The sequence below is a fragment of the Euphorbia lathyris genome, chromosome 4, assembly GCF_963576675.1.
Source record: "Euphorbia lathyris chromosome 4, ddEupLath1.1, whole genome shotgun sequence".
In the NCBI taxonomy this organism is placed as follows: domain Eukaryota; kingdom Viridiplantae; phylum Streptophyta; class Magnoliopsida; order Malpighiales; family Euphorbiaceae; genus Euphorbia; species Euphorbia lathyris.
The window spans coordinates 17,395,076-17,467,164 of NC_088913.1; the positions used below are offsets into that span (position 1 = coordinate 17,395,076).

Consider the following 72,089-nt stretch of genomic DNA (forward strand, 5'->3'; position numbering starts at 1 on the left):
GATTCTTTGTCAATTAGGACCGTCATTTGGTGAAATTTTGTTCTTAGGGTCGTTTGTATAAGATTTGACTAGTTCATTATTTTTTTGGTGTTCCACTCTCCAGCGTGTTGGCAAAGAGATTGATCCAATTTTAACATTTGATTTGGTCGTTTAGGCTTTTTCTACTATTCACGTGCACTTTTCATGTTTTTACTATTCACGTTTTTACTATTCACACGCACTATTCACGTTTTCACTATTCATGTGCTATTCACGTTTCTACTGTTGACACGCATTGTTCGTGTTTTTACTATTCACATTCATATAATTCACATTCTTTCAAAAGATAAATAAGGTGTTGCTTGCGGACGAAGAAATCCGTGTTTTCTAGCTAAAGTCTTCTAAAGCGACTTAGAGGTTAGCATGCAAATCATGTTCAAAGTAGGGCTACTAAAGCCTAGAAGTCTAGTCAAAGGATAACAGAGTAGAAGGGTACTTACCTGGTTAGAGTGGGTCCGGCTCAAATGTGAAGCAGGATCCTGAAAAGGGGCCACTGTAGTCAGGTTCTCAAAACCCGCATCCATGCCTTTCGTGCCATCGTATTTATCCAAATCCATCACGGGAATGCTCCAAATTATAAGTTAGAGAGAGAGAGAAGAGAGAGAAGGTGTGGGGTTGGAATGAAACCCCACCACCTTATATAAGAAAAGGGAATGACATTCCCGTAAATAGCGAAAAAGGTACGATGTGACATAAAGGTAAAAAGTAAATAATTAATTACCAGGTGCACAAACCTCCGATCTGCAGTCCGTGTTAGCCTGCGTTTCTGCCAGGCGATGACCGATAACATTAAGATATGACTCCAGACGACAGCCAAATTTTACAGAACAGTGGTGCCAGTCAAAATACAGATAACAGTCAATAGAAAAATAATTGTTAGTCTAAATCGTTCCAGACGAAAAGATAAGGACGCTCTTATCAAGCAACTCAAATACCCGAGACGATAGCTCCAGTAAAGATACAGACGACAGCGCTTTAGAATTCAGAATTGTTAGAAAGAACCTTTTGCTATTGAGCCATCTTACCCGCGGTCGTGGACCAGGGTTGCTTTTGAGCCATTTTACCCGCGGTCGTGGACCGGGGTTGCTTTTGAGCCATTTTACCCGCGGTCGTGGACCAGGGTTGCTTTTGAGCCATTTTACCCGCGGTCGTGGACCGGGGTTGCTTTTGAGCCATTTTACCCGCGGTCGTGGACCGGGGTTGCTTTTGAGCCATTTTACCCGCGGTCGTGGACCGGGGTTGCTTTTGAGCCATTTTACCCGCGGTCGTGGACCGGGGTTGCTTTTGAGCCATTTTACCCGCGGTCGTGGACCGGGGTTGCTTTTGAGCCATTTTACCCGCGGTCGTGGACCAGGGTTGCTTTTGAGCCATCTTACCCGCGGTCGTGGATCAGGGTTGCTTTTGAGCCCTTTTACCCGCGGTCGTGGACCAGGGTTGCTGTTGAGCCATTTTACCCGCGATCGTAAACCAGGGTCGCTTTTGAGCCATTTTACCCGCGGTCGTGGACCAGGGTTGCTTTTGAGCCATTTTTACCCGTGATCGATTTAGAGACTAGGATCGCTAGAAAGAGCTTTCTACCCGCAATCAATTTAGGCTAGGATCCTTAAGAAGAACATCCGCCATCAGCCGATTCAAAGGCAACGACGGAGAGGATCGAAGACGATGCTGGAGCGCGCAACGCAGAGATCAGGTATTCTTCCTCCTACTCTTTACGTGTCTTTTACTTTAATATATTTACATTGCATGTGTTGCGTTAGCAAAAAACGTTTTCAAAACACACACATCACTGTCAAAATAGGAAAGTAGGGGCAACTGTAGACACCGAGTCGGAGGACCTGTGACGAAAACCTAAAATAAGACAGTTGAAGCGGTTGGTTCCGGGAGTTTTAACGAAAAAAAATATATAATAAAAAACGAGAGGTCAGTAGGAGTCACGATCGCCGAGTGGACGGCTCGCGAGAGCTCAGCAACGTGGTGCGAGCGCCTAGCGACAGTCGTCGCGTGCCTGACGACAGTTGGACACGCGCCCGACAGCGCAGGGTGCACGTCTGACGGCCGTTGGGCACGCACGCCCGACAGCGCGGGGCGCACGCCCGACGGCCGCTGGGCGCGCGCGCCCGGCAGCCTCCGGGCGAGCGCCCAATGGGCGTTGGACGAATGCCCAACTGCGGTGGGCGGACGCCCAACGTATGTTGGGCGTCGCCCAATTGAAGTTGGGCGTCCGCCCAACTCAAGTTGGGCGTTCGCCCAACATAAGTTACTTTGGGCGACGCCCAACTCTAGCCGGGCTTCGCCCAAAGATTCCGGGATCCGTGCCTATAAAAGGCACGGATCCCCATGCATTTAGAAGGGGGAGAATTTTTGGAGCTTTCTCACTCTAGACATTTTTAGAGAGAGAAAGTCAATTTTTTGGAGAAAATATTTTTTTTCCCAAAAAAATCCAAATTTTCCAAAGTTGAATATTTTATCGAAAACAAAAAACACCGGAAAATCACGATTCGCGGAATCAACCGACTTCGACTGTCAGATACCGATCTTGAGGTATTATCCGAGGACTAGACTCGTTTTATTTTATTTATATTTATTTCCTTTATTTATTTATTTTTATGTTATAGTTTTATTTATTTAGTTATTTATTTATTTATCACGCTTTATTTAATTTTTCGTATTCATTTAATTTTCGCCTCGTGTTAAATAAACGTTCGGTTTTGTTTTGAAATAAAAACCTCGTTTTAATATCCCAATACGAACCGTGATCCGATTCAAAGGTAGTTCGGGATTAAAAAACGTTGTAATTATAAGTTTTCAAAATTTTTCTAAATAACGTTTTAAATAAAAAAAAACATCGTTTAGGAACCTCCGTTATAGACTATGATCCATTTTTTGTAGTTCGGAGGTCCAAAACGATAGAATAGATCTAATCCAAAGTGTTTGAATAAATCTGGAAAGTTGTGGACTGTTTCTGTAATTCTCCTTTTTCTGTCACTAACAGCAGATTGGCGACGGATTTTCCGTCGGTAATCTGCTGGACACCGAAAATCACCCTTTTAAACCATTTTCTCAACTTTTTGGTATTTTAATCCTTTATATATATATGTATAATTATGTAACATGTTGGGAGAAATTATTTTTGAGGTATTTACTTAATAACTACCTATATACTTACTTATTTTGTATTTTTTATTATGATTTTCATTGATTTGGTTTTGGTATATATGTATATATATTCTTGGGTTATCAAATGATGGTTTAGCTATAATTTAGGGAAGAGTATTTTCTATGTACTTATTATATCAAACTTATTTTCTAGTTTTTATGGTTTTCATTGTTTTCACATAGTTATAAGTAGGATAAAAATGTACTCTATTTAATATTTTCACTATCATTTCTTATACCTATATATTTATTACTTATTATCCTCTTACTCATTTTTTTTATCATTATTTTTAGACAAAATGCATATATACATGTATATAACCTTTTGTTTTTCTTATTCTTTTGACATTTAGGTGTATGTGTTTTAAATGGGTTTTATTTGGTGAATTTTGAGATTTAATTCATTACTTGTTGTCATTTTATCTACATAAAGGATAATTGAGTGAAAGAGGGGAAAATAAACCACAAAAAAGAGAGTTTAATTTGTTTGTTTAAATTAAAGCTTTTCTAGATATTCATAAAGTGTAAATAACGTTTTCTTGTCATTTTTTTAACCATTTCCAAAATATCACGTGTTGAAACCTTAATTCGTTCCAACGACGGATTAGGCGAACCTTGTAATTAAAATCGTTTTCATTGTAAATAATAGAGTTTTGAATCGTTTTCTTAAATGTTTTGTACAAAACAAATTGACTTGTATGCTTAATCACGCTTTTAGATAGAAACTGTTTGCTCAACGTTTTCAAACGTTCGAGTCGTTCCAACGGCGATTCGAGTGAACATCATTAACGGGGTTTTGAAACGTACTTAAATCGTTCCAACGACGATTAAGGTACGAACCATGTAAATAAACTCGTTTTTGGGGAATGAGATTAGCTTAGAGTTAGTGTATAGTCTAAAGCATAAAATCACACTGTGAATAAATCAATTCTTTCTTCTCCCCCTCTCTCTCCTATATACTTTAAATTTATGCAAAATGGGTGATTCTTTATTAAAATGGCTTTCAAATAACATGCTCAAAACGGTTTTCAAAGCGAGAAAGAAAAGGTTTCAAATGAATTTTAAACTTAAAGAAATATGCGATTAGTCCGTTATCGCCTAACACGCTGAGTAGGAGGCCGGTGGTTCATAACCGGGCGATGTCGGGGTGCCTAGTAGCCTTTCTCCGGAAAGGAGCTAGCCTTCTCGACTTGTACCTAAGTTTCCCGAACCCTCACCGGTCTCCCGCAAGGGATCGGTGTTCATTTTCCCATTCGTGGGTGGCGACTCTTCCATACTCCGAGCTCCGGTCCTGCCGAGCAGCTTGATTCCACGATTGGTTGCTTTCGGCGCCAATCACCGCTTACATCGCCATGAGGTGTCCACCCCCCGGTCCGCCCGGGCGAGGCCGTTCGGCACCTTGTCTAACAATCGTCTTCAACCGGGCAACTATAAAGGTTGTGATTATACACAATATGATTCATGAAGAGGAATATGAGTAACATCTATTTACTCTGTTTCATGGTCCCAAAAATTACAACTCCATAATTCAACAATTACATGACCAACAATACGTGTTCGAACTCAGGATGCATATCGCACCATGGCCTCCACCTCTTGTGAGCTGTAATGCCTATTCAACTTGCTTAAAGATCTCGCTCTTCCACAACCAGCTCCATCCTTATTGTTTTGTGATAATACATCGGCCTTGCATATTGCATAGACCTCCATTTTCATGAACAGATGAAGCACATCGACATCGATTGTCATGTCATTGGGGACCGGGTTCAGTCTCATTTGATTCGTCTCATGCCCATTCCTCTAGCTTTTCAACTCATCGATTTGTTTACCAAGACCCAACATTTTCCACAACTTCGTTTTCTTCTTTCCAAAGTTAGACATCTCAATCCTTTCCTGACCAAGTTTTTTTTGGGGGGGGGGGGGGGGGGGGGGGAGGGGTAAGCTATACAAGATGAAAGTAAAATTGAAAGTGCCTGAAACTCTTAGAATATCACTAATGATAACTTTTCTTAATGGTCATGTAATTCAAACCATTCCGCCCGATTCTCTCTCTTATAACTAGACACACCTTTCTTTTAAAGATAGCACACCATGTCATCAATCCGGCCCCAAAAAAATCAACTAATGAGAAGCAAAGATTGTACACACCTTTCGATGCAATTATTGGCGTAACAAATAGGCCTTAGAGTTGCACACCTTTTTTTACCCTTTCTGTTTTTTTCGTTTTTAGTAGCTTTAAGCTAATTAACAACTATATAAGCTTTATGTGTACTTGCTATTTTTCTCAATGAGAAATATGGAAAGAATCATTTTGATTATTCACTCATTCATTTCAAATTTATGATACTGTATTTTCTTTCTAAAATACACCCAAACAGAAAGAGGAAGTTATGATCATTCATTTACTTTCTCCTTATATCCATTTTTAGATTCTTTTTCTATGCCCGACACGAATCAAACACCATCTAAGCACCTAAACTAAATGTACTAGTATATTCAGGGATGGAGCTAGGGAGTCGGGGAGAGTCCACCGACCCGTCGAAAACCCCCTTCAGGAGGTGGTCCTTATATCCATTTTTAGATTCCTTTTCTGTGCCCGACACGAATCAAACACCATCTAAGTACCTAAACTAAACATACTAGTATATTCAGGGGCAGAGCTAGGGAGTCAGGGAGAGTCCACCGACCCTCCGGCTCGTCGAAAAACCCCTTTAGGAGGTGGTCCGATGAGCTCTTCTCCTTTAGCTGCCATGGCTGGGAGCCCCCTCCAACCATGACACCCTATGAAGAAAATGAGAGCTCTAATACAAAGATATATAAAGGTTGAAGAAGACTTTTAGGTTTCTTTTAACTTTTTTAGTATTTATTGGAACACATAGCTTTTAATCCATAAATGCTAATTCCCCGTGTACTACTATTACATATATAAATATAATGGCCCTGCTTGATAAAGAGCTTTTGGAGTAAAATTAGAGGTTTAAGTCACTTTAGAGGTTTTGACTAGTTAAACCTCTAGTAATGGTGTTTGGTGAAGAGAGATTTGAAAGAACTTATTGGATTCAAAAAGCTAATTTTGAAAAAGCTGGTTTTAGAAACTTTTTCAATTAGTTTATTTTTCAATCTCTTTTGAATGGCATGTTTATCCATAATTACTATCTTCTAACCCCAAATAAAGGGTTTACCATGTCTTTATTTGTCATTTTACACAAACAACTATTAACAATCAGTTAAGTTTACCAAACAAATTTACACAATTAGCTAGTCAAATCAATTAACTAAAAAGTTAAAATAAGCTAACAGCTTGTAATGAGTGAACAACTATTTGCCAAACATAGTCAATTCTATTGAATTTTTTTTTCTCAAATAATATCTATTGAACTCTTTTTTTTTGAAGGTATCTATTGAATTAGAGGGCGAGCCTTGGCGCAACGGTAAACGTTGTTGTCGTGTGACCAAGAGGTCACGGGTTCGAGCCTTAGGAGCGGCCTCTTGTCAAATAAATTGGCAGGGCAAGGTTTGCCCCCAGTACACTCTTGTGGTGGGACCCCTCCCCGGACCCTCGCTCAGCGGGGATGCATAGTGCACCGAGCCGCCCCCTATCTATTGAATTCTTAAATTCTCTTTAAAAATGAAATTGATTTCAACTTTATTTTAATTTATGTTTTTTTAAGACTTCGTTTTATGTTTTAAGTATCATTTTTTTTTTCAATTGAATCATGTTTTAACATTTTTAAATATTGAGTTTTTAATTATTTTTATTCGATTACTTGATCATTGATTTTAAGCCTAATATACCTTTAATTGTTTTTTTTATAAATTACCTTTAGTTAACAAAAATCAATTGTTTATACTTAGACTTCTACCAAAAAAAAAATTGTTTATACTTAGAGAACAACCTATTTATCCACTAAACCTGTTTAAATTTTAACCACAAATTAACTCACGTGGCATATTGATTGTCGATTAAAATATGTAGTTACATTTTTCTAATATGCTATTGAAGATACAAGCATAAAACAAGAAGAGTTTTTGATTAATGTTTACAAAGGTTTAAAGGAAGAAGAAGAAGTTCGAATGAAGGAAGGAAGAGAGCCTTTTGGCTTTCCTTCTCGAAAGAATAAGGAAGTAAAGAAGCAGTAAATCCCTAAGTACATATCACAAGACTTCAAGTCTATTTTAACACGCAAACAACTTGCCCAAGGGCACACTTGTCTTTCTGCTCCAGTCAAGGGCAGTTTCCGTCCTTTTCAACACATTGACATATTTTAGAAGGAGTCCATCAGCTTGCTCTATTCTCCATCACACCCAATTACACCTCAAAGGCATCTCCACCATCCATCACAATGGCTGTGATCAAATGTCTAATATCAAGACACTTGTTTTTTCTTTTCTTGTTCATTAAGTTTACTTGGTAGACAAACCTAGCATTTAGATATAAATGTAATAGTTAGATATTATTTTTCCTTAATGAGAAATTAAAGGGTTTTGAACTTTACCTCATTCAACTTTAATATATGCCATATGGCGATGACTTGACGTTGAGATACCATGCCAACAATTTCAGAAAAGATGACTGAAAAACGTTGAAAGTTAATTTATTGAAAAAAACAAACTTAAGTGATTTTATTGAGATAAATTAAACTTTTTTAATTTTTTAAGAATATTATCCAAACTTTAATGATTGTCAATACTAATTAACTTATATATCTTGAAGAAAATAATTGATATGAAATATCACATTCATTTTCCGGTAATAGATTGTCATATTGAAAAAATAATTATTCGGAGAAAAATTGCTTAAATTATCACATCAAAGAAAGAACTTTGTATTTTCTATTTTTTTAAAATATATAAATATCATTTATTTTTTATTTTCCAATATACAATAGAATCCCTTCAGACATTATCTTCTAGCATCCGACATTGAGGCTCTGTTCTTTATCGCTGAAAAAAACTGAATTGAACTGAACTGAACTGAATGCTACTGAATACTGAACTGAACTGAATTGAATTTAACTGAATGGTACTGAACTTAACTGAATGTAACCGAACTTAACAATAATGATGATATTAGACTTTAAAATAATTTTAATGTTAATATTGGACATTAATAAGCTTATAATAATAATAATAATAATAATAATAATAATGGTTCTAATAATAGTAATAAAAAATATATTATTAAATAAAGATAAAACTAAATTGAATATCAAATAAAGCTCGGCTTGATAAAATCTTGGCTCGATAAAAGCCTATGAAATTAAATAAAAATGAGTCTAATTTAAATTAAAAATACAAATTACATACAAACACAAATTTACATATAATTTAAAGCCTATGAAATTAAATACAAATTTTCATATGAATACAAACTCTTAACTTTTTATTACAATTAAGGGTTAATGTGCAAAAATACCCCTAACATTTTAAGTCAGACGTAATTTTACCCCTAACGTCTAGAATGGTGCAATTTTATCCCTAATATTGATAAATTGGGTAAATTTGAGAAATAATTCATAATATGGATGCAATTCTTAATTTTCAAATATGGATGTATACTTTAATTATTTTTTTTTATTAAACAATATATACTTTAATAAACTATCATTTCTTGACTTTTATCTAATTTATAGATAATAATAAACTATAAATAATAATAATAATAATAATAATAAATAATGATAAACTATAGATAAATAATAATGATAATAAATTATATATAAATAATTATAATTATAATAAATAATGATAAATTACTAAATACTGAATGTTGAACTGAACTAATTGCTACTGAACTGAACTAAACTGATTACTGAAATTAAGTAAAGAACAGACCTGAGTATATTACCAAACCATAAATTTTTATTTTATTTTCTAGTTAGGACGACTTAGAAAAATTCAAGTCTATACTTGTGGCTTTCATGCCAATTAATTATTTAATCCTACTATCATTTCAAAATTCAACGGTCTTCTTCCCATCAATTTATACTAATCAAAGATCAACGGTCAGCCATCTTGGAATTTCTTTGGTCCCCGCCAACTTTTTTTCTTTATATATTCAGTCCTCAAAGTTTCTTTCTCATCAATCCCTCAAAAACCCACAACCCCCATTAAAATACATCTGATTTTTCTTTTTGCTAATTAATTCAATTGGTGAGATTATGAATGCTGTTGGGATGAAAATGCAGCCTGGTTTTCCAAGCTTGAGCGATCCCAACAATGTTGTGGTGGACGGAGTGAAATCCGGCCAAGTCAAGGCGGTGGCATCAAGGCCCAAACTGAAACCGATGAATGTCAATACCCGTATCCCAAATGGGTCGGGTTTGGATCCGATTCTGACAAATGGGCATCAAGTTAATTTGCCTAAAGATTTAAACTTGGGATTGGAAAATGAGAGCCAATTGTCAAAAATGGGGAATTCAACAAATATAAAATGGCATGAATGCTCGATCGACAAACAAGATAGGCAGAATTTGCTTAATCAGAAAGGCTGTGTTATTTGGATCACTGGTCTTAGTGGTTCAGGTAATTACAAACTCAATTTGATTAATTTGGTTTGTTAATTTCACTAATTTTGTAGTTAGTAATATTAATTTGGTGATTAATTTACGAAATGCAGGAAAAAGCACGGTAGCATGTGCTTTGAGTCAAATGTTGTATCAAAAAGGAAAGTTGACTTACATACTTGATGGAGACAACCTTAGACATGGTTTAAACAAAGATCTTAGTTTTAAAGCCGAAGATCGAGTTGAAAACATTCGAAGAGTTGGTAAGTTAATTACTATGAAGATTAGTTTCAATGTAGCTAACCTTGAAAATGAAGGTTCTTTTCTTTTTTATATAAAATGAAAAGTCATGTCTTTTCATTTAATCGGGTCGGATCCCATCAAAAGTGACCCATCCAAAATATAACTTTACCATTTTGTAAGAAATTGTCATTAATTTTCATCAATATTTACATATATTTCGTCGTTGAACTTTTAAATTAAATGGTTATTTGACGATGAATTTGGGGTATTTACAGGAGAAGTTGCAAAGCTGTTTGCAGATTCTGGTGTCATATGCATTGCCTGCTTGATCTCTCCTTATAGAAGAGATAGAGACGCTTGTCGCGCAATTTTACCCGATGGTGATTTCATTGAGGTTAGTAGATCAATGTACAAATTTGCAATTACGAGCGATATAAATACCAACAAAAATTACTGACGATTAAAAGTTACCGTGATTATTACAAATTTTTCATGAAACACTATGGTTATAGTACTTGCTCTCACTAATTAGAGTAAAAATTAAACCCGTCCCGTTTGAAACGATCCATAATATGTGATAATATATCAAAAGATTACCTATCCGGTTTTTACATGATCTAATATGGTGAACATGTATCAGGTTTTCATGGATGTTCCACTTGAAGTTTGCGAGTCGAGAGACCCAAAAGGTCTATACAAACTTGCTAGAGCTGGGAAGATTAAAGGTACATATATTCATATATATATATATGCTTGATTTTTTTATATAGTTTTATTATATGGTTTTTGATGCATACTTATTTGTATGTTTATGTTTAGATTATGAACTTTTTTTTATCTTACTTGTTACAGGTTTTACTGGCATTGATGATCCATACGAAGCACCATTAAATTGTGAGGTAATGTATCTATTTGATCAATATCATATGTTAATTAATAATTAATAATTTTTGTTAATAATTAATTAATTAAGTAATTGTTGGTTAAAACAGATATCATTGAAGTGTAAGAATGGAAACAATGCTTCACCAATTGATATGGCTGGAGAAGTTATTTCTTATATGCAAGAAAAAGGGTATCTTCAACCATAAACCATGCCTTAATTTGGGTGTGTAGGATAACAACATATACTACTGAGTTCTTATATTAAGCATTCAGTTTTCCCTGTCACTTGGAGGATTCCAATTTACATTTGAACATGTGTATTGTGAATCAAGTAGAATATTTTATAATATGTGTGAGTCCGTATTATATATGTCAAAATATGTATGGAAGGTCCTCAATTTGACATGGAAAAACGGATGTTTCTAATAATTTTCCCAGTATATTATCTCTAATTTTTTTTTAAAGATATAGCTATTCTTTGGAAAAAAATAAATCTTGTAATTATTCTTTGTTTATTTGTAATTTTTCACATGGAAGAATATATAGAGAAAATATATTCTCTAATTTGTTTTTAAGAAAATCATATATCATTCTGCATTGGGTTAAAGAAAAAGATACATAAAGAAAATACAGGAGAATTAAACTCCATACAAATTGAGGCTATAAAGTCAATACAAAATCTACAAGGAGCAAAAGACCAGATAAATTAATAAAAAACATAAAATAAACACTTAAATCAAACAAAAAAAACTACAAATAATCATCATACACTTTCCACAAATCTAAATTGCCCAAAAAAAAAACAGATGCAATTCAAAATCTTCGTTATTTAAATTCTCCATCTGATAATAAATTTGGGACAATTATACATTTAAGATTAAATAATAATTTATTGGGTTCTCAGTTTTTTTTTTCCCTTGAAAACTGAAAATTGATGGACCCCAGTTGAGGGTGATTTTTCGAAGTCCGAGTTGGGGAATTTTTTTTAGCTTTAACGCGTTAAAACATTGTTGTTTTAGTGTGTTGGCTAAAACATTAAAAGTGTCTAACGTGATAATGGTAGACATATTTAATTTTCTATTAGTTCAATGCTAGTTTCTAAAAAATTATAACATTTTTACATTTTTTATTTTTAGTTTTAATTTTCGTTTTATTTTTCATAAATTAAAATTGAAATTAGAAATTAAGTTAGTTTTAAAAATAAAAAATTAATTTTTTAATGGAAAAAATATAATAAAAATGACTTTAAAAGTGTTATGAAAATAACAATTCCATTATAATTCAAATAAATAAAAAAACATAATAAAAATGAGTTCAAGATGTTATGAAAAGTAATGATTAATCATTATAGTTCAAATGAATAAAAAATTTCTAAAATAAAATGATGTTAGTTAATAGTGAGAATTGAACCTAAACCCCTTGAGTAATACATCTTAAATTATCTCATCTATTTTAAACTATTGAAATAATACTACATAGTTTATATATAAACTAGTATTAGGGAAGACTATAAAGGAACGAAATCCCGATGCTCAAAGGTGGAGCCGGGGGGGGGGGGGGGGCTTAGTTTGTACCAATTCTATCTATGCCTATAGCGTTTTATTTAGGCTATTGGGGTGTTTGTTTACTCATTCTCCTCTCATTTGTCTTTTTATATTAAAAAAGAAAGTTTTAAGTGTTTGGTTATAAAACTACTAATTGCCTTTCATACATGAAAAGTATGTTTTTCCAATAGCAAATAACAAATGGCAACAACATACAACAACTAAATGGTCCTATATTTATATACCACTAGCTGTTCACTTTCTCTTTCTTTTGTTGTGTTTTTTATTTTCCATTGTTGTTTTTTTATTCAAACTACAATTTAAATTTTGCATTCATATTTGATGTTGCAATTCATAGGTTTTCTGCATTTTTATTTTTATGAAATTCAATTTTTTGGAGAATTTTTTTTTAAAACAATAGAAATAGGAGGAAGCGAATCTTAACATGTTCATATCGTGAGAATAAATTATCATTCTCGTACCCGCATAAACTTTTTAGGAATGTTAAGATTGTTTTCCATTTGAGTTAGATTCTTATTTGCTTATCCTTTTTTTTATATGTTTTATGCTTCTAACGTTTTTCCTTCGAGATATGAATTCAGTTTTAGATACACGATCAATTACAGTTGGAAAAATAAGTTTATTATATATTTGCTCTTTGATATTACATAGTAGAACATGAACAACCACCGGATAAAAGAGAGTATGAAGAACCTAAAATATTTCCAGCATCTCAAATAATTAGATGGAAAGTAAAAGAATAAAAAAAAGATAGATTTTGGAAGCAGAGTAAAAATGGCAGAAAGAAGAAGAAGAGAACTCTAAACAAAAAAAATTAATGGAACTATGAATCTATACTATATATAATAGCGGAAGCAGAGAAAAATAAGAAGAAGTGTTTTAGAGGCATTTTTTATGAGTTGTCAACGTAATAAAAAATCAAGATTAAAAAGATTTAATTAATAAAAAATAACATATTTATATTTATAATAAATTAAATAATTATTAGCCCATTAATTAAAATAATAAAAGAAAGTAAGAGTTACGGGAAAATGAAAAAACACAAAGCAAAGGAAATCCAAAAGTCACAAATAAACTTATATATAAAGCATGATAGATAGTATTCCGCCATTATATTCATTGGTCATGATAGAAAATATTATATTTTTGAAGGTAATTATCCGATTTTTTTCATATGTTGTACTTATTTTGTTCTCAATTGTGTTGTTGTTTTATTTTTATTAAGCAATAGTTGTTATAGTTTTATCTTTCAGATCCATTTCTGTCGTTACCCAGGTTCTATACCTCTCGCTACCTTATCCATGTTTTTCTTTTTTATTTGTCGTTTTTTTTTCAAACTGATATCTTCAATTGAAGAAACCCGATAGGAATAGAAGATGCATGGACAACTAAAATTGGAAAACACAAAAGTGTCAAAAATTACAAGAAATTCTTACGTTTCTCAAGATAATTATTCAAATTTTTTTCACATGTTGTAGTTATTTTTGTTCTCATTTGTGTTATTGTTTTATTTTTATTAAACAATAGTTGTTATAGTTTCATCTTTCAGAGATGAAATTCCATTTCTGTCGTTACCCAGGTTCCATACATCTCGCTACCTCATCCATGTTTTCTTTTTTATTTATTTTTTTTTTCAAAATGACTAAAATAAAGATTTTGTATATTTGCATTCTTTTTTAGTATATGTTGCTAGGTGTTATCGTTTCGACTGTTAACTCTAACTAAATTTAGATTTTCGGCTTTATATGAACTCAATTTTTAGCTTTAATTGAAGTTAGATTAATTTTTCTAATTCGAAACCTGTTGAAATCCACTCATTTTTTTTAGTTTGAGTTTATCAAACTTATATGGATTGTATTTTTTATTTTTATGTATTTTGGTACAAATGGATATAGAGTTTCACACAATAGTTGTTCATTGAGGTTTGAGACATATTGAATAAAATATTAAAGAGGTATTGAAATATTATACTTACAAGGAAATTTATTTCAATTATAAATTATGTTATATTATTATTATTATTATTATCAAGAAGTTTTTTTTTCCAGTTCTCTGGACAGAGAGATTGTAAGCGTCTAATGCACTTGATAAGATGTTTATTCTTGAAGAATTTGGATTATGCTAGATACGAATTCAAAATGAAGGTAAATAAAAATTTTGATGCTCAAAATCCTAAAAATGTACATTAATTATGGGATATTGAGATAATTGATTTTGCAACATTGACTTATATAGTTTCTAACTATTATATTATGGTTTGTACAAAATTGTTAGTATTTTAAGAGTTTTTAACATATGAAAATGAAACATGGTCATAGGACTAGCTGTTGGAAAATGTTAATTAAAAAAATATTATTATTTGAATCTCTTCAAATTCTCAAATATTAAGCATAATGATTGTAATTAATAGCATTAATTTCACATATTAATTATAAAACGTTTTTTGTACTAAGTAGACTTAAATACTTCATTAAGAAAAAATAAAATTTTTAATTAATGGGCAAAAAATATTTTCACTATCCTCTTTATATGTTTATATCTTGTCATTCTCTCTTATTTTCGAAAAAAAAAACGAGAGGAAGATAGTTCTCTCCTAATTATTTTTTTTGTTCATTCATTTTTGTTTTCTATTCTTTTATTTGTTTTTTCTTGCTTACAAAATTCAAGAATATATAATTATTATAAAATATTAATAAAATCAAATACGTGATATCTATGAGCGTGATTGATATTCTATGTAGTGAAAGAATGAAGAACAAATTGATTGAATGTCTTGATGAGATATTACGAGATGAAAAATAGGAGAAATCATCACTTTAAGCTGATTCAATTGGATATATTGGGTTATTGTAGCAGAATGAATAATTGAATTCGAATACTTGGTGATCATGAAATTCCATCAAGCAAGATGATTATCATCAAGATGAATTTGTGACCAATTCTTATGAATTTTATTTTTTTATATGTAACATATTGAATTGATAAAGTTTCTTCACGTACAACATTAGAAAAGTATTGATTGTAATAGTTTATAGCATAATATATTGATGTTGCTTCTACTTTAACATAGATTGTAATTCTTTTGTATCGTAGATATAATATTTAATTTTAATTGTAGTTTAATTCAATTTTTTTTTCTTTTGTATCATAAATATATTATTTAATTTTAATTTTTGGTTTTTCATTATATTCTAATATATTTCTTAATTAATCTCTTATTTTATTATTATTATTTCATAAAATTCTAAAATATGAAAATGTATTAAAATTACTAAAGTACAAATCATTGAATTTTGTAAAAATAAATAAATCAATTATTCACCTTTAATTAAAATTCTATAAAAAAAATTAATCAATTATTTTCAAAATTAATTTAATTTGAATTATCAATAAAAAATATATATTAATTTCAAATATATATAGTATAAAAAAATTCATATCATGATATAAAATTACTTAAAAGTGAATATGTCAATTTATTTATTTATCTAAATTATATAAAAATTTCGTATCCGTGCATCGCACAGGTTTTCGACTAGTTTATGATAGTTTTAATGATTTAATATTAAATTCAGTATAAATAATAAATTAATTTAAACATTATTTGAACCATGCTTAACAAACCAACTTAACCAACTTGACAAAAGTACAATAAACTAGTAGCTTTTGAGAAAATAATTAGAAAAAAATAGTTTATTGATAAAATTAAAAAACAAATCTGCATTAATTGTAAAATTAAATGAGAAATTTATTCACTTTTGAAAAATTATTTACAACTATATCAGGAATTATGTTGAACTAATAAAATCATTAATTTTAAAGATTAAAGTTTATAAATTGTGGGTCTAGAATATATTGTTAAGAGTTTGAGATTTTTTTTTTTTTGAAACTTAATAGAGTTTGAGATTTATGGATTAGAATTTAAACTTTTTTAAATCAGTTATAAAAGTATATTTTATTTGGTATATAGAAAAAAATAACATATAGCTTAAAAAAAAATATTAAAAATTAAGTTTGATAATAATTTTTCCAATTATAATCAATTATGATGTTAATGTAAAAAGCCCAAATTAAATTGATAGTTAAGGTTTAGTGTAATTTCCTCATTTAAGTATATTGATGGGCTTTGTCTTATTTATACGAGGTAGAAAATGAAGTTGTAGAAGGAACAAAATCACAGAGAAAATCAATTTAATTTCTCACTTTTCTGCCCTAAACCTAATTCGTCCATCTCTCTGCCATTGAAGTTCCGATTTCCCGCCATAACAAGCCCTAATTCGTCAATGCCGAGCGAGCGACGACGGAAATTCCATGCCCGCTTGACAACCCAATCTCCTATCCTAATCACGGTGATAACTGCCTTAATTCCCTACTCTTTGCGAACTGAAAACACTTCCACCGAAAACGGTAATCTATTTCTCTTTTCTCTGTTGTTGCTTTCTTCCTCTTTCACTTGCTCTTTCTTCCAATTCCCTCATTCCGCTTATTCCACCGTTTCTATTTTCTCTTGGCTTTGAAATGTAATCTTCTTCACTTCCATGGAAACCTAGCGTTTATACAGTAATTTTTTAGGATCTTATTGCATCAAATTAAGTCTTTCTAATCGCTTCCTTGTGCAGGTTTTTGTTTTTGCTGGATTATCTGTTTGCTCTGCTGCTGATTTTCGCTTTCAATCCGCAGGTTTGCGGGTGCACAATGTCTTACTATGGCTTTCAACATTACCAGAGGTAATCCATGCTTTTATTTCTGTTTTAGATCTTTTTCTTTCCTCTTCCGTTTCCTATATCTTTTTAATTGGGGTTTTTGGTTTTCTTCTTCAGTTCTTGCATTATGGCTTCTTTGAGACGTTTTCCGGTGTTCTCTGTCTTCTTTCAAGTTTGATCTTCTGCTCTCAATGTAATTCCCACCGAATAAAAACGCTCCATCTCAGCCAGGAGAGCTGTCTGACCCTGTTTTCCTCTCTTCCGATCAGGTTTGACATTTCATGTTATTCTCTAGTAGACTAGTATGTGTGTTCTTTTTTCTTTGATATCCTGTTTGGTTATTGAGGTTGAATACACAATGACAAATTAATTTTTTTTTGGGACTGTTTTAATGACTTAGTATTGTTGGGACTGTGGTTTTAGGATGCACATTCAGTCAATTTATATGGTTTGTTTTAGTCATGTATTAGGATGCACATTCAGTAAGTTTATATGCTTTTTGTTTTAGTCTTGGACATACAAATGTACATTACGTCGCTGTTGCTTTGATTAATTATCTTGATATTGAATTGGATTTTTTGTTGTTATTATACTCTAATAATTAAAATGTTAATGCAATTATTTACAAGTTAATCATATAAGAAACTGGCATAATGGGATTTGGATCAAGTGAGTTTAGGAGGATCCAACACTCACAGCAACAATACATTCAAGAAAGGGGATGGAATTCAATATAGCCTTTATCTATGTCTTTCTATTACTATTTTAAAAAGCAGAACATTAACTTGATCTGTGTTTTTCTCTTTTTTTTTTTTTCCAATTATTGTAAAAAATTGTTGCTGCATTATTGTTGATGTTATTGGTGAATTACTGTAAAAAATTGTTGCTGCATTATTGTTGATGTTATTGGTGATTTATGGTTACATGAAAGGTTGCCTCCTGCAGCATATTTGACCCTCCTGCAATTTTCAATACAACAACAATAAAGCCTTAGTTCCGAAATGCATAGTTATTAAAGGCGCGCCTCAGGCACGCCTCGGGCCTCTGGAGCCCAAAGGCGGGCGCGGTCAGTCAGGCGCGCGCCTTAAGCCAGGCACAAGGCGCGCCTCGGCTACCTTAGGGTAATTTAGGGTTGAGGGTATTTTAGGGTTTTTTAAGTTCAGAAAAAAAAGCAATGAAAATTGGATTCATATAATAGCAGAAAGGTTTCCCATTCCTTAGCCTGAAAGATATGTGGCCATGAAATAGGGATTATGTGAAACAGTATGTTACTGCTGAAACATGAAAGAATTGAAATCTTAGATCAAAACACTATGTATGGATGGTATGAACTGCCTAAACAAGAATTCTTGAACAGCGAGCAAGTAGAACTATTACTCACTACATCAAAAAATTTCCATTAATGAAAGATGTAAATCCATTGGAAAATCAAAAATACGCATGTCGGATGAAATGGTGATTGTTGCTATCTGCTCCAATAACGAATCATTGGTTTCACTGAATAACTAAATGAATAACTAAATAAAATAGATAGACCTCTTCGTCTTAGGTCGATGGATCTTCTTAATTGGAGGATCCCCTATATGGATAATACACATTCCAGTTGACCGGGCCTAATTCTAATTGTTTTGTTCCGAAGCAAAGATCTCCAAAAGGCGGTTCGTCCTATTCAGATATTCACGACCAAGAAGTACTGGATTCTCTTTCGGATAGGCCCTGAAAGGAGAAGGAAGGCTGGAATGGCAACAGACGTATATTATTGAATTCACCCGACCCGAGAGTATCCATTTTTTTTGGGACAGGGCTATTGGAGCTGATGAAAGTGCTTATCAAACTAGAGGAGTAGGAAAAAATGTTCCAAATGCATCTAGTTCAAGTGTTAGGTCTAAGGCTAAGGGTAAAATGCCTCTTATAGATGATGAACCCGACTTTGTAGATGATGAGTACATTGATGAGAAAGGTGACAATGATGATGAGATTGAGAATCTTATTCAAGAAGCATATGATGATGGAAGTGATGATGATGATGATGATTATGGTTCCAATGAAGATTAGGAAGGAAGACTAGGAAGTTAAAGATTAGTTGTTTTCTAGAGTCAAGACTATTACTGTTTTTTTTTAGTTTTAACTTTTAATTCGGAATTATGAGTTTATGATTATGCCTTAGTAGTTAACTAGAACTTAACTCATGCATTTTATGGTTTTACTGTTGTTGGTATTTGACTATTTGTGATTATTTGTGACTAGTATTATGAATTTATGATCTTTTTTTTTTTTTGTGCGCCTCGAGTCACTCGGGCGCGCGCATTAAGTTGCGTCTTGCGCCAAGGCTCCAGGACCCCCCTTGCGCCTTTAATAACTATGCCGAAATGATTCGGGGTCAACATGAACCGCATACAGAACCTGAAATCAAGTCGCGTTGGCTACATAAATTCTCTCCCTCCACTTCGTCCTATCCACTGCCATGTTTTCCTCAATCCCAGTAAACTCGTATCACACTCAATCACCCTCTTCTAAGTTTGCTTTAGCCTTCCCCTATCTCTCACCATTGCATCCCTTTGCCACTCTTCAATCCTTCCCACCATCGCATCAAGCGCTCTTTGTCTTACATGGCCAAACCACCTTAGTCGGGTTTCCCTCATTTTATTCTCAATAGATATAACCCCTACTTTTGTCATAATTATTTCATTCCTCACCCGATCCTTTCTCATATGATCACACATCCATCGCAACATACGCATCTTCGCCACCTCGCCACCGACATCTTATGAATGTGACAGTGTTTCACTGCCCAACATTCCATACCATATAACAATGCAGGTCTAATTGTCGTGCGGTAGAATTTTTCCTTCAATCTATTAGGGATGTCGGGGTCGCAAAGGAAACTCGTAGCACCCTTCCACTTCGACCAACCATTAATCCTATGAGCAACATCCCCCTCCACTTCTCCATTCGTTTGAATAATAGACCTTAAATTAACGGAAGCAATCCGAGTCCTGGACAACCTCCCATCAGGATGATTCTGCCTGCCTCCTTACTTCTGTCGCCGCTAAACTTACATCCTAAATATTCCGTCTTACTTCGGCTCAGCTTAAAGCCTCTAGATTCCAAAGTTTTTTCTCCATAATTCCAACTTACTCTCCACGCCTTTTTTCGTCTCATCAACTAACACAATCATTTGCAAACAACATGCACCATGGTATACCGTCTTGAAGTGAACTCGTTAATTTATCCATAACGACGGTAAAAAGAAATGGGCTAAGTGCGGAACCTTGATGCAACCCAATCGTAATAGGGAACTCTTCAGTCTTCCCAACACTGGTACGTACACTCGTGCACGCTCTCTTATACATGTCCTTTATGATATCAATATATTTGTGTGAAATGTCTTTCCTTATTAAGGCCCACCAAAGTATTTCTCTTGGTACGATATCATATGCCTTCTCCAAGTCAATGAAAACCATATGCAAATCTTTCTTCTTATTCCGATAGTGCTCCATTAATTGTCTCATTAGATGAATGGCCTCTGGGTAAATTACACCCATAGCCACTGAACTGTACTCATTTTCACATTGTGGCCACTAAACTTCAATTCTTCCCGGTATGGCCATTGAACTTTACACTTTGTTACACCGGTGGCCACGGTCATCGTTGACCACCATTTTCCCACCTTTGACTCCTCTTTTAACCGGATGTCTCTATTCTTCCCATTTCTCAATTATTTTATACCCATTTTACCCTTATTAAACACTATCTATCATATCAATCAAAAAGTTCCTCTCACCTTTTCACTTCACCTTTCATCACCTTCTTACCCACATTTCATCTCCCAGAAGACAGACAGCCTTGTTCTTCATTTTCTCCTCCGAAAAACCTTCCTAAAACCCCAATTTTGTTCCTATGGTTTTCCATTTTTGAAAAGTATGCAGATCCAGAGGATGAATATTTTGATACGTTATACAGTACGATGGTTATCTTGGTGAATACAGTTATTCTGAGAGCAAGAAATATGTATGGTTTGACACTCATTGGGACACATTGTCCGTGATAGCAAATGACAATAGGTTGAAAGCAATCGGCTGCCAAGGAACTCTGAGGTATTATTAGAAGAGTCATAGTTAATACTACATTCTGAAAGACCTCAGGATTTTAGGAAATGATGTAGATGTAAATAATATGGCCCTTGTGGGTGCGAATGATCAAAACATAAACTTGTAGGTAAAGAAAGTGACCGTCTAAGAGACTGAGAAGGAGATACTTCTGCTACTGCAGGCATATGAAATTCGCAGTACCGTACTAATAGAGGAGATTGAAGAGGAGTATGTACTTGTGAGACCGTGTAAGCGACATAAACCTACTACAAGCCAGTTATTGTTAGGGTGCATGAAGATGCAAGAATGAATGAAACCGAAGCTGAAGCAACTACGCAGGATGAATGACCAACTGATCAGAATGAAATTACAACTGAACATGAACCTGAAGCTGAAGTAATTGAACCTGAAGTAACTGAACATGTAGCTGAAGCAACTGAACCTGAACCTGAAGTAACTGAACATGTAGCTGAAGCTGAAGTAACTGAAGAAAATATGCAGGATGAATGGCCAATTGAACCTGAAGCAACTGAACATGTAGTTGAAGCAACTGAACATGAATTTGTAGCTGAACCTCAAGCAACTGAGCAGACTGAGGGTAATGCTGAACTAAATGCACCATTGTTCGATATGAATGAATGGTTTGATAATTATTTCGCTACACTGGATGAGTCAGTGATCTCAAATGTGGAAATGTCAAGAGCACCAAATGCATAAGATTCAAGTGCAGAATGTCAAACTGAACCAGCAGCTGATCAAGCTCAACATAATGAGGACACAAATGAATTCTTTGATGAGAATTATCATTCTGATCAATTGGCCATTCATCCTGCATAGTTGCTTTAGCTTCGGTTTTGTTCAGGTTTACGTCGCTTACATGGTCTCACAACAGGTACATACTCCTCTTCAATCTCCTCTATTACTACTGTATTGCGAATTTCATGTGCCTAAGTATCTCTTTCTCAATCTCTTTGGACGGTCACTTTCTTCACATAAAAGTTTATGCTTTGATCATTCGTACCCACAATGGCCATATTATATACATCTACACCATTTCCTGAAATCTTCAAGTCTTTCAGAATGTAGTCTTGACAATGACTCTTCCAATAATACCTCAAAGTTCCTTGGCAGCCGATTGCTTTCAACCTATTGTCAATTGCTATCAAGGACAATGTGTCCCAATGAGCATCAAACCATACATATTTCTTGCCCTCAGAATAACTGTATTCACCAAGATAACCATCGTACTGTATAACGAGATCAAAATATCCATCCTCTGGATCTGCATACACACGCATATATCAACAAAATACATACTTTTCCAAAATAGAAAACCATAACAATATAAACAAATAGGAACAAATTGCAGAGAGTCAATACAAAAATCAATACTTTTTCCATATAACGACATTGAACATTTTTACAACCATAATTTTTAAAAGATGGGTAAGAGAAGCGCTCAAAATCCATCGTTTGCGAAATGTCGTCTAGCATCCAATCAAACGAGACACAAAATCTCAGGAATCCTACTCTGGTTAAACATGCAATAACAAAGTGACGTGGAATGATAATCAATCAAAATGCTGTATCATAATGCCGATACAAGAACGAAGTATATGAAAAGGTGCTGATAGTTTACCTTCAGCACTCTTCGCTCAAAACGTTACAGACTTTCGTTAATGCTTCAATAATGTTAGGGTTTTAGGAAGGTTTTTTGGAGGAGAAAATGAAGAACACGACTGTTCGTCTTCTGGGAGATGAAACGTGGGTAAGAAGGTGAAGTGAAAGGGTGAGAGAAACTTTTTGATTGATATCATAGATGGTGTTTAATAAGGGTAAAATGGGTATAAAATAATTGAGGAAGGGGGAAGGAGAGAGACATCTGGTTAAAAGGGGAGTCAAAGGTGAGAAAATGATGGTCAACGGTGACAGTGGCCACCGATGTAACGTGTAAAGTTCAATGGCCATACCGGAAAGAATTGAAGTTCAGTGGCCATACTGGAAAGAATTGAAGTTCAGTGGCCATACCCAATGGCCTCCATAGATGATCTTCCTGGCACAAAGCCAAATTGGTTTTCCGAGATCTTCACCCAGCTCCTTCGCTTTGTTCAATCACTCGCTCCCAAAGTTTCATAGTGTGACTCATTAACTTGATTCCTCGATAGTTGGCACAATCTTGGACCTCGCCTTTGTTCTTATACAAAAGGATTAGGGTACTTTTCCTCTATTCGGATGACATCTTATTGCTTCTCCAAATCTTGTTGAAGAAATTCGTCAACCATTCGATTCCTCTCTCTCCCAAACATTTGCTTTCTTCAATCTCATCTTTTTTAGTGCCATTTTGACTTCATCCTTTTGAATTCTCTGCATGCAGTCACAAACTCTTCTTTCTTCAATCCTTTAAGCAACGTCAATCATCAGGCTATCTAAACCTTTTCTTTTAGTACTTCTTAATGCAATAAAGGGATCACTGGCAATCCAAAGTTTTCCAGATGCGATGTTTGACTGAATTCAATTTTTTACATCCTAATCAGATACATTTTATAACTTTCTAGTTTTTTTTTTTTTATTATTTCTGTTTTGGTGTAGACAATTACTTTATTTCCTCAATTTGTTTAATTATTATACCCCCCACCTTTTTTCCTGTTTCCATAGTTATTAAAGGCGCATGGTGCACTAAGGCGCAAGGGGTCCTGGAGCCTTGGTGCACAGCGATGGCGCGCACTTTCAAACTTAAAAATTATAAACTATAAAACTAACATAAAAATGCAATGAGTACTAAATTATGAGTACTAAATTATGAAAATATCTTAAGCATAAATAAATTTTAAAATGCAAAATAAACTCCATATTAGAAAGATAAAGTTGAATACTAAATCCGTAGTGTTATTCTTTCTACTAGACTTCTTTCAATCTGTAGTGTTTTCTTTCTACTAGACTTCTTCCTCTTATAAAATACAATGACTCTGTCTCTTCCTCTTCAAATCATAAACGTACTCTATCTCTTCTCTTCTAATAAATGTATAATCTCTCTCTCTCTTTTAATAACTTTTTTTTAATAAAACTGCCCCTAAGAGCATCTCCAACAACCTCTTAAGTCGGCTCTTAAGTTAAAATTTGAGGAGGGAGAAGGAAAAATCGGCTCCAACAGCCTCTTAGTGGCTCCTCAAATCACTAAGAGCCTCTCCATCCTCTATTAATAGAGAGCCTCTCTCCACCTCTTAGTGTTTTTTAATTCATTTTTTATTAATAATTTATTATTGAGGAGTCTCTCTCCTCACACTATTGGTAAATATAAGAACAATTAATAATTTTAATGATAAAATAATAAATAAGGATTGAGTATAAGGAGTACTGTTGGAGATGGTATGTCTTAGTCACTCTTAAATCACTAAGAGTCAATTATTTATATTATTTTTAGAGAGTACACTGGGAGTCTCTTGGAGATGCTCTAACTGCCAAACATTCCAGAAAACTGCCTCTAACTGCCAAGGTGTGCCTTGATGCGCCTTTGGCAACTGCTCTTGGCGCACCAGGCGTGCGCCATGGCGATTGCGCCTCGCCATGGCAGCCCCATGGCGCTAAGGCCTGCGCCATGCGCCATAGGCCATAGGCGCGCCATTAATAACTATGTGTTTCGGTGCATTCTTTTCCTCATTCTGCCTTTGAAAACTCCAATTGAATTTTAAGGATAGATTCAACTTCTACGCTTAACAAAGCAGCTCCTTCTCTTACAGACTTACAGTGGCTTATTCCATGATCAGACATCTAACATAGTATATATGGGGAACATTGTTTCTGATTAACAGTTTCATATCAATCCAATTATCATTCTGTCTGCTGTCACCAAATTCTCCAACTATTACCTTTCTCCAAAATACTCCGTACATAACTGGACCCATAAGGAACCTGGCTGCAAAAATCCCATTGTGATAATATTTGGCTTTCAAACTCCGAGCGTACAAAGGATGAGGCTAAGTTATTGTTCGAATAAAATCTTTACTTACTTTTGAAGTTTAGTCTTAAATTAGTCAAGTTCAGAATTTATTTTTTAAACTAAATGACTAAATTTGGTGTTGTTATACTTTAATCTGTTCCTATTTATGTTGTTAAGTTGCTAAATAAATAAATTATGACCATGGAATAATATAATTCACCCACAATCGATTCTGATCACATGCACCTTAATGACCATGTAGAATTTGGTCATTCACCGTTAGATCTAAACTTATTAGAATCCTAAAGTGGAGATTCAAAGCATCCCAAGGGTTAGATTTAATAAGCCTATATCTAACGGTGAACGACCAAATTCACTTGGTCATTAAGGCGCATGTGAACATTGCTGCACCCACAATTAATTCCTTAGGTTATGCTTATTGTTATCCTTCATGGAAAATTACTTCCTTGTTGTTCTGTTTAAACAAATTAATATACACTCTGTAATCTATCAATTGCACGGGTTTGGATTTATTTGTTAATATGGGTTAAGATTCGTGAATCAATTGTCTGACAGAAAGAAAATCTATGAATTGAATTAGTTTGTGTTATCAAGTTAGTGGGCAGTTCAGTATATTGTATCATATTTTGTTCCCATATTATGTACATTTATTGTAGTTGGAGAATCTATATTTGAAACTATAAAACAGATATAAAAGATTTCTACATGTCTAATTTTGTTGATATTGCTCATATTATTCTATCTCTGTTTTCATTTTGCAACATTACTGAATATTCAAGTTCCAATTTTTCCTCAAATTCTCTTTATTTTTGCGCTGTTATTGATTTTAGACTAGGGAAAAGATTATGGATAATTTAGCTCACCTTAGTGCAACCCTTGGGATGCATTGAAGTTTCACTGTTTGATATATTATTTTTCTTTTGCAAGCAAGAGCAGGATTTTGGAAAAGGGAATCTTTTTATTTTTTGAAGTCTAATGGGGAGTGCCATTAGTAAAGCTGCAGATGGATTTGGACATGTTGTTGGCAATGTTTTCTCCGCTCCTTTTAAGAATATGTTTGGAGCATCATGCGAGTATGTTTGTCTTAATCTCTTTTCTCCTCTCTAATTACGGTAATAATTGTAACTTTAATTAGTTTTGTGTTCATTTTGCTGACACAAATCTCCAATGTAGGGATATATGTGCAGGACCATGGGATGTATTGTGTTTCATTGAGCACCTATGCGTCTCCAATTTGGTGAAGTTGTTGTTGATCTTAGGACTCTGCTACATAGGTAAGTTTTTTCATTGGATTAATGCATAAATTGACTCTTAAATTTGTAATAGAAAGTCTAATGGTCGTCTGGGTTTTAAAAAATGAGGTATTAGACACTTATAGTCACAACATTAACATGAAGGATTACTCTATGTTTGAAGATAAATTTTGCGTTTTCAGTTGCTTCTCATTTCCAATAGTTCTTTCCCCTTCCTTTTGAATGACATTAACTTCCGAATGATGGCAGGTTTTTTATTCTTCTACGTAACTTTCCAACTGGGAATTTGCCAATGCATCGGACGAAGCCTTTGCAATATGTGTTGGGCTGCATGTTATGGTTATTGGTACAGTTTGAAATACATTACCTGTTTTTGTTGGTACAAATTAAAGAACACAAAACGGGTGTATCGACGGAGAAGAATGAGAACACGACCTCGGGTTTTAGACATTGAGAGCTCTGAAAGTGAGTATTTTAATCAACCAAGTATCTGCATAAAGCGCAAATCAGTCAGGGAAGGAAGAAAAGCTCAATTACTGAGCTCTCGACGCTCTTCATATCACCATCGCCATCATCATCACCGCTCGGGTAGAGGAATTTCTCTTCGTGTTAAGGGTGGATCAGACAGGCTTAGGATTAATTCAAGAAAGCTGCACATGATAAATGTGAAAATTCGCAAGAGAAATGTTGGGAGTTCAAAGAGGAGACGGTTGAAGTGATCAGACTAATTGTTCTAAATCCGCTAATCATGTTTGTTTTTTGATTTATGATTTAGATTTATTATTATTCTTATTTTTGCAAAATATCAAATGCAATTGTAAATAGTGACAGATCGGGTGTTCCATATGGATAGAAATTTTTTTGTGCTATTTTATAAATATTTTTACTGGACTTTTTTTTTAATTGTTTTTTGAGTAGATATTTACACTTCAACTCCCTATGTTTATTTTTTTTTTCATTCATAAAATATTAGTTGGAGCTTATTCCTCATCATCACTTAATTTAGATTTGTTTAATAACAATTGAATCGAAATTTTCTTCTCATAAATGGTTTGCTAGAATTCCATGAAGGGTGAACTGAATTTTTATATGTAAGAATTTGATAAATAATCTCTAAACCGGTGACTCAATAGTTAGAAAAAAGAATTAGGATAAGTGATCAAGTATTTCAATTTAGTAAACAATATTACAGAAATTGAAAACCGACTTTTATTGAATAATTGAGTTTGTAATTTGATGTTTTTAGCTAAATTAATTAAAATCTCTATATATTGTTTTCTCAAAAGAAAAAAAAACTGTATATATTTTTAGGGTCGGTCATGAAATTTCAAGGGTCCTAAAAGAAATAAGAGATAAGAGGTTCTTAATAAAAAATTATATTTAAAAATTTAAAATAAAAATTTGAATTCATTTTAGATCTAAAATAACATATTATTTGGTCTCCCTTTATGTCTGGGTATCATAACTACATTTCTAAAAAAAATATTACTACATATATTTGGGCTCCTTCTGGTCTTGGGCCCTAGGCGGCTGCACTCCTGGCCTATGCCCAGAGCCGATCCTGTAAATTGTTATATATCACAAATACAATTGGTAACAAGATTATATACATATAAATTTAAAGAAAATAATAAAATAAGGATACAAATAACACGGAAAAAAAATACACATTTACGTTGAAAATTCCAAAAGGATATAATAATTTATATAAATTATTTATTGTAATATATAATACCAAGTCAATTATTTTTGTGCTGAAACGGTAGAATTAGTTCCAAAATTTCAGGTACAGTATCCCATTTATTTTGTTAATGTTTGATGAGCTTAAGAATAGGTTTTAGCGTTATATTAACGTTAAGTTTTACATTGATGTTCAATATATATTATTTGGCAGATGTGCTTCCTTTTTTGGTAACTTTGTAGCTTCTGTTTGCACTCCTCAATTACATCTATCTATTTTCTTCCAAATCCAATTATAAATATTCTTATTTCTTGTAATTCCTAAAATATTTCTGTTTTAGTTTCTTGTTCCTGCCACTACTTGAAATTTATTCTAGAAGTCCTTACTGAATCATGAAGAAAATAAATTGCCCCTCTAATTAGAACACATATCGGGACACGTCTGGGTTTAAAGGAAGTTATGATTTATGATATGTATTTTTTAGTGAAAAAAAAAACAAGAAATTTATTTCCTTGTGATAATTAGTATTTGGATTCCTATTTTCTTTTTATAAAATTTATTATTACGATATGGAGAAAACAAAAATAAATCAATTATACGATCCCAATTTCTTCTGTAATATATATATATATATATATATATATATATATATATATATATATATATAAAATGAATAAATTAAGTGTAAATAAATATTTGATGTTTTTTAGAAGAGTAAATAAATATTTGATGAATGGCTTACAATTTGATTTTTTTTTTAGAATACTCACTGCAGCGGCGGAAATAATGAATGTTGGAGAAAGAATCAAAATTATCATTCAGCTACCATTATGGTTCACAGTTTTTCTATTAGGTTTGCATTTCTCTACTATCTTCATTATTACTATTATTTACTTCCTTTTTCTTTATGGAATGTTATTATTAGAGGTGTCAAAATAACACACGATCCGATTACACGACACGAAATCGATACATAATTTTAGTGTTTGGATTTAGCTTAGTAATGTGTCGTTTTTGGGTTGACACGAAACTGACACACAAACTTTTAGGTTTGGTTAGAGTTGATATGCTAACCCGAAAAGCGACACGAATATTTAAAATTATTATTATATTTTCTTGTGTTTTTATATGTCAATTTATTAATAAAGATAATAAAATTATAATTATTATTTGCAAATATAATTTGAACCCACTAAATTGCTATAAATACATTATATGACCCACTAACATGATATTAGCAGACTTTTCAATGATTAGTGTTAACATACCAATATAAAAATAATATAAGGTATTTAAAAAACAATATCATATCTTCTTATATTTTTAAAAGTTATTATTAATTTCCATAAAAAAAAGTTATCATTAATTATATGCATAACATAATGATATGCAACCCGAAAACACGACACGAAATCGACACTTATCCGAACATGTTAACACGATTGTGACACAAAAGTTTTTGAGTTAGGTTTACTCTTTTTAACATGAGAAATGACACGACATGAACACGACTTGAAAATAATAATTGCTTAAACTGAGATTTTGAGTTAGAGTGTAGAAATTTTTAATTATGAGAGGGTCAATTTAAAAGGTGTTTCACGAATCCCAAACTGAATAATCGAACGATTATATATATAGAAAAACTAGATAAGATTTTCAAATCGTTTAATCTAGGTCTCGAAACACACGTCTTTTCTCAAGATAACCAATTCATGACCTTTCACCATTCTTCTTATTGTCCCACCAAAAGGATCCTTTGTAGAAGTGGATAAAAGAAAAACCCCCATATAATAAACCCAAATTGCCTGTCCCGCTGCATGAATGAAAAGGCTCTACGATCTTTGGAAAGAGGTTTACCCCGCCGATTTTGTGACATTGATCCCTAACACGTAACAATCAATCATATTTAATCAAATTTAAACAGAAATTCTCATATATCTAATGAGATTGGCTAAATGTTTACTTTTGATGATTGTTAATTGCAAGACGCTGATCATAAGATTTTACCAATTTGCTTAGTTGTATCAATATAAAGGGATAAGATACTAAAATAGGTCTAAAGTTTTTGAGGAAGTACCAATTTAGATTTAACGTTCAAAATAGCATCAATATAGGCTTAATGTTTACAATATAATATCAATTTAGGTTTAACGTTTACAATATAGCATCAATTTAGACCTCACGTAGAAAATAACACCAATATGGGCTTAACGTTTACAAAATAATACGAATTTAAACTTAATGTTTACAAAATGTATCCAATTTAAACTAAACGTCACAATTAAATTAACCATATTATATTTTTTTCTATTAACTTTATATGTTATCTTTTTATTTAGTTCTATTTTCTTATTTATTATAATACAATTAATTAGTATTCTTACCCATTAAGATCTTATATTTGTTTTTCATCAACCATTCCATGACTCCTAAATTCCATGACTCATGTAATATATGCAAACTAAAAGTAATTGAATATCCACAATATTTCGAATACTAAATAGGAATATAGAACTAAATAAAAAGAAACATATATAGTTAACAGGGAAAGAATATAATATGATTAGCTTAATTATGACATTTAGCTTAAATTGTATATATTTTTTTGTAAACGTTAAGCTTAAATTCGTATTATTTTGTAAACGTTAAGCTTTTATTGGTGCTATTTTATATGTGAAGCCTAAATTGATGCTATATTGAAAACATTAAACCTAAATTGATATTATGTTGTAAATGTTAAGCATATATTGGTGCTATTTTGAACGTTAAAACCTAAATTTATAGGTCCCCAAAAATAACTTAACTTATCCCATTTAAATATAATATTTCACACCCAAAAACGCAATTTGTTTTGAGAGACATCATAATCAATATCAGTTTTTCTCTCTCCTTAGATATACATTAATTTCCCTCTAAATTTGGATTAAATGTTATCTATTGTTTATATATCAGAAACTAAATGTAATTGATTGCAGGGGTGTATGCTAATGCTTTGCCTTATGATTACTCGGCTCCCATTAAGGTACTTACTGATTCCAAAATTATTTCTCGATGTTCTTATTGTTCTTGTTCAGATTATTAATAGTTGATAAAAGTGATCTGAGATTGATTATATATTTAAAAGATTAGGGTTCTTTCCATGTAAATATGTAGATTAGGGTTTCTGATTTTTGATCTTCTGGATTTTTAGTGCTCGGAAACCCCTCCGAAACCTCAATACGGTGGAGGAATAATAAAAAACCCAGAAATCAATGAAGGGTTGACAGGATGGTCTTCTTTTGGGTATGCCAAAATAGAGATCAAAGAATCAAATGGGAACAAATTCATAGTAGCTCATAGCAGGCCTGATCCACATGCCAGTGTATCACAGAGTGTTAACTTGGAAAACAACATGATCTACACTTTCTCTGGTACTTAATTTCTCTCATATATGATTGATGATTTGGAGGGCGAGCCTTGGCACAATGGTAAAAGTTGTTGTCGTGTGACCTCGGGTTCGAGTCTTAGGAGCGGCCTCTTGCCAGGGGAAGTCTTGCCCCCATTGGTGGGAACGCGTAGTGCACCGGGCCGCCTTTTATGATCTATGATTTGATTACCCAATTAGTAACACTAACCCTATGTTTAATTAATTGTTAATTGCAGCTTGGATACAAGTGACTAAGGGAAATAGTCCAGTTAGAGCAGTTTTCAAAACAGAAGAGGGATACAAACATGCAGGTGTTGTTGTTGCTCACACGGATTGTTGGTCTATGCTCAAAGGTGGCCTCACTGTTGCTACTTCTGGCTCTGCTCTCCTCTTTTTTGAGGTAAAATTTGTCGTTTCGTTTCGCACTTTCTTTTCGTATATTGCTTAGTTAAGTTGCATATTCCTTTGAGCTAGCTTTCGGGGTGAAAATGTTCAATAGCACCCGACAATTTGATGTTCTGTTTGAATAAAATGTTGACATTAGGTTTTATCTCTTGGTTCATAAGATACAACTTAACATCAACAGAGATCTTAGCAATAACTTCTTGTTAAAAAAGATTGCCTACAATTGACTGCTAAAAGAGCCAACCCAAAAACCAAACCGTATTTTGGGATTTTTCGGAGAACCCCACAACAATTTCCACCAACAAACTTCAGGTCTTTTATCCTTCACAAGTCTATAAACACTAGCTGTTGTAAATTTTCCAGATTTATGATGTTTCCAAGTAATACAGCCTTGTTTTTTAGTATCCAAAAACTGTCTCTTCATCAACGACTAGACACTTTCAATAGTATCGGTACTAGGATTAGGCAGGCACCATGGTTCCATAAATCACTAACTCTAGAATTCCTAGGAATATTGTAGTTAGAAACAAAAAATTGTGGGAAATCTGCCCTTCAAAATTTTGCTAGCAATCTAGGGGTCATCATCCTCCTAAAAAGTAAAATTGCTTACCATTTCCTACAGAATAATTGAAAGATGATTTTAAATAATTTTTTACCTTGTGAATCCTTTCCAGTTCCAAAAGCACACCTTCTTTACTTCGTTTTGAGTAATCTAAAGAGCCCAAATAGAACTCTTAACTGCAATCAAGTCTCGTATCTGTTTACCAACTGCGATTATATTGAAATTGAGCAGAGATCTTGGAACACAACATTTGGATAGGCAGTCCATATCCGACACAAAAAGCAGTCGAGACATAGGGTCTCCGTGCCTCAAACCCCTTTTTCCTTTAAAAGAACCATAGAGAGAGCCATTTAGGGAGATAGAAAAAGAAGTAGATCTTACAAAAGCCATAACCCACTTAATAAGTTGAGTAGGAAAATGAAATCTATGAAGAACTTCTTCTAGGAAATCCCAATTAACATTGTCATGAGCTTTCTTAAAGTTTATCTTTAAAGCACTATTGGGAGGAGAGTTACCTCTATGATAATTCTGTATAAGTTCATGCCCTAAAGGAACATTATCAACTATTTTTCTTCCTGTGATAAATGCGGAGTGGTTCAAAGTTCACAACGTACTTGATCTGGCAAAGATTTCGGTAATTATCTTATAAAGGATTAGATAAAAAGAGATAAGGATATGAAATATTTTTATTTTTATTATGCTTTATATATTGCATTGAGATACATGGTGAGAAATTTGAAAGATTTTGATTTTAATTTTGTCCAGAGCAACAACACAGCAGTTGATATATGGGTGGATAGCATCTCATTACAACCTTTCTCCGAAAAAGAATGGAAATCTCATCAAGATGAAAGCATTGAGAAGGTAATTATTTAACATCACTGAATTTCACATTCGATTATTACGCATGTACTCTATGGAAAACTGACAAAAATAATAAACTTGACAGAACCGAAAGGCGGAAGTCAGAATCAAAGCATTGGATAAGCAAGGAAAGCCTCTAACACATGCCAATATCTCCATAATACAGCAGAACATAAGTTTCCCAGTTGGGTGTGTAATTAACAAAGAAATCCTCAACAATCCGCCCTATCAAAGCTGGTTCACTTCAAGATTCAGAGTCACAGTTTTCGAAAACGAAATGAAATGGTACAGCACAGAAAGCATCAAAGGAAAGGTAGATTACTCTGTCCCTGATGCCATGCTTAAGTTCGCGAAGCAGAACAACATAGCAGTTCGTGGCCACAACGTTTTATGGGATGATCCTCGGTACCAACCCGAATGGGCAAAATCACTTTCGCCAGACGATCTTAACAAGGCAGCAACAGATAGGCTGAATTCCGTTATGTCAAAGTATAAAGGACAACTTATTGCTTGGGACGTTGTTAATGAAAATCTGCATTTCAATTTCTTTGAAAGCAAGTTAGGTGAAAATGCTTCAGCAGTTCTCTACAACATGGCTGGAAAAGCAGAGGAACGACAACATTGTTTATGAACGAGTATAATACTATTGAAGAAAGTGGAGATGTTCCTCCTACTCCAACAAGCTACCTCAACAAGCTGAATGATATAACAAGTTATCCTGGTAACGAAAATTTGAAGATGGCGATTGGATTAGAAGGTCATTTTACGACTCCGAACATTCCATACATTCGATCTGCCATTGATACACTTGCTGATAGAAAATTGCCGATTTGGATTACGGAAATAGACGTTGGAAGTGGAGATAAACAAGCAGAATACTTGGAGAAGATTCTGAGAATTATATAGCCATCCGAAAATCGAAGGAATTATAGTATGGGCAGCAAGAGGGCCTAAAGGATGTTACAGAATGTGTTTGACAGATGAGAATTTTAAGAATTTGGAAACTGGGAATGTTGTTGATAAGCTTTTAAGTGAATGGGGTGGTTCTAAGAATTTGGTTGGATCTAGTGATGCTAATGGCTTCTTTGATGTTTCTCTCCCCTATGGAATTTACCAGGTGAAAGTTCATGACATGGATAAACAGCTTCATTTGTCCAAATCAACTGATAAAGATCATAAGGAAGAATTTATTCTCCAATTAAAATAGTTTATTGTGTAATTTGTTGTAATAAATTTGAAATTATCAAGATGTAGAGGAATTTTGATCTGTTGCCTTTTACTACATCAATTAATTAATTTGACATAATACAGATTGGTTGTGAAATGGTCCAATTTAGTTATGGATTCCTGAACTCGGGGCTAAATTGGTATCATTTTACAAAAGAGATGTCAAGTTCTGTTGTTTAGAGTTAAATTGGTACCATTTTACATACGTTGAGGCTAAAATAATGGGGTAAAATACAACCATGGCCATTGAACTTTATCCATTTTCATATTATGGTCACTGAATTTCATTTCTTTCCAGTATGACCACTGAACTTTACACTTTTTAACACCGATGACCATTCAATTCTCAAGATGACCGTTAACAACCTCAAAATGAAAATATTCAAGAATTAAAGTTGTTCAGAACGACATTTATCATGAAACCACATTTTTTATTTTCGAAAATCACATTTTTTGGAGCTTTCCGGTGTTAAAAAGTGTAAAGTTCAGTGACCATACCGGGAAGAAATGAAGTTCAGTGGCCATAATGTGAAAATATGTAAAGTTCAGTGGCCATAATATGAAAATATATAAAGTTTAGTGGCCATGGTGTAATTTACCCTAAAATAATGTTATTTTAATATTTTGTATGTTTAAGTTAAATTGAGACTCTTTGAAAAACACTGAGACCATTTTGATATCTTCTCCTCTTTAAATTCTATGGATTCAAAGGAAGTAAATTTTGTGGTACTCCATGAGGGTTAGATTCTCGCTAGGGATAATAAATAATAGAGTATCTATGGGTAATATTAATCTTAAACTCTTATTCATTTTGTTTTTGAATTATCCATCTATCCCATTATCCTAATAGTATACTCCTTGAATCTTATATATGTTTCATTTAATTCGTAAGTACCATCAAATTAAGAATTACATATAAAACAAATAAATTACAAATTCAATAAAATTTAAATTTAATAAAGTATCCGTAAGGTTAATAATTATCCATAAATTTCACAAACATTTTATACCACTCAAATTATAAAAAACTAAAACACACTTAAAATAAAATAAATAGTTTATTTTAGTGTAACGATAATCTTTATTTGTTTCAAATATATGATGAGTATCAGGTACTCGGTTCGGTGGGATATCATGGGCTTTCCCTAACCGTGTAGGGGAGTTATCCTCTCCTCTTAAACTTTTTGCTTACCAAAATAATATTAAAATTAATGGTTAAAATTTAATTATCCAATAAAATCTATAAATAATTTTTTAATTAAAAAATGTGATTTATTTATTTTAAAATTCAATTATTATTGTTAGTTATTGTCTATTAATGCCTAATTAATAAATTTAACTGTTTTTAAATGTTATTAGAACGGTAATTATGATTGGACTACTTGTATGGATGGTTATTGAAGTTTAAAGTTAGTTTAAACTTTATATTTTTAGAAAAAAAAATCAAACTTTATTTTATTTCAATAAAATTATTAAAATTTTATTTTTATTTTAATAAAATTATTTTTGTCATTTCAAACTGAAAAAATCATCTTAATAGCCACGTAATACCTATATTGAAAATAATTGATTTTTAAGTATATGTCAAATAATAAAAACAAAATTATTATTTAATTAATTCAACTTCATCAAATTATGTAAATGCAGAGTTTTTAAAACTCATATCTTTAAATATCTGTTTACATATTTAGATCTATTATTATAATATTTCTTACTAAACTAGACACCTATATAATAAACATGACAGAATTATCTTTAATATACATATATATATATATATATATATATATATATATATATATATATATATATATATTAACACTTAACATCACTTATATCTCATTTCTCATCATTTGTAATCCAACTTCAATTTCATATTAGATTCAAGATGTTATAATGAATTTAAATATGTAATTCGAACTCTCATTAGGTCAATTTTGTAAATAACTCCGCAATTTATATATAAATTCTTTTGGGATATGGTGTAAAAATACACCTAACATTTACAACTATGAGCAATTTTACTCTTAACGTCTAAAATAGTGCAATTTTATCCTAATGTTGGCAGCCAAAAGAAATTTTTATCCAAAACATTGTCAAATTGGGTCAATTTCAGACATTATTATAAAACACAAATATTTTGTTCCTTATTCTGCACCAATTGCATATCAGTTCGTCTAAAAAAAAATCATATTTTTTTATAATTTAATAATAGAATTGGAGGTTAATATTTATCAATTCGACGAAATATTTTGATTTTTTTGTCCAACTCGTAAAATAGGCAGTATATTTTTTAATTTTTTTTATTTCTAATTATATGTTTATGATCTATCACTAATAAATGATAAAATGACTCACATGTAAAATATAGATGACAAGATTCATGATCGAGAATAGAGTTTGATGAATTATTTCTAAAATTGACAACATTAGGAGTAAGATTGTTCTTAGTTGCTAACGTTAGGAGTAAAATTGCACTATTTTAAATGTTGAAGGTAAAATTACTTCTGACGGTAAATGTCTGGGGTATTTTTACACTTTCTCCTAATTCTTTTATATATTTTATATTACGAGTATTTTGGAAAAGTTTATTATAAAAATGCCTAATTTGACAAGAGTTTTTATTGTAATGAGTTAAATGCGTAACCTAACCTGTCTTATGCTAACCTAACCTGTTTATATAGTGTTCATTTAAAACTACTTATGCTAACCTAACCTGTTTATATAGTGTTCATTTAAAACTACTGGATCCGACCCAAACTATGAGACGGCTCTTGCGGGGAATTCACTTCACGATCTGCGCTACGGTTCAGTTTCCTCAAACTCATCTTCCCTACAACAATGGCGTTCCTCTGTATAAGGTCAGTCTCACTCATTCCAGGTTCCTTTTCACCTCCAATTCTCTCCCACCTCCCGAATGGATAGATCCCTTAATTGACCTATCCGATGTAATTTCAAAAACTCATCAAAATGCCAAGCCTTCTCCTTGGGTTCCCCAAATTCTTAATCTCTTGGATGGCTCTTCAATCATGGAGTCGAATTTGGATTCCTATTGCCACAAGTTCTTAATCAAGTTGTCACCTAATTTTGTTTCATATATTTTGAGATCAACCGAGGTGCAGAGAAAACCTGATATTGCTTCGAGGTTCTTCACTTGGGCTGGTAAGCAAAAGAAGTATAATCATACTCTTGAATGTTATGTTTCTTTGATTGATGTTTTGTCTGTAAATGGTGATTTTGACAGAGTTAAGTCTGTGTTTGGTCAATTTAGAGAATTGGGATTTCTAATGAATCTTTGGTCTTCGAATTCGTTGATTAAGAGCTTTGGGAATTTGGGGATGATTGAGGAGTTGTTATGGGTGTGGCGGAGAATGAAGGAAAATGAGATTGAACCAAGTTTGTTTACTTATAACTTTCTGCTTAATGGTCTAGTTAATTCCAAGTTTATTGAATCTGCTGAAAGAGTTTTTGAGGTTATGGAGAGTGGAAAAGTTGGGCCTGATGTTGTTACATATAATACAATGATGAAAGGATATTGTGAGATGGGGAAAACTCAGAAAGCATTTGAGAAATTAAGAGCTATGGAGTCACGAAATGTGGCACCTGATAAGATTACTTATATGACTTTGATTCAGACTTGTTATGCTGAGGGAGATTTTGATTCGTGTTTAAGCTTATATCACGAGATGGATGAGACGGGCTTGGAAATCCCGCCTCATGTCTTTAGTTTAGTAATTGGAGGGCTTTGTAAACAGGGGAAGCGTGTGGAAGGATATACTGTTTTCGAGAATATGATTGAGAAGGGAATGAAACCAAATGTGGCAATATATACTGCGTTGATTGACTCGAATGCAAAATGTGGTAACATGGGAGAGGCAATGTTGCTTTTCGAGAGGATGAAAAGGGAAGGGCTTGAACCGGATGAAGTTACTTATGGTGTCATTATTAATGGCTTGTGCAAAAGTGGGAGAACGGATGAGGCTATGGAGTATCTGGAGTTTTGCAGAGGCAATGGAGTTGCTGTTAATGCCATGTTTTATTCTAGTCTCATTGATGGTTTAGGCAAGTCTGGGAGAGTCGACGAAGCTGAAAAACTTTTTGATGAAATGGTCAAGAGAGAATGCTCACCGGATTCATATTGTTACAATGCCCTTATTGATGCCCTTGCTAAGAGCGGAAAGATTGATGAAGCGTTAATGGTCTTTGAAAGAATGGAGGTTGAAGGCTGTGATCAGACCGTTTATACGTACACGATACTGATAAGTGGATTGTTCAGAGAACACAGGAACGAAGAGGCGTTAAAGGTGTGGGATGCAATGATTGATAAGGGAATTACGCCAACTGTTGCTGCTTTCAGGGCGTTATCGACTGGGCTTTGTCTATCCGGAAAGGTGGCTAGGGCTTGTAAGGTTTTGGATGAGATGGCACCCATGGGTGTTATTCCTGAGAATGCTTTTGATGATATGCTCAATGTTTTGTGCAAAGCAGGTAGATTCAAGGAGGCCTGCAAGTTGGCTGATGGAATTGTTGATAGGGGCAGAGAAATACCGGGAAGAGTTCGTACTGTTCTTATTAATGCCCTGAGGAAAGCAGGCAATGCAGACTTAGCTATAAAGTTGATGCACAGCAAGATCGGCATTGGTTATGACAGAATGGGTAGCGTCAAGAGGCGAGTCAAGTTTCGAAACCTTGTGGAAAGTTGATTTTTCAGACAAATCTTAGACTTGATTCTGGATTCTACCGGACTAATAAACTTCCTGCATCAAATATCTATTCGTTTGGTGTGGGCAAATCCGTTGAGAAGTATGTCCAAGCCTATGACATCTGTCCAAGGTATAAGGCTTCCACTCTAGGCCAGAGGTTGTCATTTCTACAGCTGTCTCATACATGTTGACTATGAGAGAAATCTGTGATAGGGTGTTGTGTTGATTTAGTTGAAGCAGGAAAGTTTGCAGTGATGGAAGTGATGGGAGTTCAATGGTAAACATTTCTCTCTACTGTTTTTTTTTTTAATTAATTACAATCTGTGAACATCTTGAAGAATTTATTAATTCAATTTCAAATCTTTGTCTTTTAATATCAGGGAAAGAAAAGGAGCCTGCAAGGGACGCCAAGTACTCACTACAAAAAATTAGCCCTATACCAACAGTGTTATATATGCATTTACAGAAAGCGTCCCTGTCACTACCGAAGCTAGGTCTTACAATGGAGGGTATGGATTCTTATTGATTTACTTAATTTTTTTTTTGTGTGCCCTCTTTTTCGATTATGTTATTTCCGATTATTCTCAGATCGTGGTTGTGTTTCATTGGAATTAGGTTCATCCTGAAGGACAATTATTAATTCTTATCGTGGTTGTGTTTCATGGGGATTTTGAAATCGCCATTTGAGTAGCTTAAGCTCATTGCTAATTGGATCTTATTCTGAATTTGTTAAAAGTCGTTAGTGAAATTGATGTTGAAGAAAGAGATCATAGGGATGAGAGAGCCTAAAGAGGAGGACAGAGTGAAAAGTCCTACGCTTCCTGGGCTTCATGTTAATGATACCGAGAAAGGGGGGCCAAGGGAACCTCCAAGGAACAAGATGGCTCTCTATGAACAACTTATATCCCTTCAGATGGCTCTCTATGAACAACTTATATCCCTTCTTAAAGGCTTGGCTCTGGATCAGTATTCATGATGCCTCTTCCTAATGAAACCTCATTGGCCTCTTCCATGTAGAGTTTGATTATTAATTTTTTCTTTTTTATTTAGATTTTTGGCATATAGGCGATGAATTTAGATTGATTTCTCTATTAGTAAGTACGAAGAAGTATATATAATGCATACATGTGTTTGTTATTCTGTTTTGTTTATTTTGTTAGCAACATTGTATCTGGACTATATTTGCTTGTTGAATCTCATATTAGTGCTAGTTGCTAGCGAACTATAAGTGTATCGACATTTAGCTCTATATTGCCGAGAGACTAATGGAAGCCGATGTTTTCACATTAGTGCTAGTTGCTAGTGAACTCTTTTAATGATTGGAGACATGAACTATGTCTGCTTTTAGTAGCATGGCTTCTAACCTTCTAATCGACATGGCTAATCCATTTGGTCACTTTGATATAGATGGTAGTTGTTAAGACATATTTCATTTATTCAGTGTGTCAATTACGGGCTAATTTCCTTGTTTTTCGTTTCCCTCTGTTAATTCCCCTGAAAAAGAAAACACTCGCTATTTCCTTTCTTCTCCAATAGGTTTTAATTTGATTCTGACTTGATAGATTAAGCCGGTTATGGTTAATCGAACTTGATAGATTAAGCCATTTTATTGAGATTGTGCTTGATTAAAACATGTTATTATATTAAAGGGTACGAGCGAGACTTTGGAAGAGGAATTGAGTTTATTAATTAGGCTACTTAATGATTATACAGCACACATCCATGATATATCAAATGTTATCTCCTTTTCTAGATTTGATCCCATTAATGATTTGGCTTGCAAGCCTGATCTTGTTGATCTTACTGCTTGTAGTTCTTGTGTAGCAGCTGGATTTAAAGTTCAATCCCTGTTGATGTTGAAGGACGGTAATAAATCTCATGCTACGGATTGTTTTTATTATACAGTTTTCTATGCTGCTGGTTTTGTTAATGATTTTGGCCCTGAAAGTAATGGGGCTGTCACATGTATATTTGGGTTAGATTTGAATTCTGATTTGGGTTCAAATAGTAAAGGTCATTCTGCTAGGGTTTTTGGTTTTACTGGTGCTGGTGTTGCAGTTATAGTTATGTCTAGTTTGTTAGGTTTGTATTACTGGTATGATAAGAAATGGAAGAAGAGAAAGAGTTCTGCTTCTGCTTCTTTTTCACCCTTTGATTTGGAGGAACAAGGGTCTAGGCCAAAACTGAGGCCGAATACCGGGTCAATTTGGTTCAAGATTCATGATCTTGAGAAAGCAACAGATAATTTCTCAAACAAGAATTTCATTGGGAGAGGAGGGTTTGGTTTTGTTTATAAGGGGGTTTTATCTGATGGGACAGTTGTTGCTGTTAAGAGGGTTATAGAGCCTGATTTTCAAGGAGATGCAGAGTTTCGGAACGAGGTTGAGATTATTAGCAATTTGAAGCACCGGAATCTGGTGCCACTTAGAGGGTGTTGTGTAGTTGATGAAGGAGAGGATTATAATGAGAATGAGATCCAAAGGTATCTAGTTTATGATTACATGCCTAATGGGAATCTTGATGATCATTTGTTTCCGTCTTCTGATAATCGAATCGAAATGAACCTATTAACTTGGCCTCAGAGGAAGAACATAATTTTAGATGTCGCAAAGGGATTAGCTTATTTGCATTATGGGGTGAAGCCTGCAATATATCATAGAGATATTAAAGCCACAAATATATTGCTAGATGCTGATATGAGAGCAAGAGTTGCTGATTTCGGGTTGGCAAAGCAGAGTAGGGAAGGGCAATCTCACCTCACCACAAGAGTTGCTGGAACTCATGGCTACTTAGCTCCCGAATACGCACTTTATGGGCAGCTAACTGAGAGGAGTGATGTTTATAGCTTTGGTATAGTTGTGCTGGAGATAATGTGCGGGAGAAAAGCTCTTGATTTGTCATCATCTGGTTCCCCGTATTCTTTTCTGATTACAGACTGGGTTTGGTCATTGGCGAAATCCGGGAAAACGGAAGCAGCTTTGGACCCTTTTTTGTTGCAAGTTGGGGATTCTTCAACATCAAATCCGAAGGCTATAATGGAGAGATTTGTGCTTGTTGGGATTTTATGTGCTCATGTGATGGTGGCTTTAAGGCCTACTATACTCGAAGCTCTTGGAAGGAGATACTGAAGTTCCAGCTATTCCTGATCGCCCGATTCCTCTTAGCCATCCATCCTCTTTTGGTGATGGAAGTACCTTCACCATCTCACCAGCCCTGAGTTGTCCGCAGTTGCATAGTGGAGAAATGCTCAGGTAAGTAAGAAGTTCGTCAATCTTTTGTTAAATGGATGTACACGAATCGAATGTTGTTTATATGAGATCTATTACTTCAGTTGATTCAAGAGAATGTTTGGTAGCAAAAACTGATCTGATATTAGAATTCTTGAGCAAATGAACTCATACCAGTTAGCATTCGGATGCTTCTCTTAGAACCTCAAGTTAAGAGTGCAAGAATTCGAACTTACCATTTTCGATGCAATATGTAATTAAACGCTTTATATTCTGGTGCATTAAAAGGAGCCTATACAAACACACAATGATGAGGACAAAGTTTTGACATCTAGGAGACGGACAGAAACAAAACTCTTGAACCAACAACCACCTGGTGATTGAGAATTTCTTAGTATTAGTATTTTTTGTTTTTTTTATCTTAGCTTATGTCTTGTTAGTTAATTATAGGACCAGATATAAGGGAAACAAATACAATAGGAAAATTACTATATCAAGAGTTTTCTAATTGTCTTCTCTCTATACTTTCTGTTGTATGTGTCTAAAAACAAGGAGCTTGATGGCATGCATTTTTTGTTTTTCAGGGATTTTTAAGCACTCGAAACAGTTCCATAATACGACTAGTGTTTTACCTACTGAAGTACAGCTATTTTGACTTACCCAAAATAGCAACCAAATCCTGATAGGTCTGCACATGGGCACAAATATTAGGAGTTATAACAAACTGGGTAGGATCAAAACAATGGGATAATACATGATCAGGAAGAGAAAGAGAGGTGAGTTTTGCTTGATAATCTTCAAGGCAAGAAACAGAAGTGGGTAAATCAGGGAGCTGAAACAGAGAAGTTTTCCTGAGATGCTTGGCAAGTTGTACACCAAAGAGGGAAAGAAGAGTCCTGCAACAAGGGTCTAAATTGGTGATGTCGTTTTGAGATTTAGAGGAATCGTTTGAAGAAGGTTGATAGTTTTTATTATTTCTACCAGCCATAACATCCATTTAACTCCTCCAACTAAAGCTTATACCTTAATCTATTAAAATTATTGAACAAATTTTTGAATTATATATAAAAATTATCAATAGAATCTTCGTCTTATCTAAAAAAAAAAACTATGACTATTTGATACAAACTGTAATAATCTTTCAACCGAATGATTTTTTGTGAAGCATTAATTGAGATTTGATTTCAATAGTTTAAAAGATATTGAATTGGTTAACCTCCTGGTTTCCAACTACGGGATTTTCAGATTCTAAACTTATTGATCTTTCTGAGGTGCTTTCACTAGAACCTAACAGCTTAGATATTGAACCGGTTAGATTTCCAGCCACCTTTACTAAAACAAATAAATTTGTGTACTAGGGGATTAAGTTTAGGAGAGCGTTAACATATTGGACTATCAAACTTAAAGTAATATATTAACCTCAATTCAATCGGTAAAGCTACTGTTCAAAACGATTCAAATAATAACGCGCAAACTAATGTTTTTTCTTTTTAATAAACAAACTAACGTTTTGATCTCTTTGAGTGAAACATCCTAGAAACAAAGAAATACAAGTCTACTAAAAATAAAAAATTCAACCTAGAATGGTAAATTGGTAAACAATGAATATAACATATAAATTATTATCAAATTCAGGATTTCAATGCACATTGGGACATGTGTATTATAGACTGAGAAATATGAAATCATAACACACATATTCAAATATGAATTTGGGATCTTCAATGTGATATGGAAGCTCTTCTTGACGAAGTAGCTTTTTTTAGATTGTCTTTTTGGGGTACTGATTCGAAAGCTTTCATTTTGAACTGAGCACACAACAAATGCATTTTGAGTTGCGCAAGGGCCTTATCCCTATCTGTCAATTAACGAGCCACAGCCTCCACACGGATTTCCCCTGGGTTAAACTATAAGACTGAAGGAGCCTTTCTTCCGTAGACGGTTTCGTATGGAGTAGAGCGAGTTGATATAAGAAAGGAAGTATTATACCAGTATTCACTCTAAATTTGCTTAAAGTAACCTATAGACTTCTTAAACTTGTTTAAAAAGATCGGTTGATAACTTTTTTTAACTTACTTAAAATAATGTGGCAAATATTCACTTGCTTGCCACTTAAAAGAGTTAATCATAAGCATTTTAAAAGTTTAAGGGGTCAAATTGAATCTTTACGGGTTTTGCGTTTCTTGAGCCGGGGTGCCAATCTAGTTGGGATGTCAGGTTTCAGGTCTCTGCATCGTCCCAATTTTTATCGGAAAAGTTTAAGGGGTCATAAACTTTCTCAAACAAGTTCAAATTTCATTTAAAATTTAATTTGAAGATAATTCCAAACACTAATACCATATTATAGGCATCATACAATAGTATCTCATAAAATAAAAAATAATCAAGCTTTGAATTGCGGAACAAGTTCTTGTTAATGATTATTATCAATTGATGAGTCCAAATTAAGCTGCTGAACCAAGGAAGAATTTACTGCCGGATGATGAATTCTGACATGGTAATCTCCATGGGATAGAGAAGCTTCAAAGAAGCCATTTGAATCAGTTGATCTAAACAGCTCCTTAACACCTCTCCATTGATTCAAAAGCTTATCAACAACAACCCCAGTTGGGAGATTCTTAAAATTATTATCAGTCAAACACATTTTGTAACACCAATCCCCTCCCAAATTTAGTCTTCGGGGGTAAAACTTTCCCTACCCCATCCACACACCCAAAAATTTCGGTTTTTCCCGGCTCCGTCGGTTCGGATCCCCACGGTTTTCGGGGAATCCCCGCCCCATTACCACCCCTAGATTTGAGTCGATCGGTTTGGTCTAGGTCTGGTAACTATGCTTAAATTGTTACAGATTGGTTTCGGACGAGCTGATTTTAATCCTAAATCAACAAAGAAAGTTCTTTTCTAGTTAACTAGAAAGAGTTAATTCCGGATTTTACGGACTAAACCACAGGAAATCATAGATCCTCCATAGTTGAAGGTTGAAACCTTAACAAAACTTCACAAAGAAGAATATATTAATTTGGATTCATTAAAAGTTGAATATCCTCACAAAGAGGGAGGTTTATATAGCTCTCTCAAATTAAAAGACAAAAGACAAAAGACTAAAATACCTAGCTAGGATTACAAATAATAGAGAGTGATAGGGGTAGAATGGACAGGGAGAAAACAAATGACATTTATGTTATTAACCCTAAATGGCAAAACAGTAGATACATGAGTGGCAAAACAGTAATTTTCAGAGTGGTAAAAAATTGGTAGAAATGTCCCACGATATTTTTTGGTGCAGGAAACACTCCACATAACGTGTGAGTGAACCCATAAGGCATGTGGCGGAGCTTCTGCCTCCATGCGCGAATTCCCTCGTCCTAACTCCTCGTGGCAACTTTCCTCGGGCTAGACCCCACTCCATACGGCGTGTGGGATAGGTGGAACGCTGTGTGGGGCTATTTTGTCAATTTTTCATCGCGTGCTCGCCCGTGCTTCGTTCCTCCTTCGACTCCCTTCGCCCGGACTCGAACCCCTTGACAGAGATGCTCCGCATCATTCACTCTCTCTTGAAAAGAACTTGACCTCAAGTTACTCGTTACATATGGAAGAACCTTGTTAGTCTTGAGTGGATTCCAAGCTCTCAAATCAAACTAATGCGTCATTCGAAATGAATTCAAGAAGCCCATTCCATATATCTCCGGATCCCTTTCTTCAAACGAACTTTCCCCCAAATTTCAACTTGTGTCTTCCCCCGATTCTCATTTCCTGTGACACTCACCTCCCAAGCTCCGCCAGCATCAAATGCTATGTCTCGGAAAAGCTTGTCAAACCACTTCCTAACAATTGTTTGGATGCTCTTCAAAATCCCCACATTCTATCGAACGGACCACCCTCGTGTCCTCTCGGTCTCCACATCACTAACTTGGGAAGTCGCCACATCCTTCTTTCTCTCATAGCCAACCTCAAATTGAATGTCCCGGTGACACATGTCAACCCAATTAGGAGCGATCCCATGAGCATTCTTCAAAACCCTAACATGACATTGAGTTGAATATGCCCGGACTTCTCTATCACTCACTCCACTAACCCGGCTACTATGTTCAACCTCTACTTGCCCATGGCCAACATCAAATGGAATATCCCGACGACACTTGTCACCCCACTTTATAGTGAGCTCAAGAACACTTGTAAGAGCTCCCTCCTCATCTTAGTTTAACAACTTCGGGACTTCAAGGCTCGCCCCATCACTAATTTGGCCACTATTCTACAAGTCTTGAATTTCTTCCATCTCCGCTATATCCCTTGGGAAGTCATTCCCCTTCATAAAATTCTCCATGAAGCTCACATTCTTCACCACATGATCACCCCTCACGTACTCCTCATATGATATGTTCTCTCTCAACAAACGCAATAAAAATCCCAACACATATATTTCAACAAGGCACAAGAGAATAATTTTAGATTTTACCAAGTGGGCGACTTGATTCCTTTGGATAATGCATGTGCTAGGAGTCTCGGTTCCATCAAGAGGCGTCATAAAGTAATCTTCATCCTCCTCCTTAAAGCTTAATTCACCATGTGTAGGACTAGGTGAACTACCTTCCAGATCCCATGCTATGTCACATGGTATTTTTTCCAAAGGTGGAAGCCCTTTAGGTTGCCCATTGAAAGACATATACTTGTCACCTTCGAACATTGGCTCAACTTCCTCACTTTCAACATTGTTGTTCCCCTTCTCAACCTCATTTCCCTCCTTGGATTTGACTTCATTAGGAGAGAGGCTAGCTAACACATCCATGCAATCCAAGTCAATATGACTCGATGTCTCCCGTTCTACTGATGTACCCATTCATATTTAACTCTCGAGTTGGACAAGCTCTCAAAGTGGTCTCCCTTTTCTCACTAGGTGAACTCTTCATAGGTGTAAGGATGTACCGGATTTCGCCTTTGCGTATGGTGTAGGTATTGCTTCTTCCCACATGTGAGGCATCACAATCAAATTTCCATGGTCTACCTAATAGCATGTGACAAGCATCCATCTCCACAACATCACAAATAGCTTCATCCCAATAAGCCCCAATGGTGAAAGGAACCTTACATATGTGTGTAACTTGAAAAGGTCTAGGATGTGGCTTGGGAACCAAACCAAACTCACTCAAGGCGAACCGACTAATGATATTCATTTGGCTTCCCCCGTCGATTACCACCTCACATTTTTTCCCAAGAAATAAACACCAAGTTCTAAATAATTGATGTTGTGGGCTATGCTCCTCTTCACTAGACATTAGCACATTCGTCACCAAATACATATTATACTCCTCAACATCATCCTCACCTTCATAGGTATTCTCGTTTTGGATCCACTCAACACTTCCCGAGTCATCTTTATAACCGACCTTCATCATCATCATAAGTTTCTTCGTTTTGGTTCCACTCAACATCCTCTAGCTCATCATCACAATGGAATACTTCTTCCTCATCTTCATAAGGAGCCCCATGTCGAACCCAGTCAAAGTTCATCCTTATCATGATAGGCCCCATATTCCCCATCTTCATAGGCGACCTCATGTTGGTTCCACTCAATTCTCTGACATTCATTCTCATCATGATAAACTCTATCATATTGTTGTCTTCCGAACAGACTCTAGCAAGTGCACTAGATACAAGTAATAAAGTGATAAGTTGAGTATCGTCTCCACAGGGATTGATGACCAAATTTTACAAGAAAAACATTGCAGAACAGGGTGGTAATCCTACTATTGAGTCAGTCTCCCTAGTCAGCGGACTCAAATATAACTTACTCAGCGTAGCTCAGCTATATGACAATGGGAGAAAAGTTATATTTGATGACACTGGATGTAAAATATTCGAGGGTAAAACAAATGAGTTGATTTTAACTGCCCCTCGTATTGATAATGTCTTTATGCTGAATTTAGAAAAGAAATTTTCAAAAACTGTATGCTTAGTGTCAAAGGAAGAAAATTCCTGGCTATGGCACAGGAGACTTGGTCATGTAAGCATGGACCTCATGGCCAAATTAGCAAGAAAGGAATTAGTTGAGGGACTGCCAGAACTTAAGTTCGAAAAAGATCAATTATGCAACGCTTGTCAAGCTGGAAAACAAACCAAACAATCTTTTCATAGTAAAAACATTGTCTCAACTAAGCGTCCATTAGAGTTGCTACACTTGGATCTCTTCGGTCCAGTCCAGCCGCTGAGCTTGGGTGGTAGAAGATTTTCCTTGGTCATTATAGATGACTTTTCTCGGTACACTTGGATCATCTTGCTGAGTAGCAAGGATGAAACCTTTGAGACGTTTTCAACTTTAGTAAGAAAACTTGAAAATGATAAAGACCTTAAGTTAGCTCACATCCGAAGTGATAATGGTGGAGAATTCAAAAACCAACAGTTTGTTGAATTCTGTGAAGCCAACGGCATTGACCATAATTTTTCTGCTCCTAGAACGCCTCAACAGAATGGGGTTGTTGAAAGGAAAAACATAACCTTGGTTGAAATAGCCAGGACAATGCTGAGTGAGCATAGGCTTCCAAAGTACTTTTGGGGAGAAGCTGTCAACACAGCGTGCTACATACTTAATAGGGCTCTAGTCAGACCCATATTAAAGAAGACTCCCTACGAACTTTGGAAAGGACGAAAGCCCAACATTGGATACTTTCGTGCCTTTGGTTGTAAATGTTTTATTCTAAATACCAAAGACAGCCTTGCTAAGTTTGATTCAAAAGCTGATGAAGCTATCTTTTTAGGCTACTCAACAAACAGTAAAGCATATAGAGTTTTCAATAAACGAACTCAGGTCCTAGAAGAGTCAGTACACGTTGAGTTCGATGAAACTAACCCTGCAGGAAAAGATAAGCAGCTGACTGAGGATGATCCATACTCAGCACCCGCTGACCAAGAAACAGCCTCTGAGTCACTACCTCAAGGGCTGACCAAAGGTAAAAGCAAAACTCAAATTGTTTTCACTGACCAATCTATACCTGCAGAGATTGTTGAAACACAACCAGCTCAAGACATCACTCTTCCAAAAGAGATCAGAATACCAAGAGGACACTCAGAAAGTGCCATTCTTGATGCTGCTGAAAACACCCTGATGACAAGAAATCAACTCAGGAGATACCTCAGCAACGTAGCATTCGTCTCAGTTCAGGAACCAAAGAACTTCGCTGAAGCTGAGTACGATGAGTTCTGATGAATGCAATGCAAGAAGAACTTGATCAGTTCAGAAGAAATGATAAGATGTTGAAAGCTGAGCAGGTTAAATAATTTGCATAAAGACAGAATTTATACACTTAAATAGCCTCTCACTGTCAAACCAGAACCTGAGCCTAACATTACAACCTTTGTCAAGTCCTTTGGACTATGTTTGGTAGAATTTTGACCCATAGATTCAGGACCAAAAGGCAAACTCACACCCTAAGGGTGTGGTGACTGAGCTAAGGAGTGAAATTGCATTCTTTTCCCTATGGTAAATAAATGCCATACGAGAGTGAGTGAATTATTCCAGTCCCTAGTGAGGCATGTCTGGCGAGTTAGTTGCTCCTTGTGAAAGTAGAAGTCTAATTTTAAGCTTTAAGGAATTTCTCGATTAAAGGCACACAGTTTAAAACAGGCTTTAACTTTTCAATGAAATCATAGCACGCATCTGTTTACTACCTCGTTGAACAAAACAATTTCTGTTCTCAATATCTTTCTCTGTAAAATTTCATTCCTAACTCTTCTTCTATTGAATTATTCTTTCTTACAATTAGTTGCTTGAGGACAAGCAAAGATTCAATTTGGGGGTTTTTGTTAGGCATGAAATTGACTAAGTTTAACATAATATTCATACGAGAATCGGGGTGTTTTTATGTTATATTGCAAGAATAAAGGGCTGATTAATGTTTTTTTGCAGATAAGCAAAGATTAAAGCCAAACTTGCTAGAAACAGCTTGTTTCGCAACTTCCAAAGAGGAGTAGAGCCTTTCTATGATCCAGCGGTCAAACGCCGGATATTCTGATGACGGACAGCGACAGAACAGAGGTGGGCGTGGCAGAGGCAGCAGGTGGAAAAGTGTTTCGATGGCATTACCTAAAGTAACATGACGACAAGAAGTTTCGACCCTTGAGTGTTCAAGGGTCAAAAGGATCCATAATCATTTCTATTTTGTTTAGTTGTAGTTAGTGTTGACTTATTTCTGTATTACTTTTGAAAGGGTACTCTCGGGTACCAATTTTGGCCCTAGTCTTTCTCCTTTAAATAGAGGTAGCAAAGGAAAGACGGGGCATCATCAGAATTTTGTTTTAGAATAGAAAAGTCACTGTTAAGGGCGATAGAAGAGAGCTCCAATGGAGTTTCTGAATGCAAAAAGAACTTCTGATTACTCACTGCTTGATATGAGTGAGTAATCCATTTTGAATAGGCACGGCCAGTCCGGGCCGGTGATGTAAGTCTTATAACTCTTTCAATGAATTTGTAGTATTTTGCCAATGATGTGTTGATGAGGGTTTATATTTCTGTGCTTCAGCATTTATGAATGTGATAGATGAATGTTAGGACACTACTTGCATCTTCACTGATTTCTCTATCAATCTCGCAACATCGAAGCAGACATGTTAGATGGTTGTGTCAAAGGTTTTCTTAACAGAAATGCAGCTTTGATCTTAATGCAAGAACGAAAGTTCCTTTAGGACGCTAATTGGTTCTAGTAAATCTTAGGAACTTAAGAACACACGAAAGTTGACTTAAGTGGGCATTAAAGCTGATACTTTGACTTCATTGGTATTGTCACTAATTCGTTGGAGTGTTGCATGACTTTGCACAACCTGTTCGGCAGTGCCTAGCCTGTTCTATCCTTTAAACTGTCATCTATTTGTCATATCTTTTATAACTTTAGCACTCTTTTATCTTAACTGACTAGACTCATACAATCAACCCCACTAAGAAGATACCTTTACACACACACACACTGTTCAACAACGTTTTTCTCATATAATTTTGGATCTCAATCCCTGTGGAGACGATACTTGACTTATCACTTTATTACTTGTATCTAGTACACTTGCTAGAGTCACATTGGAGGACAACAAGTTTTTGGCGCCGTTGTCGGGGATTGAAAGCAACAAAATTTATCTGAAATTTCTGTGAAACATGGTGTTTTTAATTTGTTTGCTAAGGCGTGAAGGAAAAAGAAGTTCTTTACCAGTTTATGCGCAGAGCTGGACCTCCTGTTTTTCCTATCGATCTCGAAGTAGAGAGAACGTGTAGACGAAACAGAGCGGGAGCTCGACGTGCATGACAAAAAGAGAGAAGAATTGATGGATGGGTACCACCCGAACAACCAGTTCCACCAAACCAAGAAGAAGGAGAGAATAACAACCCTCCTGTTATGCGAATCAGAGATTATTCAAGACCAACCACAGAGGGACATTCATCATGTATCGTGTTGCCTAACGAGGGGAACAACATGTTCGAGGTGAAAGGGTCCATGATACAGATGATCCAGGCCTTAGTACAATTCAATGGGTTTCAATCTGAAGATCCAAATGGGCATATTCAAGAATTCATCATGCTGTGCAACACGTTCAGATCAAATAGAGGCATTTCTGACGACGTAATCAGACTAAAGCTGTTTCCTTTTTCCCTAAGGGATAAAGCTAAAAACTAGCTAAGAAATTTACAGCCAGGGACAATCATAAGTTGGGAAGAAATGGCACGAGCTTTTCTGATGAAATATTTCCCACCTCGACAAGCCATAAAATTGAGAAATGAAGTGTCTCAGTTTGTGCAAGAAGAGGATGAGTCGCTAGCAGAAGGCTGGGAAAGATACAAAGAGCTGTTGAGAAGGGTACCAAATCATGGTATCCCTATGTGGATGCAAGTGCAGAATTTGTATAATGGTGTAACAAACATCTACAAAATCCAGATTGAATCCATTGCCAACGGTAACCCAGAAGATCTTGAGCCACAGGCTTTGTATGACCTTATTGAGAAGGTAGTAAGCACAAGTTACAACTGGCACTCCGCCAGAAGTGAAGGAAAAAAGATGGGAAATGAAGATGTTGTGTCAAAATTGACAAGTCAGGTAGAACAGCTTGCTAAACAGTTGGGCAAGATAAATGTATCTTCGATTCACAACGAACCACCATTCAATGACATTTGTGATTTTTGTGGAGGTCTTCATTTTAGCATCAACTGTCCCGGAGTTAAGCAGGGAAAGGGCGCACAGGCAGAATGTGATTACGCAGGATATAATCAGAGGAATCCACCTAACCCGTACTCCAACACGTATAATCCTGCCATAAGAAACCATCCAAATTTTGGATGGACAGGCCAGACGAACCAGCAGTAACAACCGAGATATCAACAACAGCAGGGAGGACACTACCAAAGGCAACCTCAGCAACATTATAAACAACCTGTGACACCAAAGGAAGATGTAGAGACAGATATGAAGACAATGATGATGCAATTCATGAAACAGACACAAGCATCAATTAAAAATCTGGAAACACAAGTTCACTAGTTGGCTGCATCTACGTCGAAAGGAAAGGGAATAATGCCGAGCAACACAGAGCCAAATCCAAAGGGCGATGTCATGGTAATCACCCTGAGATCTGGTAAGCAAACTCAACACATTAATTCGACTGATGAAAATGCTGAATGCACAGGAACGTCCAAAGAAGCTGAAGGGGAGCAGGAACAGGCTGTTCCCAGTAAAGAAGAAAGCAGGAAGACAACCTGTACCAGTAAGCAGGATCAAGGGGAAAGCGAGAAGATGTATAAGCCACCATCGCCGTATGTTCCACCTGTGCCATACCCAACGCGATTGATCAACAAAAAGCTGGAAGAACAGAATTCTAAAGTATTGGACACCTTAAGGAAGTTGCACATCAACATTCCTTTCGTAGAAGTGTTGACACAGATGCCTACATACGCCAAATTCCTCAAAGACATCCTGTCTAACAAGAAGAAGCTGGAAAACATTTCCATGATCCAACTCAACAGAGATTGTTCGTCAATACTCCAAAACAAGCAGCAGCTACCCAAGAAGCTAAAAGATCCAGGGAGTTTTTCTATTCCTTGCTCAATTGGAAAGCTAAATATTGAAAATGCACTATGTGACCTAGGAGCTAGCATAAACCTGATGCCTTATTCTGTATATGCTAAACTTGGATTAGGAGAACCCCAACCTACTCGTATGTCCATTCAGTTGGCCGATCGTTCAGTATGTTATCCTAGGGGAGTAGTGGAAGACGTGCTAATCAAAGTAGGAAAATTCATATTGCCCATTGATTTCATTATAATGGACATTGATGAAGACTTCCATGTTCCTATTATCCTAGGTAGACCATTTTTAGCCACGGGTAGAGCATTGATAGACTTAGGAGAGGGACAATTATTCTTGAGGATTAATGGGGAAGAAGTCATCTTCAAAATGAACGAGGCAATGAGGCGTGCAAACAATAATGATGACACATGCTGTTTCTTGGATGATTTTCAAAGTCTTTCTACTTTGCAGGAACAGGACACTCTGGAGACTTTATTGGGAGAAGAGGTGAACATATGTGAAGGAACAGGCTGTTCCATTGAATCCAACCTGCCAACACCTCCTTTCGATCCGACTGTTCCTACTCATCAAGAACCACCGGAGATACCAACTGTGCCGGTGTCTAAACCAGAATTGAAACCGTTGCTTGCACACCTTGAGTATGCTTTCCTTGAACCACCCAGCGGAAGTCCAGTCATCATATCCTCGAAGTTAACTCCGGATCAGAAGGCGCAACTCATGGCCGTTTTACGAAGGAACAAGGATGCAATCACATGGAAAATAGATGACATAAAAGGTATCAGTCCAACAGTCTGTGTCCACAAAATCTTGATGGAAAAGGAGCACAAGCCATCTGTACAGCCGCAACGCAGACTGAATCCCCACATGAAGGAGGTTGTGCGAAAAGAGGTGATCAAGCTTCTTGATACCGGTATTATTTACCCGATCTCTGACAGTGTGTGGACTAACCTTGTTCACGTTGTACCAAAAAAGGGAGGAACAATCGTAGTCCTCAACGAGAAAGACGAGTTGGTGCCCACAAGAACAATAACTGGATGGCGAGTTTGTGTTGATTACAAAAAGCTCAACGAAGCCACGAGGAAGGATCATTTCCCTTTGCCCTTCATTGATCAGATGTTAGAGCGGTTAGCGGGATATGCCTTCTATTGTTTTCTCGACGGTTATTCAGGATACAACCAGATCATAATTCATAGTGAGGATCAAGAGAAGACAATGTTCACATGTCCGTATGGGACTTATGCTTACAGACGAATGCCGTTCGGACTGTGCAACGCTCCAGCCACTTTCCAAAGATGTATGATGTCCATTTTTCATGACATGGTGGAGCGGACCGTAGAAATATTCATGGACGACTTATCTGTGTATGGAAACTCTTTTAATAGTTGTCTAAACAACCTCGAAGCTGTGCTTGTGCGATGCAAGGAGACCCACTTAGTCTTGAATTGGGAGAAATGCCACTTCATGGTTACGGGCGGAATTGTTCTCGGGCACAAAATTTCAGAAAAAGGGATGGAAGTAGACAAAGCGAAGGTGGAAGTGATAGAAAAGCTGGCTGTTCCGGCCAATGTAAAAGATGTGCGAAGTTTTCTAGGGCACGCAGGGTTTTACCGTAGGTTTATCAAAGATTTTTCAAAGATTGCGCTACCCTTGTCAGCCTTACTTCATAAAGAAGCGGAATTTTCGTTTGACGCAAGCTGTTTAAAGGCGTTTGAACTCTTAAAGAGCAAGCTGATCAACTCGCCTATACTGACAGGACCCGACTGGGAGCAACCTTTTGAGATGATGTGCGACGCAAGCGATACTTGTGTGGGAGCCGTTCTTGGACAAAGGATAGAGAAAAAGTTTAGGCCAATTTACTATGCAAGCAAGACGTTAAACGAGGCCCAGCAGAACTACACCACTACAGAGAAGGAGTTTCTTGCAGTTGTGTATGCCTTCGACAAATTTCGACCCTACTTGGTGTTATCCAAAGTAGTTGTGCACACAGACCACGCTGCGTTGCGATACTTGTTCGTAAAAAAGGATGCTAAGCCTAGGTTAATCCACTGGCTATTATTGCTTCAAGAGTTTGATCTCGAAATTAAGGATAAAAAGGGAACGAAAAATGTCGCTGCTGATCATTTGTCAAGGATTTCTCACCAAGGCAGCCAGGAACAACCAAAGATTTTGGAAAAATTTCCAGACAAGCATCTATATGCCGCACAGCCTGCGCCATGATTTGCCGATATTGCTAATTACCTAGCGAGTTCGCTTAAGCCGCACAACCTGTCCACTAATCAGAGGAGGAAGTTTTTTTGCTGAAATTAAATATTATTTTTGGGAAGACCCTTATCTTTTCAGGTTGTGCGCTGATCAAATTATTTGAAGATGTATATCTCAGGAGGAGCAACAGGATGTTCTAAGCCATTGTCACGACTAAGAAGCTGGAGGGCACCATAGCGCTAGCAGAACTACAGCCAAGGTTCTTCAATCAGGTTTTTTCTGGCCAACACTTTTTAAAGATGCCCATCTATTTGTTAGCACTTGCAATGAGTGCCAATGAACAGGCAATATCTCGGCTAGAAATGCCATGCCCCTCAACAACATAGTTGTTTGTGAAATTTTTGATATCTGGGGAATAGATTTTATGGGTCCATTCCCTACGTCTTTCGGGAATAAATATATCTTAGTAGTTGTAGATTATGTGAGCAAGTGGGTTGAAGCAATGGCTAGTCCCACCAATGACGCCCGTGTGGTTGTAAAATTCCTGAAAAGGCTGTTTGCCAGATTCGGTGTCCCACGAGCGATCATTAGTGATCAAGGAACCCACTTTTGCAATGCTAAATTTGAAAAGCTGATGGGCAAGCTTGGAGTCTCTCACAGAATTGCCACACCTTACCATCCACAAACAAGTGGACAGGTGGAGATTTCCAATCGTGAAATCAAAAGAATTTTAGAAAAAACTGTTGGCAGTTCTAGGAGAGACTGGGCAAACAAGCTTGACGATGCTCTTTGGGCATATAGGACGGCCTATAAAACACCAATTGGAATGTCTCCGTTTAGATTGTTATACGGAAAATCTTGTCACCTGCCGGTTGAGATGGAACACATGGCTTTTTGGGCATTAACATTTTTAAATTTTGAGCAACAGGCTGTTGGAGATCAGCGAAAACTTCAACTCTATGACATGGAAGAGTTCAGGCTGTTCTCGTACGAGAATGCAATAAACTACAAAGAGAAGACCAAACAGTGGCACGATAAAAAGATCCAGAAAAAGGTCTTTCATGAAGGACAAAATTTCCTGTTATACAATTCAAGGCTGAGGCTGTTTCCAGGAAAGCTAAAGTCGCGATGGTCAGGACCATTCACTGTAAACAAGGTGTTCGAGCATGGAGCTGTGGAAATTTTCAAAAACGGTGATGCCCCTTTCAAAGTGAACGGGCAGCGTCTCAAACCATACCTTGAGAATGACCACAAGAGGAAGATTGACACTGTTCACTTCCAGGACCCTCCGCACCAATAACCAGAGACACAGGGTGTTCGCTGCAAACACCAATTGCAGCAGGAAAGTACCCCTCCAAACAAGTTTTTTTTATTTTAATATCCCTCGTCATGTGTTAAGTCATTATCCTGATAACAATTACATTGTCTCATTTTTGCTTTAACCATGCATTCAAGTCAAATCAATATATTCACAAGGAAAGATATAAAACTTCCACCCTTGTCAATAAGAGTGAAGTTTTAAGTTTTGCTTGTGTAATCTTTGGAGGGATGAGGAGTTAGGTCGTAATAGTTTTTTTTTGGGGGGGGGGATAAATTCAAAAATAAAAATAAAAATAATAAACACTCAAATCAGGACGATAAGGGACGCGTCAAATCCACTGTCATTAGGCGGTAATTTCAGCCTAATCGTCCCCTTGGTAAAATACAAAGTAGATAGTGTGCCGTAAATGCAAGATTTATGGTACCCTCGCGTCTTTTCGCCTGGAGTAATCATTTATCAATATGACTTAGTCCAGGTGGCAGATTAGGAGACGGTCTTTAGGGCGGTAGTTCAAGAGATCTGTCTCCTCTTTTCTACTTAAAGGACGCAGACTGCTGGGTACCCTAATTAGTCTTTACACACTATTCTCTCTCCCCTTTACCAAGATTTTTGTTTCTCTTATACACGGTTGCGGAGGCACCTATTTAGTTTGATTTACAGATGAGAACTCGCGGTTCGGGTAAGCACGTAAAAGTCGAGGGCTCGACCAAGAAAGAAAAGGCAAAAGACAAGATGACGGAACCCAGCACGGTTGTTAGACGAGGTGCTGCGGCCTAATCTCCCGGGCGGACCGGGGGGTGGACACCTCATGGCGACGTAAGCGGTGATTGGCGCCGAAAGCAACCAATCGTGGAATCAAGCTGCTCGGCAGGACCGGAGCTCGGAGATATGGAAGAGTCGCCACCCACGAATGGGAAAATGAACACCGATCCCTTGCGGGAGACCGGTGTGGGTTCGAGAAACTTAGGTACGAGCCGAGAAGGCTAGCTCCTTTCTGGAGAAAGGCTACTAGGCACCCCGACATCGCCCGGTTATGAACCACCGGCCTCCTACTCAGCATGTTAGGCGATAACGGACTAATCGTATACTTCTTTAAGTTTAAAATTCATTTGAAACCTTTTCTTTCTCTTTTTAGAAACCGTTTTGAGCATATATTATTGAAAAGCCACTTTAGTAAAGAATCACCCATTTACATCAATTTGATATACATACAAAGAGAGGGGAGGAAGAAAGAAGTGGTTTATTTACCACGGGATTTATATGTCGTGTTGCGTGTTAATTCTATACTAACTCATTTCCCCAAAACGAGTTTATTTACATGGTTCGTACCTTAATCGCCGTTGGAACGATTTTAGGTACGTTTCAAAACCCCGTTTGATGAAGTTCACCCGAATTGCCGTTGGAACGACTCGGGCGTTGAAAATATTGGGATGAAAGCCTTTGATAAGAAAACGTGGTTAAACATACAAGTCAGTTTTATTTTGTACAAATCATTTAAGAAAACGATTCAAAACTTCATTATTTACAATGAAAGCGATTTTAATTACAAGGTTCGCTTAATCCGTCGTTGGAACGGACTAAGGTTTTAAAGCGTGATGTTTTGGGAAACGATTTTGAAATGTCAAGAAAACACTATTTATTTACATTAGGAACTTCTAAAAACTCATTAGTTTAAATGATTAAATTGAAAACTCTTTTTGTGATTTATTTTCCCCTTTTTCCTTAATGGATTCTCTACTTGTTATAATTACAATAATAAACATATTTAAACCAAAATTCACTCCCAAATAAAGCCCATTTGAATCATGGACCCCTAAATGGCCCAAAAGAATAAAGAAGATAATATAAGCATATATATATATACATTTTAATAAAAAAGGAAATATGAAATAAAAGTTAATGAAAAGAGACTATATAATACATATATGAAAATACTAAATATAATACATTTATACTTTAAACATGTGAAAATAGTAAATAAAACTCCTAGATAAGAAAATAACATTTGTCACCAAAACAGTTTTATTTAATAATAACTAATATAGTCCAAATATCCCCAAAACTATATATATACATAATTAATGTAATTTTAAATGTCAAAAATAATATATATTTATCCACTAATATTTACTAATTATCTCCAAAATGCTCAAGTAAATAACATTTAAAATAAAATTCAATATAACTCAAATGAATGAAAAAGGAAATATATATATACATATACTTATAATAGATCAAATTAATGAAAAATAATATATAGACGTTCTAAATAACTATAGGTACCAAATATCTAAAAAATAGTTTAAAAGTATATATTACATAACTATATATATGTATACCAAGGATCAAAAACTTAAAAGTTGAGAAAGAGGGACTAAAACAGCATTTTTTACATTCCAGCAGATTTACCGACGGAAAATCCGTCGGTAAACAGCAATTAGTGACAGAAATGACAAATTACAGCAGCACTCCAATTATTTCCAGATTTATTCAAAAGCTTTAAATTAAATCTAATTCAATCGTTTTGGATTTCCGAACTACTAAAAATGGATCATAGTCAATAACGGACGTTCCTAAAACGACGTTTTTATTTTAAAACGTTATTTGGAAATTCTTTAAATTACAACTTATAATTACAACGTTTTTAATACCCGAACTACCTTTTTATCGGATCACGGTTCGTATTGGGATATCAAAACGAGGTTTTTTATTTTAAAACAAAACCAAATTTTATTCAACACGAGACGAAAATTAAATAAATACGCAAAATTAAATAAAACGTGTTAAAATAAATGAATAACTAAATCAATAAAAACTATAACATAAAAATAAATAAAGGAAAGAAATAAATTTAATAAAATAAAGCGAGTCTAGTCCTCGGATAATACCTCAAGTTCGGTATCTGACAGTTGAAGCCGATTGATTCCACGAGTCGTGATTTTCCGTTTTTTAGTAAAAATTTAACTTTGGGAAAATTTGGATTTTTTTGGGAAAAAAAATATTTTCACCAAAAAATTGACTTTCTCTCTCTAAAAATGTTTAGAGTGAGAAAGCTCCAAAAAAGAATCCCTCCTCCCAAATGCATGGGGATCCGTGCCTTTTATAGGCAAACGGGTCCCGGGACAAATGGGCGACGCCCGAGTAAAATCGGGCGTCGCCCAAGGGGGTTGGGCGGCCGCCCAAAGCATGTTGGGCGGCCGCCCAACCTTGCGTTGGGCTACCGCCCAACATTGTTGGGCGGCCGCCCAACAATTGTTGGGCGGTCGCCCAACGCGAGGTTGGGCGTGCACGCCCAACTGCCGTTGGGCGTCCGTCCGACGCGGTTGGGCGCTCGCCCAACGGCCGCCGGGGCGCGTCTCGCGCCGCCGGGCGTGCACGTCCCCTGCGGCCGTCGAGCTCATGTTCCGCGCCGTCGGGCGTCCACGCGTCGTGACCGCCGAACGTGTGTTCCGCGCTGCCCGGCGCACACGCCCCGTGGCCAACGAGCGCGCGCCTCGCGCTGCCAAGCTCGTGCATTGCTCGGACGTCGAGCGCGTGCTATTCCTGGTTGGATGCGTGCATCCGACGGGCGTCGAGCGGGTGTCCGACTGTCGTCGAACGCGCGTCGGCCGCCGCTAAGTACTCGCACCATGCCGCTAAGCATTCGCGAGCCATCCAATCAACAACAGCGACCCACCGTAACTTATTTATTTTATTATTTTTTTTTCGAAACTTCCGGAATCAATCGCTTCCACCGTCTTGTTTTCAGGTTTTCGTCACAGGTCCTCCGACTCGGTGTCTACAGTTGCCCCTACTTTGCTATTTTGACAGTGATGTGTGTGTTTTGAAAATGTTTTTTTGCTAACACACATATGCAATGTAAAACATATAAAAAGTAAAAGACACGTAAAGAGTAGGAGGGAGAATACCTGACCTTCGCGTTGCGCGCTCCGGTGTTGTTTGTCGATTCTTTCCAGCCTTGCCTCTGAATCGGCCGTCGGTCGATGTTTTTCTCTCGGAATCTAGCGTACGTTGACTATGGGTAAGAATGGCTCAAAAGCAACCTCGGTCATGGACCGTAGGTAAGATGGCTAAAAAGCTACCTCGGTCGTGAACCATAGGTAAGATGGCTAAAAAGCTACCTCGGTCGTGAACCGTAGGTAAGATGGCTAAAAAGCTACCTCGGTCGTGAACCGTAGGTAAGATGGCTAAAAAGCTACCTCGGTCGTGAATCGTAGGTAAGATGGCTAAAAAGCTACCTCGGTCGTGAACCGTAGGTAAGATGGCTAAAGAGCTACCTCGGTCGTGAACCGTAGGTAAGATGGCTAAAAAGCTACCTCGGTCGTGAATCGTAGGTAAGATGGCTAAAAAGCTACCTCGGTCGTGAACCGTAGGTAAGATGGCTAAAAAGCTACCTCGGTCGTGAACCGTAGGTAAGATGGCTAAAGAGCTACCTCGGTCGTGAACCGTAGGTAAGATGGCTAAAAAGCTACCTCGGTCGTGAACCGTAGGTAAGATGGCTCAAGGGCAGAAAAGTTCTTTCTAACGATTCTGAATTCTTTTAAAACACCATTGTCTGGAGCTAGTGTCTCGGAGGTTTAATGGAAATGTGTTTTGGTCTGGAATGATATAGACTAATGATTATTTTTCTGTTGACTGTTGTCTGTATTTTGACTGGTGTCACTGTTCTGTAAAATTGGCTGTTGTCTGGAGTTCATATCTTGACAGTATTGGTTGCCGTCTGGGAGGAATGCAGGCTGAAACGGACTGCAAATCGGAGGTCTGTGCACCTGGTAATTAATTATTTACTTTTTACCTTTATGTCACATCGTACTTTTTTCACTATTTACGGGAATGCCATTCCCTCTTCCTATATAAGGTGGTAGGGATGGATTTGGATGAATGCGATGGCACGAGAGGCATGGATGAGGTTTATGTGAACCTAGATAGAGTGGACCCTTTCCACGACCCTGAGACGCATCTGAGCCGGACACGCTGCAACGAGGTAAGTGATTTCTCACTTTTGTTTGATTCAAATTCTAGGCTTTAGTATTCCTATCCGAACATGATTTGCATGCTAACTTTTAGATTGCCTTAGAGGACTTTAGTTAGAAAACATGAATTTCTTCACTTACAAGTAACACTTGTTTGTTTCTATGTACGAACGCGCGTTATATGCATGTGAGTAGTAACCCTGCGAATTCCTGCATGCTAACAGTAAAAATAACGTGAATAGTAAAAACGTGAATAGTGCACGTGAATAGTAAAAACGTGAATAGTGACAACTTAACTAATGCACGTGAATAGTGAAAACTTAACTAATGCATGTGAATAGTAAAAAATGTGAATAGTGAAAACTTAACTAATGCACGTGAATAGTAAACTTAACCTATGCTCCTTATCAATGCGGACGAGAGTGGATTAAAGAATTAACTAAACCTTACATGAGCGACCCTAAAGGAGAGACTTTTATAGAAAGTTGGCCCTAATTGACCAGATGTCTCTAGGTTAGATAATGAAAGAATACCTAGTCTTAACGCGTTTTCATCAATCGTACGCTTTAGGAATCGTATTTAAATTTTCTTGTCTTGTTCTTCCTAGTTCATCGAGATTTCCGGGACTACGGCCGAGATTCATTCATGGTATGCTAGGCTAGGCGCTGCGGCGAGAGCCCGTGTGCGCGAGTTGGGCTTCGAGCCCTTTATTTCAGCGCTGCCCCGCACCAACGGGGTGTGTGATCGTTTTGGCCTACGTGCCTTATGCGAGCGGTGGGTTGACTCGACCCACACCTTCCATCTTTCCTTTGGGGAGATGACCATCTCGCCCAGAGATTTCTCTTTGTTGACGGGGCTGCGGGGGAGCAGCACTCCAGTTCCCTTTCATTTTGACCTGATGCGACCGCGGGTTGACCTCGCTAGGCTTGCTGCTTTGATTGGGCCGGGAGTTTGTCCAGGCGCCAGATCTACTCCGGCGAAGTTTGTTTCTACTGCGAGCCTTTTGAGTCGCCAGGATTTTTGCGAGACGGACGATACTGACTTGGCAGTTCGTAGTTTCTTAGTGTATACTCTGAGCGAGACGATTTTCCGCACCAAGAGCGGAAAGGTACACGCGGGTCTTATTCAGGCACTCAGTGATTTGGATACGGCGGCTTCCTATGATTAGGCGGGGGCAGGTCTAGCCTTTCTATATAAATTTTTGGATCTGACTTGCCGGAAGCGCAAGGACTTCGGTGGTTACACCTTTGCCCTGCTAGTACGTGACGCGCCCTTGACTCGCCCATTTTATCTCCTTCGCGCTTTTCACACTTACAATCTTTGTTTTTACCGCAGGTTTGGGCGTATGAGAGGCGGATTCTTCTCAGCCAGTCTCGGCCTCGGCCACAAGTACCGAGGCTCCCTCTCATGACCCGATGGAGAGATTTTGACCTAGGCGCCGAGAGGAGACGGACGGTGGCGTGGCTCCTAGATTGGATTGACTCGCGGACCCTGGGACAGGTAGATGTCGTCTAGTCGTGCTAGATTCTTGTTTGAACCGTTCTGACTTTCTCTTTGTGTTTTTTTTTTAAATTAAGTTCAGGTGGGACGACCTCGACTTCGGTCCCGATTACATGTATGTATCTGTGATCCAGGAGCAGCAGTGCGTGCTCATCGGCCCCTGCGTGCGGGCATGGTATTGGGGGGACCGAGGCATCACCGGGGTTAGTGACGCACACTGGACACCGGGCGAGATTCTCGTTTCCATGTTCGCGGTGCGGACCATCCCCCTATCGGTCATCCGTCAGGACTTGACCCGTCGGTTTGTCGGTAGAGAGGTGTGGGTTCATGTCGGGGGCCGTGATCCCTACCTATCGACTCTGTTGAGCGCGAGGGATGCCCCGGCGGTAGCGATGTAGGTGGATCCGGTGGCAGACGTATTTTCGAGGGAGGCTGTCGCGGCAGTCTTTGGTCAGGAGGAGGTCCCGGTAAGTGATTCCGCTTTTTACCTTTTATTCATGAGATGGTTAGCGGTATTTATTGTGTTTTTATTTATAGGAGGGGTCCTGGAGGAGCGCTCATCTTTCGGACTTCTTTGACGGCACTCGAGCTCAGACATCTGCAGGCGAGCCACCCTGCTATGTCGGTGAGTCCTCCAGTGCCGCCCGACCGGAGAGGTCTTCCCTAGGCGTGCCCGTACCGGACTACGGGAGAGATTTTGCCACGGTTTGTTACGATGAGTCCGGGGCAGCTTATGCGGGGGTCGAGGCGGCTCCTTCTATCTTTACCTCGAGGGTCCCATTTGATCCTTCAGACGCTTCTCTGACTACGAGAGAGACATGTACAGATTATGTAGGACTGTCCGGTTACCTCCGAGACCACCTCAGCTTACGTTGCGCTGATCACCTGTATGTATCCTTACTTTATTTTAGTGTAGTGGAATGCATGCATGTATGTATGATTTCTGTTCTTGCCTATGCTGCTTCGTTTTTTTCTCTTTTTTTTTCACATCTGTTTTTCTTCTTTTTTTTCCTTTTTTAGAGCGATCTTCACGCCCATGAGCGGAGACGAAGTGAGTCGGTGCGGGAGGCCGATGCCAGGGTTGGCCAGGTGTACCAAGAGCGGAACGACCACTGGTCGGAGGTGATGCGGAGGGAGACTGCTGGACATCTTGTCGTTAAGGAGAGGGCGCGTGATGAGACGATTGGACGCCTCGCTGCCGAGGAGAGGGTGCATGTTGAGACCACAGGACGCCTCGCTGCCGAGGAGAGAGCACGAGTTGCTGAGGAGAGGCTCCGAGTTACCGAGGAGACCTTATCTGCGGAGCGGGCATCGCATTTGAGGGGGTTTGAGGCCTACTGGGACTTCCCTCCATATTAGGCTTATTATGTATTGCTTTGTAGTTTTCATTAGAGTTACCCCGATGTATAGCTGATGTATAGGGAGTGGGGTGGATAGTAGGTAGGTTTTTTTGTGAAAGTAAGATAGGAAATGTATAACTCATGATTCATATTACCATACATTCAGTAGATTGTGATGATTCCAATCATTCTCGTCAAATATATTCATGCCTTTATTTATTTACAAACAACAGAAATACTTAGCCTCTTATACATTGTTTTTGTAACTGCTCAAGTTATAACTATTGTTACCAGGACCCGCCTTTCGGTTTTCGGATCCCGGCGATTTTTCTCCTCTCCTTTTACTATCCCGGAATTTTTAAATGAGCGCCCTTTCGGGTTTTCACCCATTGGGATTTCCCTTATTCTTGCATAGGTCGCCCTTTGCGGGTTTTCAACCTATCGGGAATTTTTCTTTCTTTTTCTCTTTTTTTTTACGAAAAGTATTTTTTAAGCCTATCCAGGTTGGTAGGTTCGGAGAATTCCATGCCGTCCATGGTAGTTAACTTCACCGCTCCTTTGCTTAGTATCTTCTTCACGACGAATGGCCCTTCCCAGTTAGGTTTAAACTTGCCCCTAGGGTCGGTGTGCGTCACACAAATCTGTTTCAGCACCAAATCTCCTTCTTTTATAGGACTGGTCTTGACCTTTTTATTGAAAGCTCGAGCCATCCTTCTTTGATATAACTGTACATGGTAAAAGGCTTCCATCCTTTTCTCGTCAACCAAAGCCCACTGCTCATATCGCTTCTTCACCCATTCCGTCTCGGGGATTTCTGCTTCCACTGCGATTCTCAACGATCGCTTTTCGATCTCAATCGGCAGGATTGCTTCTGTTTCGTATACCAAGGAGAATGGCGTCGCCCCAGTCGAGGTTCTGACTGTCATGCGATAAGCCCATAACGCGAGTGGGAGCTGCTCATGCCAATTCCGATGTGATTCCACCGTTTTTACGAGAATCCTCTTAAGATTCTTATTAGCTGCTTCTACTGCCCCATTAGCTTGTGGACGGTACGGAGAAGATCTGTGATGTTCAATGCCATATTCTCGGAAGGGACTTCTTACTTCCTCCTGAAACTGGACCCCATTATCCGTGATCATGTGATGAGGCACTCCGAACCTGGTGACCAAGTGTTTCTCAATGAACTTTCTCATCTGCTTGGATCCCAATTTGCTAAACGACTCTGCCGCTACCCATTTGGTGAAGTAATCGATGGCGACTGCAATAAACTTGTGCCCGTTCGAAGCATTAGGCCTTACCTCACCAATGATGTCAATGCCCCAAGCCGCGAATGGCCAAATAGGTGCTAACACATGTAATTCCATGGCTGGAAGATGACTACAATCGCCGTGGATTTGACAATCGTGGCATTTCTTCGCATACTCGCTACAATCTCTTTCCATGGTGAGCCAATAGAAGCCTTGTCTGATGATTTTCTTGGCTAACACTGCTCCTCCCATATGGGCCCCGCAAATTCCTGAATGTACTGATTCCATTGCCTCGCGGGCTTCTCCCGCATCCAAGCACCTTAGTTGTAACCCATCGATGTGCCTTTTGTAAAGTAAGTCGTTGTGGATGACGAACTGCCGAGCTAACCTTCTAATCACAGCTTGATCCCTCGGTTCTGACTCTGCCGGATATGTTCCATGCTTCATGAAGTTCACGATATCGAAATACCACGGTTTTTCATCTGCCCCTAACAACATTACGTCCTCGTAGCATGGTTTGTGAGATCTCCTCAATACCAACGGTTTTGAGGCAAGGTTCCGGGGGTTGTCCCAAACTAACACCAAAGTGGCCAAAGCATCCGCCGCCTGGTTCTGCGCTCGAGGAATGTGATAGAAACGACACTCCTTGAATCTTTGTGCCAACCCTTCTAGCTGATCTAGATATGGACGTAGCCTTTCTTCCCTCACTTCCCAGTTTCCTTGTGCCTGTTCGATGATCAACTTGGAGTCACCCCAAATTTCGACATATGATGCTCCCAGTGCTGCTAATGACTCTAAGCCATAAATACACGCTTCATATTCGGCCATATTATTGGTAAGAGGGAATGACAACTTCTTGGCCATCGGGATTCTTTCTCCCTCTGGTGAAATAAGTAGTACTCCAACTCCGGCTCCATTCGAATTAACTGCTCCGTCGAAGAACATTTTCCATGGTATAACTTCAATTGCGTTTAAGTGCTCATCGGGGAAATCATAATTTATCTCTTCCTCTTCTGCATTCAGAGGTTGGTTGGCTGGCCAGAAACTCTGCCACGGCCCTCCCTTTGATAACCTTCTTCGTTACGTATTCAATATCAAACTCGGATAAAAGTAGTAACCATCGGGCTAACTTCCCTGTCAAAGACGGAGTTCGATACAGATACTTCACGGGATCCATCCGGGAAATAATGACCACTTTGTAAGATTGAAAATAGTGCCGTAGTTTCTTTGTTAGCCATACTACTGCCACGCACGTCTTTTCGATCATGTTGTACTTGAGCTCGTACTCTAGGAACTTCTTACTCAGATAATACACCACGTGCTCAACACCGGTGTCTCCCTCTTGGGCCAGCATTGCCCCAACGGATCGCTCCTCGATTGCCATATAGAGGAGCAGCGGTTTTCCCAGTTTAGGCGGTCTCAGAATCGGCGGATTAGACAAGTAATCTCGGACCTTCTTTAAGGCCTGCTGACACTTATCATTCCAAATCGTGGGTTGATCTTTCCGTAGCAACTTAAAGATCGGCTCGCAGATTGCAGTGAGTCTTGCTATGAACCGGCTGATATACTGAACCTGCCCCAGAAACCCTCTCACTTCTTTCTCATTCTTTGGTGCCGGCATTTCTTGTATGGCCTTCACTTTGTCGGGATCTACCTCAATTCCCTTGTTTCCGATTATATAGCCTAAGATTTTCCCCGATGAAACGCCGAAGAAGCACTTCTTCGGGTTTAACCTTAGTTTGAATTCTGCGATTTGGGCCAAAAACTTCTCGAGTGCAGCAAAGTGCCCCTCTCTCATCTCTGATTTGACCATCATGTCATCCATATAAACTTCTACCTCCTTGTGTATCATATCATGGAACAGTGCTGTGGCCATTCGCTGGTAAGTTGCCCCGGCATTTTTCAAACCAAATGGCATCACCCTGTAACAGTACGTCCCCCACTCAATTGTGAACGAGGTTTTTGCTTTGTGTTTCTCGGCCATCTGTACTTGCATGTAGCCCATGAAACCGTCCACATTCGTGTGTAAGACGCTCGATGCTGCACTGTCGATCAACACGTCAATATGAGGCAACGCGAATTCATCCTTGGGGCATGCCTTGTTAAGGTCTCGATAATCGACGCACATTCTTACTTTGCCGTCCTTCTTTGCGATGGGCACCACATTTGCGACCCAAGGGGGATAGTCGATTACTTCGATGAACCCTGCTTCTAACTGCTTCTTCACTTCTTCTCTGATCTTATCTGCCCATTCTGGTCTCATGCGTCGGAGCTTTTGTTTTACGCGCCTCGCCTCGGGATATGTTGGAATACGGTGAGTTACGATTGATTGATCAATTCCAGGCATGTCTTCGTATGTCCAAGCAAACACTATTTCGTATTTTTTAATTATTCTCTCGAATTCTTTCCTCTCTTCAATAGTTAATTCTTGAGCAATTTGTATAAGTTTAGGATTTTCATCCGTGCCAAGATTGAAAGTTGACATTTCTATTGTATTGATTTCAAATGTAGGCATGTTATATGAATGAGAATGCATGGAATGATCACGATCAACATCAAGCAAGTAAGCAAAATCAGAATTCATTTCATTGATAGTATTGGCGATTACATCGTCTGATTCAAACAAAGCAGTAATACAATTTTCATCCTCAAGGTCCTCGGGTTTTTCATGAACTTTGGAGGTACTAGGCTCGTCCACCGCTCCCGTAGTTGCTTCAATGGTGATGACTTGCTCCTCGGCATTCAAGTCTAGCACCATAATTTCCTCGACAAAGAAGCTCGCTTTTCCTTTGCCCCAGTCAGCAACATCATTGAAGATTTCGAACCCCGGCAGGATCTTCCCTTCTGTGCTAGTCCATGACTCGGGGGTTCCTGAATAAACTTTTCCATACCCCTCATTCACGAAGTACTTCCTCAGGCCCACCTTTCCTTCGCTACTTGCATTGGACGGACCTCCCTGTTCATATCCCAAACCCCTCCGGGTTTTCTGACTCTTAAAGTTCGGAAATTCTGGCAACCCCTGATGGTGTGCTCCTAAGCCCATTCCTGGGATGAAACCTCCCTTCATCATCTTCACCACATCGGTGGTCATGCTTGACTCGTAAATCCCGGAAACTTGGAACCTGGAGAAAAGTTGTGGCTCGATTCCTAATGCTGCCACCGAGCTCAACTTCTCAGCTCTGATTGTCACTATCTCTTCCCCGAAGGGGAATTTGATCATTTGATGGAGCGTGGAGGGCACACCTCCCAACTTATGGAACCATGGGCGTCCCAATAATACGGTAAAGGTTACTGGGATATCCAACACTATGAACTCAGTTTCTTCTTCATGCGGCCCCACTTTCAACTTGGCCTTGAAGACTCCTTCAATATGCCTACGGCTGTCATCATATGCTCTAATCACAGTTTCAGAGGCTGCCAAGTCTCCTCTCTCAACTCCTAACTTCGATAAGAGTTTCAACGGACAAACATTAATAGCCGATCCATCATCGACCATCACACAGCTAGTCTTCTTCCCGTTGATTTCTGCTCGGATGTACAAAGGCTTATTGTGAGCCTTCCCCTCTTCTGGGAGATCCTCGTCGGTAAATGTGATTTCAGTTTTCTTTTGAGCCATAATTGCCCCTACTAGCGCTGCCGGCTCAGTATCGGTGGAAATAACCAGATTCTGCAACTCTTTCATCAAATTTTCACGATGGTATTTGGAATGGCATAAAACTTCCCAGACTGTGGACTTAGCTTGTGTCTTCTTCAACTGCTCAAGAACTTGGTCATCGGGCTTAAGAGCCGACCCTTCCCCTATCTCAGTCTCAACCATAGGTGCCTTTCCCTCGGCCACTCGTCCTGACCTTGTCATGACGGTGATTTCTGGCTCATCATTCGATTCATCCCAAATATTGATAGGAATCCTCCGATTAGCATCTTCCTCGTCCGAGGAACTTTCCCAAATATCCACAATCATTAAATCCATAATGTGAGGAACGTTCGGATTCAAATAAAAAGGATCCGCTGATCCATACAAAGCCCAACCTATCAGATCATCGTAATCTCGGAGGGACACTCTGCTCATCCTTCTAGCTGCCAACGGAATAGCTCCTCTCTGTATGCACATAAGCTGCACCTTATCACTCATTGTTTCGTGACACTGTTCATACCGGTGCCTCCACCTCCTAGCATAATCCACGAATGGTTCCTCGGGGAATTACCTGATCCTATCCAGATCTTCCAGGGATCCCGTCCATGGAACATACATCTCATATCTCGCCATAAAAGCATTCCTAAGAGGTATCCAATGACCCATTTCTTCTTCTGATAGGCCCTGGTGCCATAACAAGGCTTCTCCCATTAGGGTTTCCGGGAAATGTTCATGTAATTCACATTGCGGGAATCCGGCGTTGTACATATGGTTACGGAATAACCTCGCATGCTCAACAGGATCCTGGTATCCACCATACCTAGGCATTGCCAACACTGCCTCGGGCGTTTCATAAGAGGGGGAGTCCGGGGTTTGATTCGCCAACATCCATACCATATACTCTTTGATAAACCTTTTCGTCATTGCCGCCCAATCGGTCTTAACATACATCAGAAGTGACATATACCACATCAACGGCTCACCCATCAATGAATTACAGAACAAGCTGGTGATCTCTTCTTCCTTAAAACCCAAGGGCGCCATGGCCGACAAGTAGAAATGAAGGTGTTCCATCGGATCTTTGTTGCCATTATACTTACTGACCCTCGGTAGCGGACGCTTGATGGGTCCGATCTGCATCGCAAAGCGCTCTGCAGTCATGTCCTCAGCTCTTTGATACTTTTCTAGAAATAGATCTAACAATTGATCCCAATCATACTTGCAAGAGTCGGGTAATGAGTGAAACCACCCCAAAGGCTCGCCTATCAGCGAATGGTGGAACCACTGAGCAATCTCATCCACCCCGAAGGATTCAACAAACATATCGCGCATATATTCACGCAAGTGCACCTCGGGATTTCCCCCTCCACTAAACAGACCCAAATTGGGCACAATAGTTCGAGACGACCCTTCTCCGATCTCTTCGGCACTATCTTCATCATACGGTGCTCCACCATCCAATCCCTCTCCCATCGGTTCGTCCTCTTGTTCCTCGCCAAGGAAGGACACATATAGACCATTTCCTACATTGTCCCTTTCGTCGGAATCCAGCAACTCCTCTACGTTCTCCTCGAAGGATTCCATCACTACGCATTCTGTCAAACCAACTCCGATCATGCTCACCCTATGATTAGGCAATGGATTACGCCTAGTGGAAAGGTTCGCTGACGAAGGATCAGCTATCTTTTTCTCCTCGATTAAATCTTGGATTTCGTGCTTCAACCTCTCACAGTTCTCAATAGTATGCCCATAACTGTTGTGGAATTCGCAGTATCCCCTAGCTTGTATCTGCGGAGTGGGTGGAGCTTTATTATAAGGTGTAAGGGCTTTCAACAATCCCTTTTTCTGCAAACGTTCAAAAACCTTTGCGTAAGTCTGATCAAACTTGGCGAACCGCCTCTTTTCGATAGCATTAAGATCAAGCACTTTTACTGCATCAGAGTCTGTACTCGCACTTGGCCCTCCGGCACTATATCCAGACTTCGTCCACTTGGTATATGCTTTCTTCGGCTCTCCATCCCCCTCAACGGTCAAGGCACAACTGTACATCTGATTAAAGTCGGTAAAAGGCATATACCGCAGCTCATTCTTGATATACGGCAATGTGTTGCCAACCACCATTCGGATCTGATCTTGCTCAAGCGGCTTCTGTTTCATGACCGCGGCCTTAGCCCTTCATCTTTTCACAAAATCGGAAAAAGATTCCCCAGCCTGTTGCTTAGTGCTCTCTAGCTCCTTCAAAGTGACCTCCAGCATGGTGTTGAAGCTATACTGAGCGATGAATGACTTCGCTAATTCCTTCCAATCCCTCTTCGTCACCATTGGTAATGCATGAAACCAT

At 37.3% G+C, this 72,089-nt stretch overlaps 3 protein-coding genes and 2 pseudogenes across 12 annotated transcripts; all 5 read left to right on the forward strand.

Annotated features, from left to right (window-relative positions):
• Positions 1-9,292: 9,292 nt before the first annotated feature.
• Positions 9,293-11,269, forward strand: LOC136226871 (adenylyl-sulfate kinase 3-like). The gene is made up of 6 exons (XM_066015545.1): positions 9,293-9,720; positions 9,815-9,964; positions 10,220-10,338; positions 10,585-10,669; positions 10,797-10,843; positions 10,937-11,269. Exons 1-6 carry the CDS (start codon positions 9,357-9,359, stop codon positions 11,033-11,035), a joined length of 864 nt encoding a protein of 287 aa, XP_065871617.1. The 5' UTR covers positions 9,293-9,356; the 3' UTR covers positions 11,036-11,269.
• Positions 11,270-16,566: 5,297 nt separating this feature from the next.
• On the forward strand, positions 16,567-27,307 carry LOC136226293 (uncharacterized). Of its 5 annotated transcripts, none has more exons than XM_066014683.1 (6): positions 16,567-16,801; positions 17,014-17,121; positions 17,215-17,366; positions 26,074-26,219; positions 26,320-26,420; positions 26,649-27,307. In XM_066014683.1, the coding sequence occupies exons 4-6, from the start codon at positions 26,122-26,124 to the stop codon at positions 27,116-27,118; spliced, it is 669 nt and encodes a 222-aa protein (XP_065870755.1). In that variant the 5' UTR covers positions 16,567-16,801; positions 17,014-17,121; positions 17,215-17,366; positions 26,074-26,121; the 3' UTR covers positions 27,119-27,307. The 5 variants fall into 5 exon arrangements, with proteins under 5 accessions (XP_065870755.1, XP_065870756.1, XP_065870757.1 ...); XM_066014684.1 differs by having other exon boundaries at positions 26,078-26,219; XM_066014685.1 differs by having other exon boundaries at positions 26,083-26,219.
• Positions 27,308-30,934: 3,627 nt separating this feature from the next.
• On the forward strand, positions 30,935-34,623 carry LOC136227817 (endo-1,4-beta-xylanase 5-like; annotated as a pseudogene).
• A 2,656-nt stretch (positions 34,624-37,279) lies between these two features.
• LOC136225613 (pentatricopeptide repeat-containing protein At1g03560, mitochondrial-like) lies at positions 37,280-41,208 on the forward strand. 6 transcript variants are annotated; one of them, XM_066013693.1, is made up of 3 exons: positions 37,280-39,524; positions 39,628-39,756; positions 41,075-41,208. In XM_066013693.1, exon 1 carries the CDS (start codon positions 37,307-37,309, stop codon positions 39,245-39,247), a length of 1,941 nt encoding a protein of 646 aa, XP_065869765.1. In that variant the 5' UTR covers positions 37,280-37,306; the 3' UTR covers positions 39,248-39,524; positions 39,628-39,756; positions 41,075-41,208. The 6 variants fall into 6 exon arrangements, with proteins under 6 accessions (XP_065869765.1, XP_065869766.1, XP_065869768.1 ...); XM_066013694.1 differs by having other exon boundaries at positions 41,072-41,186; XM_066013696.1 differs by lacking the exon at positions 41,075-41,208 and having other exon boundaries at positions 37,280-38,935; positions 39,033-39,524; positions 39,628-40,972.
• Positions 39,350-43,633, forward strand: LOC136227070 (probable receptor-like protein kinase At1g11050; annotated as a pseudogene).
• The last annotated feature ends 28,456 nt before the right edge of the window (positions 43,634-72,089 follow it).

Excerpts from the sequence above, each read along its gene's own strand:
- LOC136226871 (XM_066015545.1), top strand. The coding sequence starts at position 9,357 with ATGAATGCTGTTGGGATGAAAATGCAGCCTGGTTTTCCAAGCTTGAGC. Across the intron at positions 9,721-9,814 it reads CACTGGTCTTAGTGGTTCAG|GAAAAAGCACGGTAGCATGT; the intron begins GTAATTACAAAC and ends TACGAAATGCAG. Across the intron at positions 9,965-10,219 it reads TGAAAACATTCGAAGAGTTG|GAGAAGTTGCAAAGCTGTTT; the intron begins GTAAGTTAATTA and ends GGGTATTTACAG.
- LOC136226293 (XM_066014683.1), top strand. The coding sequence starts at position 26,122 with ATGGGGAGTGCCATTAGTAAAGCTGCAGATGGATTTGGACATGTTGTT. Across the intron at positions 26,220-26,319 it reads ATGTTTGGAGCATCATGCGA|GGATATATGTGCAGGACCAT; the intron begins GTATGTTTGTCT and ends TCTCCAATGTAG. Across the intron at positions 26,421-26,648 it reads CTTAGGACTCTGCTACATAG|GTTTTTTATTCTTCTACGTA; the intron begins GTAAGTTTTTTC and ends GAATGATGGCAG.
- LOC136225613 (XM_066013693.1), top strand. The coding sequence starts at position 37,307 with ATGAGACGGCTCTTGCGGGGAATTCACTTCACGATCTGCGCTACGGTT.